This window comes from Corvus moneduloides, chromosome 8, assembly GCF_009650955.1.
Source record: "Corvus moneduloides isolate bCorMon1 chromosome 8, bCorMon1.pri, whole genome shotgun sequence".
NCBI lineage: Eukaryota > Metazoa > Chordata > Aves > Passeriformes > Corvidae > Corvus > Corvus moneduloides.
The window spans coordinates 21,224,263-21,287,462 of NC_045483.1; the positions used below are offsets into that span (position 1 = coordinate 21,224,263).

The following is a 63,200-nucleotide window of genomic DNA, read 5'->3' on the forward strand; positions in this document are numbered from 1 at the left end:
TTTTCTTCATGGGAACATCTCAAATTAAAGACCCATTTGCACAGGTGGAAGTATTACTATAATGAAAATCCTTATGACAGCATTTCTATGCTGACTGAGGATTCAAAATAAGAGAGAAATGAAATATATATAAATCTCATCCATACTCAGGGTTCAGGATACTGGGATCAAGGGATTGAACCTCATTTACTGATTACAATCCTGTAAAGAGCAGGCTGCAGAAGAGAAGGAAACAGACATTCCCACCATCTGCTAAGGAACTAGATTTACACAGTGCAAGGACTACAAACAGTAGGAGAACTTGGATTCTGACAGGGAACGTAGACCTGTCTCCTGCAGCCAGGGAAATATTGGGTTCTTGGCTGGATAAGAGAGACAACCAGCACAGAGCTTTTACTGCCTGTAAAAATCTGTCTGAAAAGACAGTTATCCTTCATTCAATTTGATGAAGACACTTGTAAGACACAAAATACTGGTGTGGTAACACAATGACTTTTGCTCTGCATCTGAAATAACCACTCCGAATGAACATTCCTATCTGCCTCTTCAGATCTGACAGAATTTGTTAACATACAAGAAATTTCAAAGATATGCTATGTTCTTAAAGGCAAGGGTATTAATAGACAATTTGCCCAACAGGAACGGTTTTCTAAAAGAGGCCTCCAAAGTAATAAAACACAGAAAACCAGAGGTTACAGAGGATGGACCCAGCAACCTCAGATCTAAAAAAAGTGCCAAGAAAAATACTGGGGACATTGACTCATGGAGAGCTCTTTAAAATCCTGAGTAAACTACTGCACATCTGCATTGCATCCTGGAGAAAAGACAGACTTGGAGATTTTATAGTCTTTTTTAATAAAACCCCTTCAAATGATTCTTGGGCAACTTCAGACAACAAGTAACAACAACAAATAAGAGCTTAGGAAATACAGAACTCCACTGGTTAACATGGTTGAACTAAGATGAAGACAGGTAATTTATGAGCATGTCAGCTTCATCCCAGTAGGCCATTAGTGCTTTTTGAGATTCACTAAACACAAGTTCATTTGACAAAGGTGAGGAAAAGTTGCTTCACCTGTACAGAAGTTCAGCTAGCAAAATTCAGATTTGTCTCAGACTTTTAAGAGCATACCTTAACTTTTGACAGAGTATTCCCAAATGCCCCTTTCAATGGAAAAGGCCTGAAACTTCTATTTTTCCAGTATATCACTGGTATCTGAGAACAAAGGACGCTACAGGGTGGTTTATCATATTAACTGTAACAATGGCTACCACAAAAATCCCATGCTTTTGCATTCAGCAAGAAGTCTGTAATGGCCCAGTAAAGCAGTAACTGCACTGTAAATAGGTTTGGTTTTAACATTCCCACTGAAGGCTTTTTGGTTTGCAAATATTTCATGAGTCATTTCTGATTTCTTCATATCCAGTCATTGGATCATGTGAACACATCATAACATTTTCAGAAGTACCTGAAAATTATTTTAATGAAATCTTACAAACAGTGGAGCTTCTCTGTGTAACAGTATTTGCAATGTTGATTCACCAAACTCCATTTGTTCTCTTCAACACATTTTTTCTCCAGCATATTGTTATAATAATATATTTACATTGCATAGTGCCAGAATTGCACTCAAGGTACTTCCAACTATCACACTGTATTTAACATAAAAAAGAGAAAGTCCTGTCTGATCAGTATTTTTGAGCTTTTAAAACTACTCAAGAAAACAATGTGACAGCCTTCTCCATATACTCATAATTTATGGGAGGATTATTTTATTTCCTAGGTTGGGCTAAGTCTCTGAACATGTCCCTGAATTATGCAGCTTTGCCATGAATTCCATAAGCAATTAACAGAAAAACCAACAGCTGAAGCCAGATCTGAAAGACTATTTCCATTACAGAAAAAAACAGTATAATCATGGTTTAGTTCCACATCAATGCCATCAGAGTAGCCATGCCAATATGGGAGAAAAACAACAGAAGGTCCAAAAAGTTACTTATTTTATTCCATTCCAAGTTTTTTTTTTTGTTGTTCTTACCACAAGATTATTCAATTTCTTTAGCATATTAAAATAAAAATTCTAAAACATAAAACGGTATCACCTCATTCATATTCATCCCACATTCTACTGACAGATTTACCCTTGCAAAACCTGTTTTCTTTCATACTTTGAGAACATCATCTTCCAAAGCTCCCTATTTCAGCTACAGTTTCAAAAAATTGTTGGGAATAAAGGTAAGGTTTTGTGGTATAAAATACTGAGTTAACCTTGGAATATTTTTCAACACAAGAGCACTACTTACTAATTCTGATCCCCATCAGCAGCAATTTTAATTGAACAGCAGCAGTTTTTAACATTCCTATACTTCATATTGAAGTTCATTCAGAAGTTTGGGATGTTGCTCATCTCCTAACAGCACTACTTCTTTCTGAACTACTGGTTTGATCAGGCACCCCTCTTTTTGATATCTCTTTTTTAAATGTACATTACAAGGAGAAAGCATGTCTAAGACAGGTTATCCAAAAACAGAGAAGAAAGATACAGAAGGTTGGTTTGCAGTCACAGCAATTGTCTACATTTCCTCACGTTTCCTAACATCTTGCAATCCACTAGGCTAACCAAATCAGTCACTGGCTTCTCTTTCCCAATAAACTTAAGCTGGCATGTGATTATTTTGTTTGATTTTACAGGATTAACCCTTTTCTGAATTATTTGTAATATTTTTCTCTTAATCCCTGTCAAAATTTACATTTCAGTTTACTGATTTTATCCACCAAAGGCTTCTGTGTAGCTTTAGTGGGTTTTCAAACCTCACCATGTAGCCAAAATAATTGTTTGGAACTGAATGGAGCAATTGTTTTTTCAAACGTCTGTTTTGTTTTGCTCCAGTTTCTTTTAAAGGAATTTAAGTTAACTGAAATCGAGCACACATGGATACAGGATCAAACGTGATCCATCATACCAATGCAATGACTCTTTGAAATGGCACAAGTGTCAAATAATCAGGCTTCAATGCCACAGAAGAGGGGCACCAAAAAAGGCAGGCCAGAGGGAAAAAACCTGAAACAAAATCACAAATTTCATGTAGGATCATGGATAGATCAGTCAAGACCTGAGATGTAAATTGAAAGGAAAGAAAAAATGCAATTTGGCTAGTGGTTAATAGTCATTAACAAACTGCACATAACAGACTAAGAGAGGCCTCAATGTACGGAATGCAGATCTGTGCAGAGGAAATGAATAAAGATGACCCTAGGAGGCTGATAGTCTATTCAGTGTAAAGGGCTACTTAAGTCACATCCTACTTTGTTTGGAAAGGCAGCCCACAGTTATGTAAAGCAAGACGGACTTAGCGTCAAGTCATGATTGCATAAACTTATTTACAATAGCGTCAATAAAGGAAGCAGCTGAAAAATATGTTGAAAACCTGACTGATGTTAGGCAGTCGTCTTGCTCATGCTATTGCAATCCTTTCACTCCTGTGGGGATCAAAGTAACAAAGGGGCAGATATGTCTAAAAATTGTTCTTTGCCATCAGAAACACTGAACACACGAAGAAAGCTTAGTTTCATGTCAGATCTGAGGAATGAGTCATATGGGCTGCCAGCATGTGGTCCCTGTATGGACTCAAGTTCAGATAAGGTGACACCTGATAAGAAGCCATATGGTTTTTCTTCTAAAGAGATAAACTAACATGCTTCAGGAGAGCCGTGCTGTTTCCTATGCATTTGAAATGCCAAGAAGTACTTCAAAGGGGAACCTTATTTTTCAGACATTGGTACAACTACATCAATATTTCATTCATGTAAGACTTAGACTTTGAATTCTTTGGTAACTGGATGGAAAACTCAGTCCGTGCTCTGGCACCAGTACTATCAAAGCAGGTACATCTCTACACACCTTGATTTTTATCATCACTTGGCCCACAAACATGGAGAAGGTTGCTTACTGAGCTGTACTTGCATGGTATTATATCCAATTTTCTTATCTAGATCAAGCATATCATGAAGTCTATTGCTAAAATAGGCACTTTAAATGTGATTTACATGTCTCTTGACATCAACAGAAACACAGGTACTAAAAGACAATGCACAGCAGACCCTCACTATACATATAGGTATCTACGAAACACCAAAAGAAATTCACACAAGAAGTTCATATAAATACTTTTTTTCCTTTCCCAATTCATATGACTGAATCTCAGAACTTAATTCTGCATATTTTATACATAATAAACTCAAATGTAGATTTTAATGTATGTATTTAAGAACAAAAATCTATCCCTTGAAAGATTTTGGGTGGGTAAACCTCACACAGCAGTGTGGCTGCAAGTGTCAGATTCTATTTGTGCGCGTCAGCAGCAATAAAATAATCCTATAGATTAGTTCCTGACAAGGACAGTAAAGCACACAGGCTTTCAATATTGTTAAAGAGAAGAGACAGGTCTGTTGCATGGGTAGAACACAGAGCTCCAAGCAATACAGGAATTCATTATGCTTAAGTCTGTCAGTAAGAACTTTTCTGGGGCATCAAATAAGTGGTTTAAATTTAATTAGCATTGATTGTTCTCAGAAACCAAGAAGTTTTAACATACATAAATTCTGTATTCTTGGTGAAGAAAAGCTATGAAATACACAAGTTAAGAGCACCTGATCGTTACTCCTCCCTGAGAGTTGCAAGAGAATCAACCAGTACTATGTGTAACCTAGGAATACATCTGCAAGACTTACAGATTTTAACTTTTCAAAATTTCAGATTAGAAGAAATTTTCAGGTTGCATTAGAAATGATTACCAACGACAAGCAAGTAGAATTTTTTTTATAATATTTCTATACTACTATAAATCTTTGTGCTGGTATTACTATGCTAGAAGGGAAGAGGGTTAAGGATACTAACGTATTTTATTTTGCTCACAAAATTACTATATGGTCGTGCAAAATGTTCCAAATAAAAACCTGGAATAAAAATTTCTGTAACAAATTAGTCCAGAGGCAGGGATTTTCTAAACAACATGAGAAAATGATATGATAAATCTCGTTGAAATCCATCTCGTTCAGGAGCTCAACTTAAATAAACATAAAGAGCGACAATTTGATCTTCTGAGCCTCTGTCTTTAACTGTATCATTTGCACACATGCTGAACAGCCTTTTGTATGGAATGTGTGTGATCTGTGAAATAACAGACAGGAAGAAATCTAAAATTACCAACATTGACCAATGTTCAGAAAACATTAGTCCAGGTTTCGATCTGGTAGAGATATTAATCATAGGAAGAAAATCCTTATCAGCAGTGGAAGAAGGGGTATCTTTCTCAGCCAAACAGCACAGTATCTTACTCTTTTCTCTTACTAAAATTAACATCTCCAGAGAAGTGGAAGTCTGATTCAGAATGGATTTTTAATTACTAAAAAAGTCAAGAAATGTGAAAGATGATACAAAAAGTATCTACTTTTCATCCTCCTAGGGCAAGGACAGGACAATGCATGTGATGTGTGCTGGTGCACAGTGTACACGTTGCCAGTCCCCCTCCACTAAGTGGAATTAAGTACACGGATAGAATAACAGACAGCAGAACACAGAGAGAAAAGGGAAAGGGGCCTTACACGGGAGGCAGCAGGATATCCGGCAAAGAGGGCTTGCAGCCCAGAAAACCGACCATATCCTGGCTGAATCCAAAGCCGTGCGGGCAGGAAGTCAAGGGAGGTGATTCCCCACTCTGCTCCACTCTGGTGAGACCCCACATGGAGTGCTGTGTCCAGCTCTGGAGTGCCCAGCACAGAAAGGACATGGACTTGTTTGGAGCAAGTCCAGAGGAGGCCACCAAGATGGTCAGAGGAATGGAGCAGCTCTGCTGTGAGGAAAGGCTGTGAGAACTGGGATTGTTCAGCCTGAAAAAGAAAAAACCTTGGGGTGACCTAATTGTGGCCTTCCAGTACCTGAAGGGAGTCCACAAGAAAGTGGGGCAGAGACATTTTACAAGGGCATGTAATGACAGAACAAGGGGGAATGGTTTCAAACTGAAGGAGAATAGATTTAGATTAGATATTAGAAAGAAATTCTTTACTGTGAGGGTGGTGAGGCACTAGAAAAAGTTGCCCAGAGAAACTGTGGGTGCCCCATCCCTGGAAGTGTTCAAGGCCAGGTTGGATGAGGCTCTGAGCAACCTGGTCTAGTGAAAGGTGTCCCAGCCCATGGCAGGTGGGTTGGAACAAGATGATCTTTCAGGTTCCTTCCAACCTATGACTCTATGATTCTATGATTTAATGAGTGGTCATTGTGGAAGAAGAGCAAGTACAGCTTTAACCAGTGAGGAAAACAGATAGCATAATTTGAATTTATGTTTAACTTAATTCTGCCAAAATCATAAAGATTCTGGAAGTTAGTACTTAACCTCCATTTATTAAAATTAAACTACTTCCTCCCAACAGGCCCAAAACATACTTCTCTACTCTTTCTACCAGGCACTACCATCTCTATTGTACCGCTGCTTGTCCCAGTAGGACGATATTTGACTTTTCCAACATGCCCATCTTAATCCCCACTGACTTTGAGAAGCTTTTGTGCATGTAGAGCAGAGGAAAACTGCTCACTTTATATCTCCTAATTATCCTTGTATTACCCTTGTTAAATGCCTGGGGATGTGTGTTTTTTTCCCAGAGAAAACATTTTGAAGTTCATTTAGTATTTCCTATTAGTATCAAATTAGCTATGCCCTTAAGGGCAGTTTTCAGTCATTTACACTTTGAGGGCAAGAGAAAGACAAGCAGATCCTTAGTCTTTTCTCCTTCCCTTCCAAGACATATCAAAATGAAAATAAGGGACTGATGGCAGAAGAATTGTTGAAATCTATCCATCCCTTTGGATATTTGGCACGTCAGAGATCTTTGTTGAATTAACTTTGTACAGGTTTAAGGGTGTAATGATAGAAATTTATATGCAGGAAGAAGTTATTTAACCATCTTTGCAGTTCAGGGGCAGGAATTCTACAGAAGTCTGGGGGATTTTGCTGCTGACTCACAACATCTATCATCATAAACCAGCACATGATGACACTTGTAATTTTCGTAAAACACAGGCCTTGGTTACTCTAACATCTGTATTCTGTGGCAGTCTTTATTCCAAATAGTTAAAGTTACAGATTTGTTCATCATTTCACAGTGATCAGACCAAGACACTGTTACCATTATCAGCTGCTGAACTCTGTCTTCCACATGGGAAACTGTTTTTTCCTAACAGGGCTCTTTTTTTTGGACACTTCAACTCAAATTGAACAACATTTTGCTTGAAAAAATGTAGGACCTGTAAAATACCTGACTCGGAAAAGTCTAACAATATCAGTACTGGCTGATAGTAGTTCAAAGAGCAATAGTCCAGATTTTCTTCTGGTGGAGAAATTAATTCTAGGAATTGACAGATAATGGCTGATAATAGCGGTAAAGCTGGGAAGAAGCAGATGGGACTGCTGCTGTTAAGTATGCATATATTGTTTTTAAAAGTCTGAAGTTTCACTTCTCAAGTGTTGTGTTCTGTAAAGAACTAGCATATAAACACATTTTTGGCAGGCAGTAAACACTCCAGCTAGAATGCCAATACCATGTATCAACGGAAAGTAAACAACTCTTGATTTACCATGTCTCAAATGGAAGACTCAAACACAAACCTGTAATCTCCACAAAAATTACCACCATATCACACCACAGGAAAGACTGCTTGTGATAGACATATCATCTTTAAGACTGAAGATCACAATTTGTCAATATTTGTGGTAGCTATTAGGTGGGCAGATGTCTATGAGTTGAGAGGACAGAGATACACAGGAAGTGACTTTGCAGCTGATGGAAATGATTTGGGAAATCCTTATTTTAGTGTCATTGATTCCTCTTTCTAGATTTCAATTTCATTATCTTGCTCTGCAAGCTGAACTTCCCATACTGTAGTTTCTCATTTTCTTTCTTACCAAATAATGGTGTATTAGTTGAGGTGTGAATTTTTTTAAAGCATGACTTTCTACGCATTTATAAAATGCTTAAAACAACAAAATCCTACTCCATCGTAGGCTTTTGAAGGAGTAATAAAGAAAATATGTATAGATTGCAAGAGCTTTCAAAAAACACATGAAAAAATGTTTTGGGGTGATCAGCTTAAGACAGCTAAGTCAACATCAAATTTAAGTGCCAACTCAAAAAATCTTCAAAAGGGTGAACTGAAGGAACCACATTTAAAAAAACCCCACAACACTTCAATGTACTCAAGGTAATTCCATACACTTTATGGACGTGAATCACCCGTTAGCATGGCATGTGATTTTCACTAGGTTTTTTATTCTAAATATAGAACACACATATCAAGGTCCTTTATGTAATCTTAAAAATTACTCCACACCCAAACTAAACTAATCTACCATGAATGACCCAGAGCTCCTTTGACTCCATTAGAGTCAGCAGGCATGCAAGCAAATGCAATGTTCCAAGTGCAGGGGGAGAACTGTAAACTTTGGCCTGACAAGCCACTTTATTTCAAACTCAATGAATAAACAAATCTGTTCCAATTACCAAGTACTAAGGATTCCTGTAATCGCTTGTATTTACAAACTGGAACACATTAAATGCTAAGAAAGAATGTGGAGTATGAAACAACATAAAAATACAAATATTTATCATTTATTTTAAATGATAAGGTTGAAAATTTCCAGGAAAGTTTGATGTAGGAGTCAGAGATACGGGCATCAGAAAACGTCTTAATTTCAAAGGGGTTTGTTGTTATTAATGATTTTTTCATAACTACTTTGTATTTTCTAGAACAGGAGGCTACTTTTCTTAATATTTTCTGACAGAAATAAGAGTTGAAGGGATTTATCACTGTAGAGCCATTAAAAATGGAAATAATGAAACCAAAAACATCATACACAGTCACACACACTGCCCTCAGGGCACTCCAGTGCCCACATGATTTCACTGAAGATATCTAAACAGAGCCCTGGAATGGAACTCAAGACTTAAATTTGCACCCTGTTTTTCTGCTGACCTCTAAACCATGTAATTTAAACTTTTGGTGCCTCCTGCTTCAGCTAAACTATTTATTTATGCCATTCATGTATGCAGAATATCAGATGTAGTTTGCAGCTGGTCTTCTCCAGAAAGGTAGCATGTTTATTAGGGTTTTTATTCTAGATCACGTGTTATGGAAATTTAAGTCTGAGACTATTCAGGAGAATTCCAAAACTTTGCAAGGAGACTTTGCCTTACATTTCTGAGTGGGATTGTTTTTGGCGCAGGTAAAGTGCTGGCAGTTACCTAGAGCAGGTGATTCCCAGCACACAACTGGAAATGAGTAATGACCAGAGCTGCCAGAAATCAAATGTGCTCCTGTGATTGACTTTACAGGAGGGATCAGAGTGTGGGAGATGACAACTCTGGCTGGCAATCCGTGCAATATGTACCCTTAGCTATAGCTCTCTGCCACAGCTTTCTTTCCACCTCTCACCTACACTTGAGAGCAGCAAAACCAGCAAGTTGGTCTCCCTTCCATTTCTAAACTGTGTATGCCAGTTTTATGGACATGGGTTTAATTTTGTCTTTTGATCTTAAAAAGGGCTGACCTGCTCGCTAGGAAGCATTTAAATACTTTAAATTTTTTTTTATGGGAAAGGCAAATAAAATTCTACTTTTGCTTCTATTTTTAGTAAGAATTTTTTAGCAGACTGATGGAAAGCTCTCTTGAAAATTGGATTACCTTCTTCCCAGTTTATTTCAAGTGACTAAAAATAGTTGGCCCTCTTCCTTACCAAATAAAATTAAAAAAAAAAAAAAAAAAGGAGCCCCTGTTGACCAAAAGCAACACAGAGAAGTATTTGGTTGCTGTGACTATTTGTGCTACTTCCTCCTACTAATTGTACTCTTAAAATCAGAGCTCTCACTATTACAACTAATGATGCTGTAAAAGTAGCATACAATACCACCATCATTTCATTTCCTAATTGCATCATTGAGAACAGTGAACACAACTGTTCGAAGGTCACAAACTGTGACGTCAGTGGCATTGTAAGGGTGTGACTTGGGACATCTTTTGACTCACTATTTGTAAATGATCAGCCTAATGACCAGTCCGAAACTGAGCTACTTCATCAGAGCATAAGATGTTTACCATTTTTCAGAAATTTTTCTAATCACTTAAGTAGTATTCATACATTAGTAACAAAAATGCAATGCTGCTTTCTTGCTATATGTACTGAATTAGTTTACTTTTAAAACATAGTGTGACAAGCACAGTATCTGGTAGTGCCACAGTATCTTTCCAGAATCGCTGTCAGCTGTCAAGACTGCACAGCCCTAGGCTCTATCTTTGCCCACGGGAAACAATAAGCAGGAACTTGCAGATATAACAGACTGATTTCTTTTTGAAATACCTGGAAGTTAAAATGGTAAGCTCTTAATGTACTTCTATTCACAAGTTTTGGTTGAGTCTATGAAATAATTTGAGCTGCGACAGTTTCTTTAGTCCATCCGTAAATACTGATTTTTCACTGAAATCCTATCTGGGGACTTGGTACTTTGGTGTTCCTGAGTTTTCAGCCCAGCTGGTAAAGTGAGCCATTTGAGTTCCACTTCTACTTCCGCAGTTAAAAAACAGCAGCAAGAGTCCTTACTATACATATTTGAGAGAACTACTCTGGTTATTGACTGTGGAGTTACCATCAGATAGAAATGCTCAGACATAGATGGAAACCGAGACAAAAAGTAAGCTTTACCTTCCAAATTCTTTTGTAATTTGAGAGAGAAAAGTAACCTGACTTAACAAACCAGGCTGAAAGGTGTCTACTAGTCTTGCAATGTGTGATCCCCTCATTCTCGTAGTCTCTCTCTGCTGCGAATAAATTGGTGCATCACACAGTCAAATCAGCAGCATTTAACATACAGATAGAAAATAAGTAAAGGATACCCTTCTATTTTGCCCCATCCTTGTGGACTGGCACAACTTTCCAGTCACAACTCCACACAGCAATCAGACCAGAAAAACAATCAATTTCAATAACCAGATGATTTCCTCAAATAGAAACCCACCTGATGAGAGGAGGCAAGCAAAAACTGTAAGAGGTGAGGGGGAGCTGATGGAAGGGGAGTTGGGTTAATGGTTTCCACTGGACATGCCTCTGATGATGCAAGGGTAGCTTTGTAGGAGGATAATCTGGCCTGCTCAGGGAAAGATTGCCCACCATGAGATAGTTGGGGAAAATAGTTGAACGTGGTAAGATAGTGCACAGGATACAGGTAGAAAGAAAATGGACAAGTCATTGATACCTTTCACACAAATTTCTCAGAGTACCCCCATCTATCTTAGGAACACATCCTACTGTAAATACTACATTCTACAGTAAATATGACTAATTCGTAGTCCTCCATCAGTCAGCTACTTTGCTCATACTACCTTGCTTTTCCTTTTCCAGGTTAGTGATTCAATGAAGAGCTTCCTGCACTTTAAAGTCAACAAGCAGTTTTATGACAAACCTCCTCAGTATAGTATGTTACATGCACCTCAGCAAACAGAATGGCAGAAGCACATACAGCTTCACTAATTTCAGAACTGAGATACAAAAATTACATAGTACAAGGAAACACATACTTTAGGTGAGCACATAATTTATCCCACTGCCTTTATGCCTGGAGGCTGGATCATCGCTGAGTTGGCACTTGAGCAGACAGCAGGATAGTGCTGCTCAGAGGGTCTGCTGGTGAGCCTTGGCATAAGAGTTGCAAGAGAACTGGGGGTCAATGAGATTTGCTCTATGGATTTGAGACAGTGGTATAGTCCACAGAAAAGCAGCTTGGAAATGGTTGTAACTCGGCTGAGCTGTGCTGCAGAGATTTGAGTGAGGTTCACACTTTTGATCTGTCTATGGGGCAATCCAGTAACAATACAACAACAAAAGCTTTAAGCACATGTTCTTCCCAGCTGCCACCATGGCAGCTTGAGCTCTGCATGGCCAGAAGGGACTCCAGGTCTAACATGGAATCCTCCATGCCCCTGAAGCTCTACTAGATGGAGCCAAGTTAGCAAACGTAAAGCTGCCTCAGGAGTACCTGTACCAACTGTGCTTCCCATCTGTATTGCAGGACATTTCAGATACAGTTTGCAGGGAGTTATCTAGTTCTTTTTAAGTTCTGTCCTAAAACAGCTATGTTCCTTAATGTGTGTCAAATCTAGCAAGAACTGGACATGGTGTGTGACAGCTACAAATCTTTCTTCCAAAGCCTGCTTGTTTTATTACTTTTCACAATAATAAAGAATTTACCTGCCTTAATCTTCCTATATTTAAATGGTCACTTTGGTTATTCAGCTACTAATTAAATAATTTTAAGACCTCTTTTTTGTTTGCTACTATTTTATTTCAAAAATATTTTTAAAAAGCCAGCCCAAACCGTATTCTTTCTTTTTTTTTACCCAAGAAGATATCTTAATCAATTTCAGCTGTGTTTACATACTTCTTGTCAGGATTAATACTAGATTACAAGATAAACCAACAATGAATTTGAACTCCACAAGGAATTTATTTCAACACACTGGACTATTCTTATCTTACTTTAAAAATCTTTAAAAACTAAACAAAACTGTACAGCCCACCCTTGTTTATCTCAAATTAGTTCAAATACAACGTGACCAAATGCCCATGCAATGTCACGCAGCAGGATGCACTGGTGAGTTCTGCGATGTTGCAGATTAGCAGTGAGAACACACAAGGCATTTTATTGAGAAACTCATACTGCTAGCATTCCCTGAAACATATGTATTTGCAAATTCTGGCTCATTTGGAAGGGCAAAAATAAACAGTTTCCATAACAGGACAGAAAATAATATGCAGTACACCTTGCCCTTTAGTACAACATCAGGTAATTAAGGCCCTTGCTTTAGAGTTTGACAATTTCTTTTATTCTGTTATCACAGACTACTTTTAAACATATTACAGAAACCCTGCTTTCTGCATATCTTTGGAGTAACACAGAATTTATTCCCTGTGAGGACACGATGCCATTTCAACCCATCACTCTATCATGTCAGATAAATTCTAGAATTAATATGGGATAAATTTCTTTCATTTATTGCTGCTTGAGTAGCAATACCCAGCTACACCTTACTTTCAGGTGAGAACTGGTTTATTGATCTGTCTGGAACTCCAAGAAAAGACACTTCCTACCAAAAAGATCCTAATTTTAGTTCCTATCCTACCAGACCAGTGCAGTGGAAAGATGAACTCTAGCATTCCTCCATGAAACTATTTCTCTTTACGTCTTTTCCAGGTATGGCAGATACTTTTGATCTTCATGGAATAATACTTTGTGGAACACTCTACTACTTTTTGAGGCAAGCAGCTGCATTAAAAATATTTGTTTTTCTTAGAATGCCTTCATGAAATTATTTCCATGAAAGGATTAATAGTGTTTTAATTAAAGAAATCAAATATATTAATTGTGCAGGCAAAGTATTTTACTAGTAGAGAGAATTGAAGCAGACTATAATTTCACAATGTGCAACTCATTCCTGTCTCATTACCTCAAAAATGGAACAGGCTTCAGGATGTCTAGTAGTTTCTAATTCTCAAAGTCAAAACTATCAACTTTTTGTTCTCATGTTTTGAAGCTGATTGCTCATAAGCATTTAACAACACAACTCAAAAACAGAACTCAAGTCAGAGAAAGAGTTAAACCTGGACTTCATTTCTAACATTTTATTTTGAAACAAGAACAATGAAAAGGAACTAAATTTCCATGAAGTTTCATCAGAGACAATGAACTTGTCTTAACTTTTAGTATCATCCATTCTAAGGTATTTGCTTTTTGTCCATGAAAAAGACAAAAACTCTTAGAAATATCCTGATCAAGTGAATCACACCTCAACAGGGAGCTTGCTCCACATTACTTTCTTTCACAGCTGCAAACATATGCCCATCTCTCACTTACATTCACGACCTCCCCAGCAAGCCATGGAAACTCAAAAAAGTAGTAGGGAAATACAGTCATTGATACGAATAAATGGCTGTAATGCTAAAGATACGGTTGTTTCCAGCATCAGTCTTTGCTGTCTGTGATACTCCTGAAAATTGCTGATGGGTACATTGACCCAGTGGGCCTGAAAATTACTTGACTTCTCTGTGGAAGGTTGGAGGGGAGATGGTTGAGCTTATCTTTTTCTTTGACTGCTCTGTATGTTTTCACATTGCTAGGTGTCAAGAAGTTTTAGGTTTTTTTTTTTTTTTAGATCACTGGAAATAGCACAATGAGGACTCGTACTAAATAATAACCCAGCCCTCTTCAGGCAGCAGTTTGGGAAACTTCGGGCTAAAATTCAAGCACTGGAATAATGGGCAGGTCTCGGTCCTACTCTTCAATCTGAATGCTTATGACCTTGAAAAATTTACTTTACTTTCCCCCTGCACTTATAGGTAAGAAGTTAAGGCAAATGAATATGTGAGGCAGAGACAGGCAAGATGCTCCTGTATGAGCATCTTCAGCTGACAAATAATATGCAGGTGTACTGAGGCCTGCATCTGACAGAGGTCTTTGTCTGGTGGCTAAGCCTACTGCCACACACTTCAGAAAGAAATCTCATGTCTAGAAAGGGATCTGTGAAAATGCAATATCTTCCTGCACCTGGAAACAACTCAATTAGCTGCTTTCAGAGAATTAACTGACAATGATTTGTCAGAAGGCTGAACTACTGGGGAAGAATCTGCTAGTAGAGCTTTTATTACTACAGGAGAAAAAGAATTAAGAAAAGTACTTTCCCAGGAAGTGAAAGAAACAGAAATTTCCTGCTGCCACTAAACATGGTGTTCTTGTTTATGTGTCTGAAGGAAATGGGGAAGTTGCCCTGATACACCTAAAAAAAATCTGTGGGTAAGCTTACAGTTAGGGGAGACAGCACCTAATTTTTGCTTGCTGATAGGCTGGATAAAGCGAAGAGGTCCACGGTAAGCAAATGAGTTGTATAAGCACAATATAAACAGCCATCAAGGAGTGGAGCCAGGTGTTCATCCTACATGTATCTCCCTAAAGCGGCTGAGGTGCCTTAGCTGCTTGGCAACGCAAGATCTTTCCAATAAGCCTTCAACTACTAACTCTTCCTCACAACTTGAACTAACTACTTCAGCATGTATTGATATCTTCACAGTTCCCCAAAGGCTACAAATCATAGAAAAGTTTGGGTTGGAAAGGACCTTAAACATCATCTTGTTCCAATCCCCCCTGCCATGGGCTGAGACACACATCACTAGATCAGGTTGCTCAGAGCTCCATCCAACCTGGCCTTGAACACTATCAGAGGTGGAGCCTCCACAACTTCTCTGGGTAACCTGTTCCAGTGCCTCACTACCCTCACAGTAAAGAATTTCCTCCTACTATCTAATCTAAACTTACTCTCTTTCAGCTTGAAACCATTCCCCCTTGTTCTGTCACTACAGGCTCTTGAAAACGTCTCTCCATACTTCTTATGGACCCCCTTCAGGTACTGGAAGGCCACAATTAGGTTATCCAAAAGCCTTCTCCTTTTGAGGCTGAACAATCCCAAATCTCTTTGCCTTGCCTCGTAGACACCTCATCCCTATAATGACCTTGGTGTCCATTCTCTGGACTTGCTCCAACAGGTCCATGTCCTTCCTTTGCTGGGGACACCAGCGCTGGACACAGCACTCCAGGTGGGGTCTCACCAGAGCGGACTAGAGGGGGGCAATCACCTCCCTCGACTTCCTGCCCGTACTGCTTTCGATGCAGCCCAGGATATGAAAGGATATCCAAAAGGAAGCTCAGGATAGGAAAGAGGTCGCCACGTATTGAAATCTAAAACTAACAATGTTACTATTCGTTTAGTTCTTTTCTGCCAGTCCTTAAGAGCAGAATTTGTCAGGAAGCCTGTGTGCTTGCAAAGGGGCTCCGCTCTCTGTGATCTCACAGCTCTTGCCAACTAACCCAACTCATCACCTGCACTCTGTGAGCTTCCATGCTATGGCAATACAGGTATAGGATATCAGCATTCCTGACTGAATAACTTCTAAAAGTTTTTCATTTTCTGCACTATGCAAATCTTTTCAGCATTATAAAATGAGAGCAATACACTTCCAAACCCCAGCATGCTCACAGGCAGCTTGCCTGGCTCCTGTAGATGCTCGCAGAACTACGGGAGACCTGCTAGTTGAAGAAATACCTTAAAAACAACACTTAAGCCAAGCAAGATCTGAAAAAGAGGGAAAAAAACCTTAGGATGGGCTATCACGAAATACATTAGTGTATGTTAGCACAGTACAAACACCAACAGCTACTTGGTTTCCTAACTAAACAGATACTAATCAACACATGCAAAGTACACCAATACGGTAACTGGATATGACACGATCAGTTTTTTGTGTTGTTGTGGTTTTTGTGTCAGAATGTAGACAGCCTAAATCATCATATCTGAGAGAGAAGCCACAAAGAAAGGTGCTGCAACAGTCAGGATATGACAGATGAAGGCATCAGCAAAGATTCCAATCAAGATGGAGTTATGGTCAACCAGACTGTTATGTGGGTGGACTACAGGGCAAAGTGGTACCAGGAGTTCCACAAAAATAGGCATTTCTGATACAATACGTAGTGAGAATGACACTCTAAATTCATGTTGCTGGCAGTTGGTCTCACACAAGGCCCCAGGCCTTGAAATCTCCAATTACTAATTGCATATGATTAAACAGTTTTGCATATACTATTCCCCTTCCTCACTTCTAAAGAAGTGTTTCCATATATTTCTCATCCAAAGCCCTGTATTTAGAACCTTATTTTTCAATGACCATTTCCTTCTCCTCCCCTTTGCTTGACTAAGTCACCCAGCCCTTCCTCTAGCTTTCTTTCCTGGGGTGGCATTCAGGCTCCCTCACTTCCTTCATGACCAAGCAGAAAATTTTGTATTGGAGGGTGGAGGAAAGATAAAGGAAGGAGAAGGGGAGAGATCAGGATTGATTGGTGTGCTGTGCATGATCCTGTGCTTTACATATGACACCAAGAGAACTTCTTGATCATGTTTCAGAGTGAAATCTTGTCACTGTTTCTCATGTTGAATAATCCTCCATTCCTCACTCCAATGGAATGAAGAACAAAGAGGCTTGGACGTGCAAGTTCAGACCCAGCAGGTGCTCAGAGTTAGTGCTGTTGCATCCAGGGAAGTGATTTTTGCATGCTTATGTCCCTTACTCTGCAGTGGAAGCTACTGCACCACCCGTTGCTGAACCCCTTCCAGCCAAGATGACACCTGTAACATTTAAACACATTCCCAACATTAATGGAGAAACTCACTTGTTGACAAACTTATCCCCCTGCTAAACGAGCTACCTAACATTTAATATGTTCCATAACCCTAGAAATCAGTTAGCCATTACATACAGATGACAGAATCTAACTAAATGGTCCAAACCACATCTACCTGCTACAAAATTCAACCCATTTATATGTAGCTAGTAATGACTAACCAAAATGTTAGCAGGTCCAAAACAAGCATTACCAAAAGTCCTACTAATTTTTCTCTAAATTTAAGTCAAATGCAGGTAGATATTATTTCATAATTACAAAAAATGAAAATCGGGAAAAGGACAAAAATCTTTCTGTGAACAATTGACATGAAAAATATTTAAGATTCTAAGCACTATGTCATCAACTACATGCAGGGTCACAGCACTTAGACTGCCTGTTGGACAACTTCAGATCTGTAGTTGTGATTTTTCACAGCAACTTCTGACATTACCTTGGAAATCCGGATGCCGAATTTTGCTGCCACAAACCTTCACATAAATTAGTGTGTGGATGAATGACATTAAACATCTTTTTTTAAGACTTATTTTTGTTAAATTTTAAAGTATATATAACAACTGGATTAAAAAAAAAGAAAGCAGCAGAAAACCTAGTGAGTAGAGAACAATTCTGTACTGGACACGTGAAAGCCAGTAGGAAAGATCACACATGCAGAGCATCTTCAGTTTAAACTTAGCTGAGGTTTGTTCAATTCCTACCCATGAATTAAGACTTTGTTTAGAAAAGGCTGTTCTGAGTCACTGTGCACATCTACTGGGTCATGAGCCTGGAGAGGAAACGTACTGCAAATGCCTCAGCACATCCCTTCAGCTGCAAAACTGAACTAGCTGGAAAAGCTCAGGTAGGTTACAGTGATGGTGTCCATTGACCTCTCCAAGTGGGCTAAGTCATGGAATTGCAGAACAGCAGGTGCCACACCTGGCATTTCCAGCATAGCCCACAGAAAGACAGACTGCACATCTGAGTTGTGGCACTCATACTTCCAACACACCTAGAGGATGGTGATCTGTTAAGTGCAGGAAAAAAAGTACAAGACTTAGAGAAAATTAGAAGAATTATTCTCCCAGTGAAGTAAGTGGGGGAAAGTTGTAATTATCCCTGTCTGGAATCTGGGATGTTGTGGTTAATATCCCTGTTCTCGTCAATAGTTCAGTGATTTTCCCAGTGGCTGCAGCAATCATGACTTCAGTTTTATATTCCACACGCTAGAAACACATTTGGACCCTGGCTCAACACTGACTCAGTGGGCAAGGTGCCGCTGACTGAATCACAAATACCACTTCCTGTGGGACTCTTGCTGCCTGTAGTATTTCCATGGACTGCTTGGCTGGTTAGCTGAAAATCAGCCTCACAACTGAAGACAATAATGTTGCAGAATACACACAGTCTGTGTAGCATTTGTTCAAAATACACTATTCCATCCCATAATCTTTGAGTGAGGTTATTAAAATGCAGTAACATTTAGTAAGTTTTATATGATATTTTTTCTTAGGAAGATAAAATAAGGGGTTTATTTCAAAAGAAAACTGAGAAAACATGTTTATCTTTATGTTCCTCTTGCTTTATGTCCTTCTTCAACGGCATGGCAAAGCATTTCATTATAACAGAATGGACCTCTTACTGAATAGGCTAATTTTTCCTTATCAGGAAGTCATGAATACTCAAACTTTCTGAGAGTCAGAGTTCCATATCCTTGGCTGAACAACTCTTAGAAAGAGACAAAACAAGCAACTCTTAGGTCACTGTAATATTACACATCTTTAAAACAACTAAATTACTAGTGGGGAAATTTTACATGGTACTATTATCAGAAATTACAGAAATCAGCTCATAAATTCATTGCAAAGTCTCTAGTCAACAATGCTGATAAATGTACTTGCCCTTATGATATGCAAAAGGAAGACAGCAGTCTCTTCCTCTTGGTGGTAGACTGCTGGCTGCAAGTAGCCAAATGATTAATTGCTAGTGAGGATCAGTGAGTTTATCATGAGGTCATGCCTACTTGCCAGTCCAAACCACTTAGCTGTACATGGGACAGCAGAGCTGTTTCTGCAACCCTGCAAAGCCTAAGCATTCTCCTACATTTTTGTGACTCTTCTACTATGATTTCCATTAGCAAAGGTTTTGGCAAGCTGTGCTTAGATGTTTGTCAAGTCCTAGGAATATGCAAGAAATAAGGCTGATTAAGTAAGTAATGGATACTTCTGCTTAGATTTCTCATTGTTAGCCCAATTCTAAGTTCTCCTTTGAGAGCTTATTTAAAATTTATCTAACTACTTGCATGTCTGCCAAAGTAGGCAATATTTCACATCTTTAATTAGCAGTAAGTCACTTTTCCTTCTAAAAGGGACCAAAGACTTAACTAGTCTCAAGCCTCAATTAACTACTAGATTTCTGAAGAAGCTTGTCCAAAAGGAGAGTAGTGGAATGAGAAGGCAACTGTATAAGCCTGGCCATGAATTGATAACGCATTCAAATTTCTTTCTGAAGTTTAGTGCACAAGGAATTAGGACATTATTTTTGCCAGCAGAGTAAGAGCACTGACACTGTATACCATACCCCAATGATGAAAGTAAGAACCACTGGCAAACTTGAAATTTCAAATCAGAAATTCTCAGATGACCTAAGGTGGGCTGCATATGTGCCAGGCACCAAGAGTTGAACCAAATCTTACGCATTTAAAACAATTTGAGCTTATACAGGCAGCCCAAATAGATCATAGCATTCCCAATATTCCTATACATCTAAACCTGCAGCTTCTAAGTATTTACTGTGGCGTTTCCCATAGCCACAACCTAATATTGTGCTGCAAATAATTGCCCTGCGGTGAAAAACAGGTTTCAGTAGAGATGAGATGACAATCATACTCTACAAGAAGTCAGGAGATCACTGTTTCCTTCAGTCATTTATAAGATCTACCATTCTAAGGCTTTGAAATAGGGTAACAGATAAGGACACACTCCTATTGTTAATCACCTGTTTAAAAGCAGTGCTTAGAAATACTTATTATATCAAGAGCTAAAAAGAAATTATGATGTTGACTTCCAGCTGCTCAGCTTTTTGCCTGCTTCTTTTCCTAGAGAGACTTCTTTAAAAGAAGCGTTACGATTGTTTCAGAAGGCAATTTTCATGCCAGGATTCAGAGAACTAACTACCTGTCAAATCAAAGGTTTCTCAGCACCTTCTGATTCTCCTGATGAGTCACAGCTCCTGGACTCTGCTGGCTCTAATAGCATTGGTCCAGTTAACATCTGAAGAAATTGTCTCATAAATGAGTCACACCAGATGTTTAGGTATCTGCTCTTATTCTCACTTTTATGCAATTGCTGTAAAATGTCCATGCCATTCGTTAACAACCAAAACATAGCTTATACTATTTCTCTTGCCTTTTGAATTGTCTGTACTACATACATATGTACCAGAACTTATACTTACATTTTAATAGTTTAATAGGTCTTTTTTGAAGATGCTAAAGGTAAAGTTTGCCATTGTCTAGTCTGAAGTTACTTACACAAACTGTTTCAATTTTTAGTACTTGATATACGCTTGCACAGACTTGAATGACACATGCTCAGACTGTGGTTTTCTTATGTTCCTTAAATGATTGTGTCTTTCCTCTTTTTTCTTTTTCTTTTTTTCTTTTTTTTTTTTAGGAATCAGTCTCCGCAGCGAGAGAGAAAATGTCAAACATGCCTATAGAAGTCAATGCACAGAAACACAGAAGTCCAAGTGTGCCAAATTATCTTGCTCCAGAATTGAGAGCTGTGAAACCATAACTGGGCAGCAGTGTGAGTTTAATGAATCTCACTTTGAGGAATTATCTCATGTTAATGTGGTGACATGCTTTGGGGATCAAAGGAAACACCTCTGCCTGGCACTGAATACCATTGTGGAATCACCTACTAATGTATCACCATACTGTGAAAGACAAGATAAATCCCTTTTTCATTATGAATCACACTGGGGCAAGAATGAAAGGCAGAGGAATAGCAATTAATCACCTAAAACTATCTGAAGCAAGTGACCTAGTAGCCTACATTGCCTTTATTGGAATTTAGCTTGAAAATCGTCACTCTTACAAGCTTAACTTCCACATGTATCAAACTTAGACATGGAAACACTAAAAAAACATTACTTGACCTGTTTCAGAATGCCTAAAGCAGGTATTTGATGTCCTTATGTCCCACGAGAGCACCCCCTAAAAATATTAAACAGGTCCTTTTGTATATTTGTAGAATCATTGCGTTCAGTGCCTGCACTAGAAACACCCTTCCTCCTCTCGAGGCATATGAAGTTATCTTCTAAGAGCAGGAGCTTGATGAAAGAGCCAGCAGTAGCAGCACCCCCTTTTTGCAGTTACCCTGAAATGAAAGATTTGGATTCCAGGCTCTTGTCAGTCTAAGGCATAAATTTTTAGCTTTTGTGAAAAGGGTGGTCTAGGGCAGGAGTCAATCTCCACCTTTTTCTGATAAGACCCTGCAGTGAGAGAAACAGATTTGAGGCCCATGAGACAATGAATAATCAGGTAGTTTTCAGGAAAAGCTGTTCCACTGGAACATATGTTCTACAGCGGGCTTTTTCTATAATTTGGTGGACACAAGAAAAGAGTGATGAGTTAGAACAAGTCAAATGCTGATCCCTGTTAGAGCAGTATAAAGATGCTATGGAGCAATTGAGCTTATAGACGTGTTTCAGAAAGAGCCCAGGTCTCTGGCTTAGTAGGTATTTTGGACCTATTCCATTGAAATGAACAGAAAATGAGCATCTCCCTAAGCTATTTTTATTTTAAATAATGTTCAGTGCAGTGCAAGGTGATTTTAAGTAATATTCAGTACAGCACAATACAGTAGCCTAGGATTTGTCCTGATGTTCCTTACTCCCACTGAGTAATGCTTATTCATAGAAGTAGTTCCATATAATGAATTGTATTACACAGACTATGTTAGAAATTTCCATTTATCTCAGGGGAATTCATATAGGCTACAAAAGCTTTCCTATTGGATGGCAACATGAATGCTCATCACCAGGTGCCATGAGGGAAAATCCAGTTCTTTCCTATACTAAGTCTTACCTTAACAATATCCCAGTTGCAGTTGTACTTGCAATTCCCTCATGCAGTGATCTCTTTAGAGCTTATCAAATACAAACAAATCTCCTGTGGAATTCTCTTTGATCAAGTCATGTATCTTCTGCTGGTTCTTCACTGAATCAGCTATACATAATTTGTTTTCACTCTCAGAGCACCTCACAACCTATGTCCTCTAGGCCTATCCTTTCACATTCATCCTTTGGATGCTGAGTCCTCCTGAATAACTCTTGTGGCTAATCTACATTGTCTACATAGTAGTTTTTCTCATATTAAGTCCATAGAAAAAGTATCTTTCAACTTTTTCCAGCAGTGTGTTCTTCTTCCATTTCTGACAAAACCACTTTCTTCTTACCCTTCTCCCTGCAAGTTACATTTAACACTGCCTCTTCCCCCATCTGCCCACTTCCCTCTCTACCTTTCTGATCATGACTACAACAGTACTGGCTTGCAGCCAATATGCTGAGCCTACGAGATTTATTAGCATGGAATCTGCTCTCCACCTTGCCTTCATCTCCCCTATAAATGACAGCCTCTCTCACTGCTTGGTCCGTAAAAAGAAGCAAGCATATTCCTGACACCTCTTGGGGAACAATGGCAAGGCACACTCCAAAAACTCCCCATGATGCAGACTTTGTTGTATCTCAATTTGAGATATTTTGGTCAAAAACACACTTATGTTTCAGAAGAAAGAAAACATTGTAATTTCCAGCCGTTCTAACCAAAATCACAGAATGGCATAAGTAGTCAGCATGGCCAAGAAAAAGCCATGGAAGCAGAGTGGGGAGACAGAAAGTAAGTATTTCTGTTTTCTGGTACTGATGATAGGGCACTCTATGCCAGAATCTCTCTCTGGAAGACTTTGCACAAAGATGAAAAAGGCCTATTTTGCAAACAAAACACATTTTTAAAAGTTTTGTTTTTCTGTTGGGCTTATGATACGTGAGAAGGCTCTGTAATCTCCCTTTTTCTTCAGGGTTTTTTCTGTCCGCCTCATTTGTCCATAAAATCTGCAGCTGCTATAGACAGGATAAGGGGAGATAGCAAACTTTCTTTAGAGATGTATTTACTTAGAGCATATAAACTTGAAACAACAATCAGCAAAGATTAAGGCAAGTAGCACAGTGTCCATACTAGAAATAACTTACAAGAAACAAACTAAAAAAAAAAGGAAGAATGCAGCCAAAACATCCGAAGGATGTGGTGGGGGGAAGATAAGTACTATTATTAGAGCACCCAAGATACACACGGTTATTAGCCAAGAGTACCCAAGTTAATTCTGTTTCTCCTTTCTTCTCAGCACAGTTTCTTCATGAGCTTATGCAGGAAGAATGCGGTTATTCAACAGCACCCAGGAAGCAACTTATTTTTTCTCCTTAAAACTCTTTATCCTCTGAAATTTTCAACAGCTGTTTATTTGCAAGTCTATTGAAACTGCCTGACACACTGGGCAGTGCTGCTTTATGGGCTCTTTACCACATATCTGCATTTGGTAACGTTTTCCTTCAACTATAAATTCACAGAGGTACCTTTTTCTCTTCAGAGCTTCTTCAGTACTTCATGGAACAGTCCATTACTAATGTCATAAATGTCAAGATTTAAGAGTTCTTTTTCCTGTAGCTTGTATTTATTTAGATAATTAATGCTTTAGAAGGAGTGGAACCTAAATGATTTTCCCAGGCAGCCTTTCACAGAGATGAACACTGCCAATTTTCTCGCCTGGGCTGTATTGCACAGGGGGTTTAGGGTATGCTGCTTCCTTGGATACGCCATCACTGGGACACAGCTTGCAGAGGTCAATCCCCAAAACTTGCTTTCTTCCAAGATTTTAGCAAATCTTTTTTCTCCAGAAATATGCTAACTGGTGTGTTTTCAGTTTGTTGCGTTTCCTGTGGAATGTGCATCTGATTGACTGACGCACTGCAGAAATAATAGTCCAAATCAGCTGTTTCTGTAAATTTCCAATGTTAGATTTCAATGTGCTATTCCAGACCAGTAAATGGCAGAGTAGAAAAAGGATTCCCTTGAAAAATATTCTACTTCGGGATTTAAGATCACCAAATGAAGCACAGCTGAATCCCTAAAAACCCTTGGTACTTGTTTTCTGCCTTCTACTTTTAGACCCAGAAATCTTTTTTGTATTTCTCTCAGTGCTATCAGCACTACGATTCCAACTAAAGACAGGCCTAGACCTAAACACAAACATAATTTTCAACTATTTACGATCTGGATGCAAGATCTGTAGCTCAACTAATCTTTAGATTTTAGATATTAGCTGTCTCAAATGAGCAATTTGACCAAATGTCAACGAGATTGCTGATTTTTATAACCAATGAATTTTCATAAATGCTAAATGAGATACTATGAGATACTAAATGCTAAATGAGAAAGCATAGTTTAAAAGCAGGTGCACATCAAGCTGGTGAAGAAATCCTCAGATGCGATCATTGCTGTTCTGAAAAATATCCGTATCCGGACAGCTCACTGAAACAACAAATCATTGTATACAAAACCAAGAACACTTGTGTGGGTAGCTGCTCTCTACGCATGAATGAAAGAGGTCCAGTGCCCGGGGATTTTACAGGCACTCAAGGTGACACTGGCTTAGCTCAGAAATAAAGTCTGGCTACTCCTGCTGCTTGCAAAGCCACAAGAAGTGCCCACAAGCATCCAAGAGAGTCCAGTGGCCTTCAAGTGAGAATGCTCTGCTGCTTCTACACACACAGATAACAGAGATAAGAGGAAAAGCAGTAGGCAGCAAGGAAAAGGAAAAAAAAAAATTAAATAAAGAAACCTGAGTAGCTGAATTGTACCTAAAGGAAATGAGATCACCATTTGCTTCAGATTCCAACCACAAACAACTGACAAGTAATCAAGAGTCATTAAAGTACAAGAATTTTTATGAATCACGTTCAATTTAACATCAGCTACTCTGGAAATTCCTGGGACTCATACAAACTGTAATTTGAGAAAATAAGATTAAAGAGTGAGCTTTATATTTTTAACTTTATGAATAGTGATAATGTAACATTTGAAATCTATTTGTTTACATTTCAAAATCTAATGGTTTATTCAGTAATTCCAGTTATTATCTCAAGAGCTTGAATTAAACTGACTAAAACTTTAACTTGGATAACATCAGAGAGAGAATACAAAATGTTTTTCTGTAAAAGTACCCATGTTTCTCAAGATGAAGATAAAATAATCTAAATCAACTTTATACTGGAAAATTTCCCTTAAACTTGTAACATACTTTCTGACTGCCTTAAAATCCTTTCTGCCATAACCCAAAATTAACTGTAATCCAACACAGTTCGAGTTCGAAGCTACATTCCAATACACAAAGCAATTGTAAATATAGCTATATTCTTTAAATTCTATACCCATAGCTGGTGCTACTTAATGCAACGACAAACTAATTTCTTTAAAAACACTGACAACAGCAAGCTATTACCATCATAGAGATGACAAGTCATGTCAATCTTTTGGCATGACTTCGAGATGTTTTCTTAGCTTTTGTATTCTTAATCACTAACCAAATACTCAATGTGTGGCTTAACCCTGCTCCTTCATTTGAGATGACAGAGGTTTAAGCACACATAACTGCTCATATGCAAATTTAAACTTCTCCATTCATAATGTACCATGAGTAGAGAGGACTTGAAAATTATTTTTCTATTTCATGGTAAGTCATTTTGGCAAACCAGACATTTTACTAGTCAAAGGACTAATTCTGATGTTACTTATACTTGATATAAACCAGAACATGCACCACATGACCACCAGACTTAAGGCAATATAAAGCCTCAGGCCTAAATTTTCCTTGTGGAACAGCACTTCTGTAGCAGTTCTTGCTACTAATATTTATAGAGTTATTTAACTCCCTGGGAGTTTTGGGGTTTACTGATGGACAGAGTCGAGGTATGGTGGATAGTATTTCTCTTGAGTTTTAATATTTTATCATCAGATGTGAAAATGAACACTGTAACCAATAATACCTTCACCCAGCAACTTCTGCAGAACATTGCAAACCTCACAATCTCTTTCAGTGCACCACCATAAGATAAACCCCCTGTATTTCTCAGAGGGTCAGTGTTCTCATCTAGCTGGAATGGAATGTTATCTCTCCTAAACTTGCTAAGTCAGGCTGGCCGATTAGTCCGAAACATTCAAGTTACTTCAACAATAAATTGAAAGAATCAGCAAGATTTTTATTTGGAACTGAAAACTAAACCACAAAATCACAGTAACTCAAGAACTGCCTGGCTGTGGGTCTGATACTACTTGCTCTTCGGGGTTAGATCCACTGCATCTGACTTCTATTTTAGAGAAGTGCTATCTGACTGCAGACTCAGATCACATGAGCAGCTCACAATGGGTGTATAAATTTTCTTTACTCTGTGCTATAATCCAGGTGCAAACAAGAGAAATATATAAAGCCCTATTATTAACAGCCCTGACGACAAAAATGAGCGAATGACTTGAGATTTTGTGAGTAGTATTTTCCCATGTAGATGCTGTACTCCTACTAAGCAGGTAAAGTGTCTTCTACAAGCTCACTCTAGCACTTCCTATACAACCTCTTTTTATTCAGAAGTCTTTCCCCCTTCCATCCTGCCTACACCTGTCCCAAATTTTGGTAAGAGACCAAAGTGATGAAACCACAGACACGTATAAGGAAAAGGAAATAAACTGTGGAAAGCACCACGTGGCTCTCAAAATACAAAGCTTGTTCATGAGTCCTTACACGTTTCTCTCTTAAGCCTCATGAGTTCTCATAATCAGTATCTACTGGGCAAGTAAGTTCCACTTCCAGTGAGAGTCTTGCAGTGGGCATTTAACTTTATTCACTGTTCTTCCCAAACAACTTTGATTTTGAGTTTTAAAGACCAGCTTTTCCTCTGTCCTATCACAATCTTTTTCTGGAGAGAAGACATGGCCTGTAACAAGGCCCTTCTAAACTCTTGAGATATGCAATAGAGAACAAACGCTGACCCTGAAGCTACTGAAAATCCCTTGGTAGCAGAACCGGTCCTGTTTCATCCCTCCCACTCCCTGAGCCTGTGCACTTCCCATCTGTGCCAGCAGATCCAGCTCTGAGGTCAGATGGAGGACATGGCAGAAGTGCCATGCTACAGATTTTCCAAGGTCTCTATCTTAAGGCAGGGCACGTAACAAGGTTCCAAGGATTTCTTTTACCTGAAACTTCACTTCAGATCTTCTTGTGCCAGCCATCAGCCAGCTCAGTGAATCCAGGCACTGGAAATTATCTCATGCATTTCTGCTTCCCTAAGAGTCATTTAATGCTCATAAAGATGATGCAGCTGTGAGGTTACTTGGAGTACCAAAACAAACTTATTTGCAGCTGGCTTGGATATCTTTCTACTAAGCCACATTTTCAGTTCAGTATGGTCCAGTTTCAACTATAACTCATTTACCTATGTAGGTAGTACAAATATTTAGACCAAAGGAATTTGACAGCTTTAAAGCAGCACTGCAAACATGTCAGTAGCCGCCAGTCTGATCAGTAGCGGTCACCAGTCTGAAACAGAGTGACACCACAGCCCAAGTCACTTCTCCTGGGGGCCTTCTAGATGTACTTAAGAAGCGCAGTATTTCAGTAAAACCTGAGTATATGACAAATGGTAGAAAAAGGGAGATTTGAATCTTGCTGTATCTTGTGTCAGAGTGAAGACAACAAAAGTTTTTGGTTCTTGCATCTGGAAAACAAGTATGAACCTCCAGGTTTTAGGGAGAAAATGAAGAACAGGAGGCATCTGCACAGCTTGGTCAAAGGTTCAGCGAGAGGTTCAGCGAGAACTGATGACACTTCTCAGGGAACAACAAATATGAAAGAGGAAACACAGTTGCTCTAGGGTTGACTCTTTTTCCAGAAGAAGAGTTTGAGGAAGGCCTAGAGTCTCTTCCTTGGGAGCATGGAGGAGGAAGAAGAGGTGCTGTCCAGGCCTGAGGAGCCTTCTTCTTGCATCCAGGCTCTTCCCTGCTCTCCCTGCTGAATCAAATCATAACCTATTTCTACATTTATTATGTGTAAGGTTGGTGTATTAAAATTATTTGAGTAAATGTTCCAGACTTAAAATCTGGATTATTCCCCCTCTCCAGAATTGATTCCTTAGAGTAAGTTTACTTGATAGCCACTCCTGTGAAATGAAGAGAGTGCCATGGGGATTCTACCCTGATACTTTCTGCCCTGTTTCTTAGAGGATCTAATTACTTGTGATGTTGATACATTAAGTCACCACACAATGTGAGATTAATTTCTCTCCTGAAGTTCCTTACCTATATTCACTTACGGACTTCCAGCCTGAGTTGTTTCTCTTGACTCAGTTCCTGTCATTCAGTGAAGTGAACTCAGTGTGCTTTCAGCAAATGTGAGATCTGTTCTGATGTGAGCCTGAAGATCTGAACAGAAAGGAATAGAGAATGTAAGCAGGCAGTACTGAAATAAAGGTATGGTTATACCCCAGATTTGACACAGATAGAAGATGGGGAGGGAAGAAGAAAGCTGAGCCACACTCATACCAGTTGTTACATGGCAAACATAGAAAGGTAGTCTCCTTAAGTTCTGAATTGTCAAGTTGTGAAAACATTTCTCTTGAGGGAAGTTCAGGTCAACTGCTTCTCTGACCTGACCGCTAAAGAAACTGCTTTTCATCAGCTACACAGCCCATGGAGACCTACCTCACCTTAGTCACTTGCACTACATGAAGCTAAACCCTATGAATACACCCACAAATACTATGTACTGGTTTGCTGTTATTCACTGCACTGCTATAACATCGCAGCATGATGTGAAAAAAATCACATTAAACTGGGCCAGGAAAGACTATCTCTTGGGCTGGGTCTGCATTCTTAGACATCTGTCACTTCACATCTCCATCCTCATCTCATTAAATGAGCTACTTTGAATATTTCCTTGGAATACAGAAATTATAAGAAAACCATGAGCAATTTCTCAGGAGCAGAAGATTGCTCAGTGCCAAGGAAGCTGTAAGTAATTTGAAGGAGATGAGTTTTGCACCTGCTGTAAGCCTTGTGTCCTAACAGATTCCAGCTGGGATGAGAACTGCATCCTACTGGCCCCAATGTCCCGCATTTCAATTGAAGACAACTCTCTCAAAACACACCCAGTGCTTCAAGCGCACATTCTGGCCCAATACTCCCTCCCAGCGGGCTGTGTTTAACCCACACCTGAAAAAATTTAATCCTCAATTAGTAAATCACTAGTGCTTCTCTCATTAAGGGTAGCAACATATGAATAAAATACACCACATTTGCTTGTATCTCCAGGCTCGCTTCATAGTCATTCTATGTTTATTGCTTAATGCATATACATACATGTTATCATTCTGTCATGTCTCCAGGCATGTTTCTAGTCACTCCTTTCGTAGCTCTCACTCACATTTCTCTTTTGTTTTTATAAATGTTCTTAAGGAATTGCTGACTGCCGCGGGGAAGCCAAGGAACCCTTTCCAGAAATCTTACCCCGTACAAAGCTGTTTGCTCGCCTTGACCGTACCCCCCTTCCCCGAAACTAAAAAGTAGCGTAAGAAAATTTCCTCCTTGAGTCACTGGGCAGCCCTGCTGGCAGCGCGGCGCAGCGCCCAGGGGGCGGGGCGGAGCGGCCCCAGGGCGGCAGCGGCGGCGGCCCCGCCCCAGCGCGGCCTTTATAGACCCCGCGCGGGGCTGCGCCCGGCAGCCGCCGCAGCGCCGGGACCGGGCAGCGCCGCGCCGCCGCCGGTAAGTGCCGTGCCTCTGGAACCCGATCGGCCGCTAAAAGCACCGTGCTGTGGCTGAGCCGGTCGGGATGAAGCGATTGCTCTTTAAATTGCATTGAAATTTAAAAAAAAAAAAAAAAAAAGCCACCGTGATGCGGTATCGCAGCAGGGGGAAGGTCAGTTCTACTTGCTACAGTATGTCAGAATGTTTAAAGGAATCAGCAGTACTGCTGCTTGTGATGCGAACGCTGGGTCTGAGAAACTACTTATGGTAACAAAGAATAGATTACTTGCGTTGCTGCCAAAAATGCTAAAAATAATTGTCTTAATAATATTTAAGGGAAGTATATCTGCTGAAATCTCATCTGAATCTGAAAAGCATGCACAGCCAAGTATCTGAGGCATGCTTTGCTTTCTTGCATTATGATACCTGCTTACAAGCAAAGTTTGTATCTACATCAGCATTTTTATTTGTATACTGTCCAATAATGTCTATTTTCCAAATGAATCTAGTGATCTTCTCTATACCCCATGTTTTGGTTCACACCACTGAGCACGTGAACTTAATGTGTGTTAGGAGTGCCCAATAACGAGCTATAGGGTACTTGCACTCCATTGCTTCCAAATAAAGCCCAACTAGAGGGTGCAATCCATATATCAGCAGGCATTCAGTCTGCAGGACCAAAGCGGAATTAGTCTAGTGTAGAAACCTGAAGCAGCTATAGTGTGGAGCAGGTCTTCAGCACCAGCTTCGTTCTGTACATCCTCCTTCTACTGCATTACTTTTGTTTTTTTGCTAATGTAAATATAACTGAGATTCCCATGAAATCTTTTAAAAATCAGGTTTCACAGTTTTCTATAGGTGAGAATGCTTTAAAAAAAACTCCCATAACTTGCATTGTAATTTAAAGAAGAGAAAAAGATGTAGGGAACTTTATTGTACCCCCCATTTTTGTTACAAGATAATTATTTAGCATTGGTAAGATTGCTATACATGTTTGGCTATGAGATCCAGGTGCATGTAAGAAATCAAGACAGAATATGTTGTAAGCCTCTAATACTGTAAATAAGTGAGGCAACATCACCAGCAGACTTTCAAGAGTTGGCAGTGGTTAGAGGCTTCAGTGAGGCAGCCAGGTTTACCCTAAGTGCTGAGCATCAACAAGATGCAGCTGATAACTATAGAGGTACTGGAAAAAGGAGCCTTCTCTTTCATACCCTGAAGTTGCATGCTCAGTGCTTTCATTGAAGGTAGTAATGGTCAGTTGAATAGGTACAAACAGTTGGACAGCAGCTAAATATATCTGCCAATTTCCAGCTTTTAGCCCACACTGCAAAAATGGAGTATGGGTTTTCCAATTTCTCATTCCCTGCTTCACACTCTTAAAAAAAAAAAAAATCTGTTTTTATTGCTGAGACTGTACAAAAAGAGAGCTTCAAAGTATAACCTCTAATTTAATATATGGAAATAATAAGCAGATATCCCACTGCAAGTAGATGCTTAGTTCTTCATCAATCGTGTTGTAATTTATCTGAAACCAGCTGAAGACAATAGAAGCAAGAAAGCTGACACTGCAAGCTACAGCATGACACTAAATTCCTGTTTTATTTTCAGAATAAAATAATACAGATAGAAGAAGAGCAAAGGGAGAAGTTAACTGACAACATGAAGTTACTCATCTTCCTCACCATAACATTGGGCACGCTTGTCACAGGACTAGAGTCTGTAAGTTTTAAAGCATATCAAAAGCCTAATCTTATTTCATGGAGAAAGGCATACCCAGCCTACAAAGCAGAGGGAATACTTTGAAGGACAGAACAGGAATCCATTGTTGAATACATTTTCTGGCTTTTATTCTATGTCACAAATGTGAAGCACTAAGGTCACCAAAATGACAGGGGCAACTGATGAATGTTGCATCTTTGCTGCACTGCTTGTTGGAGAGGGTGAAGTTTCTTTCCCTGTTTTAGGGACAGTGACCATTAAGAGCTGCTTGGGTTCTTACAGCATAAATAATTGCAAAGTTGACCTGATGCAGTGGCACAGCTCAGTGGGGCTTTTCTGAGCTTGGGCTTTTTGGTGGTTTTTGTTTGCATGACATGGGATTGGTTTTCCTTCCCCGTTTTGCTTTGCTTAATTAGAGCTCCACTTCTTATTCATATCCAGATTCCACAAAGCAGGTTCAGCAGGTAGCTACATGCAAAAACCTAAACTGTTGAAGGTATGCAGTAGTTTGGGCCTATAGAAGATGATCAAGCCACAGAAAAGGAACTGCCTCCTTAAAAATACTTTTTTTTTTGTTTTTCTTTGCCTGTAGATTTATAGCTGGAAGTACTACAAGCTATATAAACGCAGATCAGAACACAAGGGTAAGCATCTGCCTGTTCTATTTGAACCTAAAAAGAACTTATTATCCTGTAATTATACCTTCATACAAGGAAGAAAGCCCCTAATGATACTGAAATACCTAAAACTTAATTTGCAATTACATTTCAGGTCTGCATTCAAATGTTTTGCCTATAATTAGTGATGTCTTTTACTTACAGAATGCCCTTGTTTGAATGGAGGAACATGCATTACCTATTACCTCTTCAGTGGAATAGGTCGTTGCATATGTCCAGATGGATACACTGGGATTCACTGTGAACTAGGTAGTGTATCTTCCTTAATGCTAACTAAAATGATTGGAAAGGTCTAAAAGATAATCAGAGAATTAATATGAAATGCCAAGTGAAAGTATTACCCAGAAACATGACTGTTAAAGGATAGCCTTTAGCAGCTTATGCTAACAGACTAAATGAGGGGAAACAAGTAAATGTTGGTGCAAAATCAGGATCTCTAATTTTTCTTGTCCCTTCCTCCTCATGAAGGTTGCTTACCTCAACCTTACTTTTAGTTTGGGGTGGAAAAAATTAACTAGTTTGTGAGTGTTCAGAAACAGAAGAACTTATTAGATTGTGAAGTTCACTTAATTGTTAAAGAATTAATATGTGTGCTTTAAAGTGTAAGATACTTGATGCTCAAAATTCATATAGAGCAAATTTAATAACAATATCTAGTCATTGTAGATTTTGTATCTGTTTTTGAGTGTAATGTAAGAACTTTTTTCTCATTGGAAGGATTTGTCCATGTCTGTCACAGAACAATTATAAACAAGAACATGCTGCTAATAAAATATTTTTTCACAGACACTCACAGCATGTGCTATACTGAAAATGGGGAGGACTACAGAGGGATGGCAACAGAAGACAAATGTCTGCCTTGGAACTCGCCCTCACTAATCACTAGGGGTCGTTACCATGCTTATTCAGAGAATGCTTTGCAGCTTGGGCTGGGCAAACACAGCTACTGCAGGTAAGAAAAGCATCACTCTTCCTGTGATGATTTCTATTATCACAGCCCCAGAGGTGCTTCAGTGAGAAACATCTTTTTAAAAAAATAACACTACAGAGCTGAATAATTAAAAGTTATTTGGAATGTGATTTTCTGAAGGATTCTTTTCCCTGGTATATCTTACAACGAAGTATTTTGGTTTTTTCGGAACACTTGGAATTTTAAGATACTATGACTTTCTAAAACTGTCTTTATGAAAACACTTTTTTTATCTTTTAGAAACCCAAATGGAAGGAACAGGCCCTGGTGTTACACCAGAAGGGGATCTGCCATTCAAGAAACACCTTGCAACATAAAGAAATGTGGTAAGTAATACTAGTTTCAACATAATTGGGGTTTGGTTTGTTTGGTTTTTTAATTTTATTTTTAATACCACAAGGTTGGAATTTATTTGTAAGAACATCTGAAAAAAAATTTTCTTTTCACAGGGCCTATGTGTGGTCAAAGGAGCATCAGCAAGAACTTCAAGATTGTTGGTGGAATGCAGGCAGAGGTTGAGTCTCAGCCTTGGATAGCTGGCATCTTCCAGAACATAAGGGGCATGGACCACTTCCTGTGTGGTGGCAGCCTCATCGACCCTTGCTGGGTGCTCACAGCAGCGCACTGTTTCCATACTCCGTAAGTTTCCAGTTCCACGGGCTTCTTAGTTGCAACTTTCTTCATCTAATTTCTTTGTGCAATGCTCACTGAGCAACTTTTGGAATGCACCACAGTAAGAATGTTCCTTTGATTGAACAAAGCAAGAAGAGCAGCCAAAGAAACATTTAAGCCTCTGGGAGTCCACATCTAGCAGAACAAACTAGCAAGATGTGGACAGTTGGGTGGGATGCAATTTAAACAATTTAGTGTATATTGGTGCCAAGATTTCATTTTTACCTTAGCCATTCCCAAAACTTAATAATTGTACTGATGGTGATGAGCTGTGTACATCTATGGGTGTTCTTTTTGGCTTTTCTGTGGAAAGCTGAACCCTCTGGTATCCTGCAGAGGACTCTTAACGCCAGTGCCTTGCATTAGTAGCTACTAGCTAGGCATGTTTCAAAATGTGTGAATATCTATCTTAATCCCTTCAAATGGAAAATTAGGATGCCTTCCTTCAGAATATTGGATCAACTTTCAAAACTGACTAATTTTTACCTTTTCTTATCAGCATCAAAATAAATATGAAACAGAACTAGGACTGGATCTCAGCTGTTGACCTTACTCTCAGAAATCAGTAGTCTTAATCAATCTCTCTGCTCTCACTCAGGTCAAGAAGACCAATAAACAAATCTGTCTACAAAGTGTTTCTTGGAAAGTCTATATTGAATGTTACTGATAATAAGGAACAAGTATTCATGGTTGATGAGATCATCTCTCACCCTGACTTTACAGATGACACAGGTGGCAATGAGAATGATATTGGTAAGTATCCTCTTAATATGAGCCTTTAAAACACTGGGATAGGTGAAGGCTACATAATTGTGGCATACATCTTCTAAAAGATGTAGAACCAGAGATGGGAAGAAGGGGAACAGGAACAGCCTGAAAACTAGGCCTGTGCTGACAGTTTTTGCACTTGTATAAGTTTTGGTGTTGGCACATATCAGATACATTACCTGGCAGGCAGTCTCTGGACCTGTGGAAGACATGGCTTTTCCATAAGCACTGGTGGCAGCTTTCCCTTTTTGTCATTTTATTATGTGTCTAGAGATCACACTGTATGTACAGTAAATGATGAAACAATGCATGCACAGTAGGTTTCATTATATAGCATGGGAATGCCATATCAGGCACCACATTAGCTGGGGGTTATCCTGAATTAATTCAGACTCCTATGGAAGTCTGGGTTTCACAAGCCTATTCCTAAAGCAGCCGTGTCAGAGATGGGTTTTTGCAACTTGCACAGAACAGACTTGCCACTCTTGAACTTGACATTTGAACTCTACCACCCCTTCTGGATTCCTCCTGCTGCTGCTGCTGCTGAAGTAAAGAAAATCCAAGAAAAGCTTTGTAAGCCATTCAGGGTAGTGGGTGTCACCCTCTACAGCCAGTCAGAAAGTTGATCTTTTAAAACATCTAAAGATACTCTTGCAGAAGACCTCTTCCCTGAGCTATCAGCCACTATCCTTTGAGGAAGCAAGTTCAAGTTGGAACATTTGTCAATTTTAGTGTTGGGAAATTAATGTTGTTGTTATTAAGTAATGACTGTCATTCCAAAAGCAGTGGAGGGGGGGGCATGAGTAACCAGAGCTAAATATAATTGCAACTATTCCCATTAACTGTACCAAATACTTCTATTGTCAGAACTTGAGGGGGAAAAACTTGCTTTACAAATCTAACTATATCTTTTCTGACTTGTTTCATAGCTTTGATAAGGATAAGGACGACTTCTGGACAGTGTGCAGTAGAATCCAAGTATGTCAGAACAGTTTGCTTGCCAGAGAGAAACCTTTACTTAAAAGACAATACCCATTGTGAAATAGCTGGCTACGGAAAGCAAGATTTTTGTAAGTGAATGACTTCTCTTTCCAAAGTTGGTCTTCCATGTAGGAATGTGATGATTTTTACACCATGATCTGTGAAGTATTGCAAAAAGACTCCTTTTTATTGTATGTATTCCATGTGCATCTCTTGAAGATGATCTTTGCTATCAGCTTCTCTAGTTGTCTATGGCATTTCCTATCTGATGCTTTTCTCACTCGTCACCATACAAAGTAAGCCAAGATGTAAACCACAATTTTTATCATTCCTGATGTGATAAGGAGCAGAAAAAAATTAAAGTTGTGTGGGAGGATTAGCAAAGGATTGCATTTGTGCAGAATTTCCATCAAAAATTACTAAACTCTTTTTCTCTAAAGACTAAACTTTATATTTTGTGTTTGGAACATTTGTTTTTCTCTTTGAAACTTCTTTATTAACAGTAAAAGCAAACCAATACTGCAAAAGGGAAATAAGAACTTTAATGCAGAACTGGAATGGTTATGCTAATTTAAGTGCAGAAATTGTGTTATGGGGGGTTTCTTGCCTTTTTTTTTTTTTTTTTTTTTTTGGGTTTTTTTTTTTTTTTTTTTGGTCTTGGATGGTGAAAATAATGAAATAATCTTTTGTTTGCAGATGACATCTTTTATGCCCAAAGACTGATGTCAGCCACTGTGAACTTAATATCACAAAGAAAATGCAAATATGAATACTATGACAGTATTAGAGTTACTGACAACATGGTCTGTGCTGGGGATCCCACATGGCAGATTGATGCCTGCAAGGTAAAATTGGTTTGGTTTATTTTGTAAATAACTTCAAATGCATGTACGCTATATGGATCAGTTGGTGGCATCTTGTAATTCTCCTAGTCACAAGAGTCTCTTATGTAACTGGAAATTAGTATATCAAGTGGGGTTGACCTGTAGTGTGGCCAAACATCTGGAATAAAGTTGGAACCCAGAGTTAGGTTTTACCCCCTCCAGGCCTTCTTTTGGAGGTGCAAGAAGTGCAGTATCTGTGATGAAGGATTTGGCATGTTGGCTTTGACCTTGTATCACTAGTCTAATATCTGTGATTATAAACTTAGGATGGGGATGGAGGGTTGTTTTCCAAGCTAAGTATTCTCCCAGTATCCTGATAGGGGGAACTAGAGAACTCCTTATCTTTAGAGACTGTTCAAGTCACAGCAGATGCCAAACCTTCTGTTCCAACTAAGCAATGTTCTCGAAGATCAAAGCTTTAGCTCATAGGTCCCTGCTAGCTTGTTTAACTCTAGAAAAGCAGTAATTGCAGGCTCCATCTGCAGAAAATGACCTAATATGCTCTCTTTCTGTTGTCAGGGAGATTCCGGTGGCCCCATGGTCTGTGAGCACAATGGCAGGATGATAGTTTATGGGATTGTCAGCTGGGGAGATGGCTGTGCAAAGGAAAACAAGCCTGGTGTTTACACCAGAGTTACTCAATACCTTAACTGGATTGACTCCAACTTGAATGGGGTACTTGCCAAGAGTCGTTTTCTTCCTGAACCGAAGTGACCTTTTTTCTACAGCTGGACTGAAGTGAACAAGATTCAGCCTATAACTGACACCAGGACAGTGAAGACCTGAATGTCATAAGAGGCTTTCATTTTAAATGCTTGTGTGGTCAGTCACTCACATCAGTGTTCCTGAGACATGAGGCAGAGAGATGGTTGATATATGATCTTACTACTCTGAATTACCTGGAAACCACTCAATGGGAAGCTAAAATATTTAACATTTAAATGAGTATTCCCATGCATGATACTATGCATAGCAAGTTATCTGTCTACTTTGTTTATGAACCAGCATTTGTTCTGGAAATACTGATACAGTTTCAACTTACTTAACTCAAGTATTCATTTTATACATGACCTGAGTCTAAAATCTCCCCTCATTGTACTGAATAATACTAAGACTCAAGTCCCACAAACCTAACCTGTTAAGACCAGTACTGAGAGAGTGATCAGACTTAGCATCTAAGTGGAAAAAAAAAAAAGTAGTAGCTGAGTCAGCATAACAAACTCTTAATGTATTTCAGTTAAGAACTGTGCTGCAAGAAGGCAAATTGCAAATTTGCTGGACTTCCAGGTCACACGTGAAGGTGTCTGGGTGCCCTGGAAAGTCTGATTATGCAACCTCTATACATGTACATATGTACCCACAAGAAGTTTTAAGGACTTGGCATTTGTTGAATGCTGCAGGCATCAAAAGTCAGAAGTTTATTTCCATACATTTAACTGATATTATATGGAAGTGATTTTTTTGTTTCTCCCCAAGACTTATTCTGGTTTTTTTTAAACTTGTCTTTGTTTTGTAGATCTGAATTATTTTACAGATTTTAATTATTTGTATGAGGGCTGGAACCTCAAGCTTTATTTAATTATTTTTACTGTGTTTAACTTATTGTTTGTATTATGGATGTTAAGTATCATTAAAAAAACCCTTCTTTTTATGTGTTTGTTTCTCCTCTCTGGAAAATAGATGGGTATGACTCAAAATAGAATTGTCATTATTAAGTTCCAATCTGCCTGTAATCTTCCTTAGTAAAACATAAATGTTTGAACTTCCAAATTATTGAAGTATTTGATATGCATAAGCTGAATTTTCTCTTTCCAAAAAGCACATGGGTGTTTGTGAAAAGCGTACTCCAGCTGTAGCTTAGTATAGTCTGGGTACATGGACCTTGCACACTGGTGGTGGAATGATAGGAGGAAGACTCTTAATTAAGTCTGGTCCTTGAGACTCAAGACTAAACTCGGTAACATCTCCACTATTTGTAGTGCTGTTATTTGGTAGGTCATGTGTCCTTATACTTCAGTACCCTTTCTATAAAATGGGAGGGATAATACTTCCCTTTTCCTACAGATCTGCCTGGCTCTGAGTTCTCAGGAGTGAGAGTTGACAACCATGTGACTGTACTGTGACTAATGCCCTGACATCCCCATCGTGGGCAGGGACACCAAGCACAACTTAAACACAAACTGATTACTGACAGTGCTGGATTGCAAACTCTTAGGCAATACAATTTGTGGTTGGGATCTGCAAACAAATTTATTAGCAGAGTTAACCACTGCAGATTGTAGAGTTATTTGGGGCAAGTTTGTGGACTCCTGATTAAAGTTTGGGCAGAGAGTTGGGTACAATTGCATTGTTTCTGGAGAATGAGTTAGAGATCTCATGTGAGAGACTGGAGACTTGGTGAGAAGAAAAGCATCTCCTCACTGCTTCTTTTGATAGCAACTACCAGGACAGCTTGACCAGTGCTGGCAGAATACTTCATGCCCAAAGTAAGAAATGGTAATACAGTTTTAGACAAAAATATACTAGAGTTTAAGCATATCTTTTGGCATGCTGCAAATTTCTCACTTCCACTTTAGCACTTATCAAAATACTTAAATCAACAAATCTCTGACAGGTGGAGACTATAAGTATCTTCAGCGCCATTGCATGTGATTTTCATTGCAATTAACAGTACATTGGTCATTGACTTCTCTAGGCTTTTTCTATCCAGAGAGTCAATATGATTTAACTTTCAACTTATTTCCATCATTATGAATATAAGTAAGAATGAAAAAGGAGTGATAAATAAAACTAGCATTTAGGTCTCCTTCAGTTTGAAGTCTAGGAAGCTCTGGGCAAAGTCTGAATAAAGCCAGGACCTTGAAGGCAGAGGCCATTTAGATGCTGTTGGGTGTGCAATCTTATTTGTTCTTTAGTTTATATTGGATAAGCTGTTCCAACAAAAATTAAATCTTTAGACAGTATATATATACACCTCTGCTCTGGCTGCTATACAATTTTATATAGCTTCTTTCAATGTTCTCTGCATGACTTTGGCCCTACAGCTACAGTATCATCTGCCTGGCTAGTTATCAGAGCCTGGAAAAATGAAGGGCAAAGATGAGAGCAGAGTTTTGCAAAATCTCCTCTTCCTGCAACAGAATCCACAGCAACCATTCTTTTTCCCTGTTAGAGAGTGAGCAGGTGTTGATCCAGGTTGAGGTGTTGGTGAAGATGGAGAGAAACAACCTCGAGAACTGTGCATGGAGGTTGGCAAACACCCCTGCAGAATGACCAGAGAGAGGATGGTTTTGGAAGATATTAGATATCAGCTGGGTACTAACATACATGCAAGACAAAATTTGATATCATAAAGCTACTCTTACTTAACATGGTTCATTGATTTCAGGTATTTGCTGGCAACAGAAAGGAGTATTTAGAAACGGCTGAGAGGTGGGCATCAGCCCAATTGAAGAGATCATACTCTCAGAAGCCTTAGAAGCATGACTAACATGAACTCAAGTTCCTACTTATCTGCAATACTTCCACAGAAGAAATACACCAAGAAAAGAAGGACAAAGCAGTATCTGATGTGTCCAGAGCACAGAGGAAGCTTGTTTAACCTGTCAGCTCGTAGAAGGATATGACGCATCCTGAATGAACCGACCACTTGACCTTATATAGCTGAAGCTTTCTTCATGGAAGTGAAACTAAAATGTGACTCAAAGTACTTAAAAAAAAAAACTGTTTAAAATAAACTAAGAGATGAGGAAATGTAATACATCATCACCTGTTTGTTACATCACTTCCATGTGGAATTGCATGCACGAGAGGATTTTGTTTGTGGATATTGAAACCTGAACTACACAACCACCATGACTATTTGATCACTAAACCTTTGGTTCACTTCTGATACCTAACCACAGCTCTTGCTTTAGGCCTAATGAGTACAGAACTTATCCATAAAAAGAGAATCAAATCTTTCTGCATTCATCAATCTTGTAATTTCAAGTTTCAGATATCTCCATCTTAAGCTGAAGTACACTACATGTTCATTTAAGAAAAAATCTGGGTTCAAACTTGGTGTAGCATAACCCTTCCAAATCCATCACATCTCACACAGTATACAAATGGACAATCGGAACAGAATTTGGGTTGTGTTGTTTAACTTTTGGCAAATGAATGAAATGGAACTATAAGAAGTGGAAATGCATGAATTTGAAGGAACAAGGACTATGTACTTAATGAACAACAAAATGAGATGCAGACCCAAAAGTCAAGCATGAAAACACATGCAGGCCCACATGAGCAGTGTGCTCAGTTCCCGTGTCCAGTTCCATAGCTACAGCCAACAAGTTGACTCATGCAGATTTAGGCTGCACCTGCCTGGTAGGATACACTACTGATCTTTGAAGCTGGAAAAGGCTGTGAGAATACCAGCATCCAAACAATTCAGAGTGAACGCCACAATCCAGAGTCATTGAAAATGAACAAGCTAATGAAGAGAAACAGGAATAACCAAACACACAGAAGTAGATGAGTGATAACCAGTATTAAAACAGATCCAGAAGGCATTGCAGACTAGAGTCTGGATTTAAGTCAACAGTATTGAGTAAAAACTGTAAACATACTGACACATACCTCAGAGCACAGTTTATAAACCTCAGGACAAGGCAAACACTCAGCTGTGTTTTGTTCCGAGTGTCATTCTTCTTCATGAAAAGGCAACAGTAATCAGTGGTCCAGAACATGACAAGCAGAAAAGACTGAAAATATTTAGTTTATTTTATCCAGAGAAGCAAAATTCACAGGGAACATTTTCTTCAAAAGGGAAAAGACCGAAACAGAGAAGGGAATAAACTGTTCTCTGTGTCTTCCGGAGATGGGGTAAAAAGCAATAATCTTGGTTGCAGGAAGGGAACCTGAACTGAAACATTATGAAATTACTCTACTGGTAAGAGTAGTGAAGCATGAAATAAATGGAACTGAGTGGTGTTGAGCCTCATCCACTGGAATTTTTCAGAAAAATTTAAATAGAAATAAAATAGTTGGTTTGGGCTCTTGCAATGCAACTGAAAGGTATTTTGAGAAATCACCTAACCTCAGGTTCCCTGTTTTGTTATGAAATCAATGAACATGCTCAGTGACTGAGATGACTACATGAAAATACAGACATTACAGGGAAATTTAGAAATATTATTACACAATTTTACCCATCTTTTTAAAAAGTGGCTTTAAGAAATGGGTCCTATCAGAGAAAATAGTCTGGATTTCTGAATTAACAATTAAAGGCAAACCTCTTAATGGTAGGCTAATAACTATAAAGAGTTTTGAGCAAACCTTTCCGTGACTCTTAACGAAATATTATACTAGAAAGGGCTAGAATCAAATTAATTGTTTCCATGTCCCACTGTGCAAAATAATGTCAATGAATAACATGTGCAACTGGCAAAGAGAATAAAATTATTATCCCCCACTGGATGGTGGAAATGTTATTTTTCTACTGAGTAACTGAAAAATGGTTTGTATGTAATGCTTTGACTTGGCATTATACACATGAATTACCTCAGCACACTTTGTGCTAGAGGCCTCTGGGTGTGTGATAAAATCTCCCAAAGCACAGTATTATTGTAAGGAGGCAATCCCGAAAGAAGATGAAAATCACAGGCAACCACGAGACTTTGCCAATCACAGACTCAAGCATTTTGGGATTTGATGCCTGTTAGGTGATAATTCCAGAAAAACAGATGGATACATTTACACATCCACAGGCAGTTTCACATTTATTAGAAGTGAACCAAAGTATCTCTGCTAGTCACAGCTGGGATGTTCTAAGTGCAGTAAATTCATAACATCAACATATATCAACAGTCATAGCTAAGAATTACTTACCACTAATTCTTCCCTAAATTTTCTTGCCTTGTGGCACAAAACTTTAGCCTAAGTTAAAACAAAGCATCCTCAAGTGACATAAACCAGAACATCACTACAGCTGTTCAAACTGCAGCTGTTCCATCAAGACCACAGCATGTACTTGGCATTAATACAGCATGTTAGCACCCGTGATAAAAAAATCTTCACTAATGCTCCAACTCCTTCATCTTCAAATGCACCTGCAAAGTCTGACACATTGCAAATCTGTGTGGTTGGATAATATTTTTATTTTTAAACATGCTTACGTGCTATGTTAGCAGCCCCAGCCACAGGAAGGACTGCCTTAAACAGGTAGCTGTAACCATCTCAGTCAAATTTTGCTCTAGAACTTGCTAGACAGTACCTGAGCCAACACTGCAGGACACCAAGGGGCTTTAAGTAGCTGCCATTCAAAATTGAATAGATTTGTCTCACACCTGGCATTTGGGATCAGGTGGATTTGATTACAGACATCACATTTTATGTATCTTCTTAAAGAACAAGCAATTGCTAATTTAATTTCAAACTAGACATACACAGATAAATTCAAAATATTTTTCCAGAACAACCCAGTTCTATCTAAAATAACTGTGATTAGATTTATCTTACATATTAAACCTTTGCTCTCTAATAATAATCTGTCTTACATTAACTACATCCTCTATTTACAATGGGCTTATTTTAATACACACAGCATCAAGAAATCTTTTTTTTATTACCTGGGGAGACAAATCAGAGAATTTTTTTACATTCTGTAGCTGAAACCAGGCTACAGAAATTTTTCTGATGGTCAACTCGACTCAGCCTTAAAACTACATTAAAGGGATTTAAAAACATTCGGAGGGAAAATTTTATCAGCTACTAGCTTTACTCTTAAAAATTTGGAACAGTTTTTACTTTTACAGTCCTATTCTAGACATAAAATACACATATGTCCTCCTAAAGCATGAAAACAATCATATGGCCAGGAAAAAGACTGACTGTTCAGAGGCAACAGAGCTGTCAAACATATAAGATGATAAGTGGCGAAAGAAGATAGAGTGGATTTCAGCCTCCCAAGGACACTAGCTTAGGAGTGCTTTGAACTTCAAAGCCTAAAAACAAAGTTTGTCACCTGACTGCGATCTATGTCAGCAGTCTTTTAGATCAACAAACCGGCAGTAATAATAAAAAGATGCATTATTAATTGCAACATTGAAAATGTCAGGAGGCAGCATGTTTAAAAAACTCTCTGGAACCAGATAAGGAATCTCAATGAAAATATCCCAGACTACAAGGCCAGGCTATACATAGCTGTGCTGGCACCTACGCTGACAGGCTTTGTGTCAGTATAAAAAAAGAGACAACTATACAGGTATAATGAGATTTTATAGTTTTCACTACATTTGTTAAAACAAGTTAATTATCTTTGCCTGACCGATAATTTTACAGCTACAAAAACTATGGTAACAAGGCTCAAATTTCACAAATACAAGAGATTTTCTGCTATGCTTTTTCGCACTAAACATTCATGACAAGGGCTGAAGTTTTTATATATATGTAATGTATTTTACTGACCTAATCCCAAAGGATCCTACAAATCTCCAGCATTTGAGCTCCTGCATTCAACCTGAATGAGAAAGTAGCTATATCTGCTGGTACATTCTAGTTTCTATAGGGACAATCAAGACTAGATGCTATTTAATTATTGGGTTTTCTTTGTCTGGTATCTGTTAATCCTGTCTGGACACTACAATTAAAATTATAGTCTCTAGGCTCTTCCAATGGCAAAGAGCATTTCTGTAGGAGCTTTCTTTCATAGAAGGTTACCAGTAACCCAACCATGTTGTTGGTATCACTGCACAGGAGCCAGTGGCTAATTTTTATTAATAACAAACCCACTGCCAAACAGAACTTCTAGTCTTGTATTTTTAGTTACAGAATCTTGGTATGGAAACAAAGATGTATCAAGACAGGCTTTACACATTAAGCTTTACAGATTAAACAACAGAAAAGAAATGTAAAAGTCTTCAGCTCAAAGATATGGGTAATCAGATCAATTTGGAAACTAGTGAGCTGTTAGAGAAATACAGTTTTAAAGGGAGAATGTAAATATAGCACTGACAAACACACCTTTAATACTGAATGATTTACAAGAGTGATTGAATTCTTATCTCCAGATTTAGTACTATGTGTTTGGGCCAGCCTCATCTCTCATTTTACATGAAATAATCTCACACCTACAAAGCTTCCAGCAGACAAGGCAGCGTCCCTTAAATCTTCCATTAAATCAGCTTCCCTGATTAAAATCCCATTCTTCCCTGTTAAAACTTTTATGAACATCTGAAGAAAAAGCAAGTATGTTTTTATTGGTTGGTCTAGATACACTCCGAGCTTTGATGGGCTGCACTTGCTTTTGTTCAAATCCATGCGTAAGTCACGTGCCTAAGGCGGGCAGTGAGGAGCGAGCATCTCCATCCCTCTCCCGGCAGACAAGGTACAGACCTGCCGCTAGATGGGGGAGCAGCCTCGGAAAAGGAGATGTGGTCTCTCGCAGCCAATGCACAGGCAATTCACTGAGCACGTAAATCACAGTGAAGTGTTTTTATTTATAGCATAACCTTTGGCCCCCTTCCACCCCAGTACTTATAAAAAGGTGAGCATGGGATAAGCAGTAGTTACTCAGCCATTTACGTATATAACCCGCACTTCTAGCTGTGATCCTGCCAGAGCAGCCTGTGATTCCTCACCGACATTTATAATCCTGCATTTTCCTGATCTATCTAGACTTCAGGTAATGCTAGCACCCTTTACAGCAGCAGAATGGCCAGAACGCTGTCCTTATGAGAACCCCTTGCCACAACAAAGACAGTTACTTCGTGAACAAAAAACAAACAAACAAACAAACAAACAACCCCCCAAACCCCCAAAACCAAAACCAAACAACAGCAAATTATTCCATGTCACGTTCACAGGAAGTCGTGGAAACAGCGGGAAAAGCGTTTAAGAAGAACCTGCAAAAGCGCAGTACACCACATAAGAGTTTTCCTCCAACAAAGCACGAGTTCGACTGAAATAGCCCAGGAAAGATAAACCGGCACACAGAGTACGAGCAAACGCGGCAATACTAAACCTTACCTAAGAGGAGTAACAGTTAAAACTGTGCTAAGTGGGAGCGCTGACAGCGATCCTCCCTGAGCCGCTGCAAAGCGCTGGGCCATTAAAACGTGCCCGCCAACCGCTGCCGCTGGAGAGCATTTGCCGGGAGCATCTCCCGCCGCGCCCGCGCTGCCGGCTCCGCTGGGGGCGCCCGCGCCCGGCGGCGGCGGGGCCGGGAGCGCGCGGCAGGAAGGGCCGGCCGGCGGGGCGCACAGAGCCCAGCGGCCCCGGCTGCGGCAGGCGTGCGGGCTGTCATACGAACCCCGCGGAGAGGGGGTGGTATCCTTCCCCAAGGGACACCCCGGGCACCTCGCCGTGGTGCGAGGCTGTAACACCCGCTTATGAAAATAGTGATTTCCATATTGTTTTAAGAATACTAACTTCAGGCCGGGTGGCCACGTCTAAGTATGAACCAACTCGCTGCTCTGGCCTGAGAGATGCGGACTCTTCTCCAGACCGCTTCTGTCACATGCTACACACAGAGACAAGTACTTTGCGGTACCCGAGTTAGAACAACATAGTGCAATTTGCCTTGAATTGGTTTCATCTCTTGGATTTTAGATGTTTGAAGTTCTAACTTCAAGACAATACCCACAAAGTTTCTGCTCAGTCCTTAACTGCTTTCTTAAAGTAATGCAAACACACTCAGGTAATAGCAAAAGTTTGTTTATAATTTACTTTTCATGGATCTTCACATCTGACACGTTCAGGCATGGAAGTGAAGTACAGTCAAGTGATTTCTGACAACGTCCTGCCACCAGAAGCTGCATCAACGTTTTCAGAACACAACTGATCTTACATTGACTAATTATTGTGATCTATTCAGGCATCAATGCACAGCTAAAATGACAAATCTTATCAATTTGCTCAAGAAGTTGTCCCATTGTGAAAGTTAAAATGGCATTACAACATCAAAGTAAGTGTAACACAAAGATTAGCAGAGCATCCAGCCAAAGGCCACTTGAATGTGTTTAACAAATAAGTCTGCACACCCCTTTGCTACCTTTGTCTGATTTGTGTTATCACTTGTCATCAAATTTTAGGAAGCCCATGACCCAAACATTATCATTCTGAACCTTGGAAACAAGAAACTGTTAAAGCATCTGTGACTGGAAAATTTTAAGATTAAAAAACTTTTTCAGGCTCTGAATTATTAAATTAACATATTTTTAAGAAATATAAAATACATGGCAAAGATGAAGAATCCTAATTCATCATTCCATTAAAGAGTACTTTAAAGACTATCTTCCTCTTGATACATGAGCAGAACTCAATATTGCTTAAAGAAGCAAATGAACAAAACTGAACACTTACTTCATCTCATTCTGCAGATGGCAAACAAACATGACATCAGCCAGAACGCTGAGATACTCCACATTTCTCACAAATCACTCACTCTCATTAGAAACCGGTTTTGTAAGTTTTAAATAGGTTTGTTACTTATTCTGTTAGACTATCACAAGAGCACAGCACATAAAAATTACCTGGTTTCTAGGTTACTATTGATCTTCCTTATGGATCACTTAAGTTCTAAAATGATGCCAAATCCTCCATTCCTTTTAGAGTTATTTCTGCTACAGGTGTATGATGTACTATATTTTGACAGTAAATAAGATTAAGCTGCGGCAATCAGTATTGATTCAGAAGTTAAAGGAGGAGGTAAAAAATTGTCATAATCTTCAGTGATTTCAAAAATTATTTCTAGAATTGATAACTTTTGAAAAAATTGGTGATTTAAATGTCAAGGACTTTTTTTGCTTAAAGGATAGATTCTAGCTGAGAATGTGAAGATAATTCAGCATAGAAGAAATCTTTCTAGGGCATTCAGTTATGAATTAAATGAAAGCTAACAGTCAAATAATCAATTTTCTCAACAAGATTCATGTGACCTATTAACATATGCTACATAAACTCAAGATTGCATTACACAGGAAAGATCTCTCTCATGCAAAAGATGGGAATTAAGTAGCTGTCATTCCCAGGCCCTGCTGAAGAAGGGAGTCTAATGAAGAAGCTCATACTGTTACTGCCTGGGCTGCACTCTGTGTGGCAGCCTTCCAGCATCTGCTGGAAGGTTATTAAAGCCACAGCAGTGGGAGATATTTAACATGTGCCGCTGGGCTGAACAGGGTCCAGAGAACTGATACCTTCTAGCATATGTATGAAAACAGAATTCTGCACCTTAGTGCAAACACACACTTACTGGCTTCCATAAGTTAATTCTTCGGTCAGTGTCTTTCATCATGGACAGCTCCTGATTTTTTAACTCTCCGAGACCAAAGCTTATGGGGCCTTCCAAAGCATGGACATAGCTGATAACTTCTTCAGATCTTTTGGAACACAGTGCAGATACATCACTCTTCAGCTATCAAACCTTTAGTTCTCAAATCTCAGTATCAGGTGTTCAGTCTAAGAGTAGTTAGACACTACAAGAGCCAGGGGTGTCTTTTCCTGCACTGGAAGTGTACTCCTGGTCTCTTCACCACAGAACCTACTCTAACTTGTGTGTTCCCCTTCTGATTCTGTTTGTCATCTCTAAAAATAGGTTTTAAAGGTTGCAACATTTCTCTATTCACTGGATAAGTATGTCTACCTTACATTAAGAGGCATATCATGCAAATATATATAGAATAGACTTTCTTACTATAATAACAGAATCATAGAATATCTTGAGTTGGAAGGGACCTACAAGAATCATCAAAGTCCAACTCCTGGCTCTGCACCAACAATCACACCACGTGCCTGAGAGTGTTGTCTAAGCACTTCTTGAACTTTGGCAGGTTTGGTGCTGTGACCGCTGCCCTGGGGAGCCTGTTCCAGTGCCCAACCACCCTCTGGGTGAAGAACCTTTCCCTAATACCCAGCCCAAACCTCCCCTGACACAATTCCATGCCACTGCCTTGGCTCTTGTAGTGGTTTGGTCCAAAATACTCATTGCTGTTTATCTGCTGTGAGATAATCATCACTGGCAACCAGAGAGAAGAGATTGGTGCCTGTCCTTCTGCTTCCCCTTGCAAGGAACCTGCAAAATTTCAAAGACAGTGCAGAATTTCACTAGAAGAAAAGGTGCTACAAAGCATGAATAGAAGATTAAAAAAACAAATCTAGTTATTTATTGTCTTGTCTTTTTATCACAGCTCAGCCCTCCTCTCCCCTCCCCCCCCAACCTCTTATTATAATTCTTTCCCAAGTAATCAGAACATTGTAACAATTAATTTATTTCTTCTGTTGAGAAAGTACATTGATAAAACCCATCATCTTGCTGGAAAAGAAAAAACTCTGTTCAGGGGGTTTTGTTTGTATAAATGAAGACTCAAAACATTAACAAATCAAACATTAACAAAAGTAAAGCCAGCCTTAAAACCATTATTCAGTTTGTCCCAGGTCTTAAATTTGTATTTCCAGTTCCTTATTATCTATTTAGAATTATCTTTTTGGTCAATAAGGAATTTTGTGAGGTCTTGTAATTGCACATAAAAGGATGTTACTGCAACCAGTTAGAAGACACTTAAGTGAAGTTAAACTGCAGGTAAGCAAACAGCCCTCAAGGAGGAAGGCAAGTGTCTATGGCTTATTTAGTTAGCAACCAGTTCAAATGTGTCCATATGCCAGTGTTTGGTCTGGCACACAGTTCAAGAAGTAAAGAAATTAAATGGGAACACTGTCACCACTCAGACCTGAGGTACTGAAGTCCTTTGTAAAATAACTGGACAGACAATGCAAGAAAAAGGAGGGGAGACTCTGAGGCAGAAATTAGGATAGAGCTACACTTTGCCATAAACCTTTCAAGAATGCGTGGAAATTTTGCTCTGCCAAGGAGTTATAGAACAATGGTGTGCTTTAAATACCTTGTTTTGTGAGATGTGATGGGCAAACTTGGAACTCTGACTAAAATTTACAGAGAAACTCTTTAATTTATGGCTATTGTAGATAATTTTTAAGTACAGGAAGGAATCCATAACCTCTCTGCAGAAGTAGAATACAGGGCAAGGATGACTTTCCAAAAGTTTTATTAGGACTTCTAAACAGTTGGGTAGCTGAAGAATGTTGGGACTCTACTTCTAAAAGAAGTATAGACCAGCACAGACTTGTAGAAACCAACTGCTACTTCTAATACTGTATTGCAGAGTTTATTAGTCAGACTGTCCTGGTGAGCTAAGGAAGAAAATTATTTTAGGGACAGAAATTAATATCCTGAGCTGTGAAGCTCACCAATACAGGACATGGCAGAATACTCACAATGCATGGGCCCAGTTCACTAAAGATCCAGATGTATTTATTGAAGGAAAAGCTTTTCCATTTGCAATAAAAAAAGGAAAATCAGAGCATTCACAGCTTAATAAAAGGAAAGGTGGTAATTCTTAGGTTTTATTTTACTTTTTGATGCAAATTATTCCCACTGTTCCAACAAAGCGTAGATGTCTGTCTAAACAAAGTATTTACTACATTATAGGACATTTTCTGGTTAGGTCCATAAATACTACAACTGTATCAGTTGAAAAAGTACTTGAATTTTGTCATGAAACATGTCACAGCTTCATTTTAGCTGTAGCATGTCACGGCGGCTGGGCGGTGCCGGATGGGGAGCTGCCGCGACCTTCCGAAAACGTCTAAAAGGCGAAGCCACTTGGCAGGACCACCACACACTCACACACGCGCACACGCACAGGGATAGCTCCAGAAAATGGGTCGACGACAAAGAGACAGGAAGAGCCTCCGTATGCAGTTCCACAGAGAGGTTTATTGCAGCCACTCACGTGAAGGGCTCCAAGGTCAAAAAAACCTAGGAGAGCCTAGGTTTAACTACGGGACCCGAGGGAGCATCACGGACCAATGATCTGGTGGCACGGGGGCGGTGTGCAGGCGGGACTAGGGAATGGGAGCCAATGGGAAAACTCTGGGGGAGTGGTGAGGGGCAAGGGCCAATGGGGGGAACCTGGCGTGGAGAACCTTCTAGGGCAAGGACATGTAAGGCAGCAAAAGGGCAGAGAGGCCAGCGGGCCAGCCGCGGGGGCAGAGCTGGGGTACATTAACATAGTAGAACAAAGCATCCTGGGAGAAGCCTCTTTTGTCACCCTCACCTAGGGGGGTTCTTTGGTACTAGGGACTGTCCCACCATGGACCCCCTTTGTCTTTTGTGTCGCAGGCCCACTGGCCTGCACAGTTGCAAAGGGGTTAAACTGTGCTAAAGAGGAAAGCAGTGCTTCAGCAAATGAATCCAATTTTCTGCCCTAACTATACAAACTGTTGCATATATTTTCCCCTCTAGCAATCTCATTTTCGTTGTTTCACACTACCACCCTGAATAGTAATTTGGCTTTGAATAATTGCCCTCATCATAATGCAGAAGTCACCACCAAATGATAGAGGCACATGCTACAGTGTATGCAGCAGCTCTGGATTAAAATGCAGACTCTTGTATGCAGAGCCAGTGGAGCATGTGGTTTTTATTTTTCAGCTGTTTCCATCAGATTGAAAATTCCACAGACTACAGAGTTCTGAATAATTTAGAATGCTGCTTGGAATACTTTTTAGCTAGAAAAATATATTGGGGGGGGGAGGGGGAGGGATTACTTAATTTTAGTTTGCTGGATAGATTTGATTCCTAAATAATAGTGTCTTCCTAGGGAGAAGAGACTAAGTACATAAAACATACCAGTTCAGGAGAACATATTAATTCACTATATTAATGAGACTCCAGAGCAATTTCATCTTTGAACAAGACCAGCAGCAGGGCTATTTCTTTGCCTCTGTGACAGGAAAGGAATAAAATTAAGCTGTTGACTTGCTTGACTACTCAGAACTGACAAGGCTCAGGTAGGTGTAGAATAAATTAGCCTGCAATTGCTTTAACAGCAGTGTTGGGGAACCAAACATCATGGCAGTTGTTAGTTGAAAAGAAATGGCTAAACATATTTATTTAAATGCATTGGTGATTTAAGTGTTTAAAAATATATAAGTTAAATGTTTTAAAAATTCTGTTACTTATGAGTATCTCTTGAGTTAAAGGGCATGAGCCCAGAAAGGGAGTAGGTTAAGGTCAGATTTCTCATTATGCATCTTTTTCCATCTCCTCTGCATGTGTTTCCCTCAGCTGGAGCCAGATTCAGAAATGGTATTTATGTTGCACATCATTTTTCAAACAACTATTTTACCAAATATAAAATACATCCTAAAGAGTCTCACATGAAATAAAAAATAAAATCCTCTGCAAATCCTGTGTATCTAGATTATGTTCTAATGAATAAAACAGCAGGACTTGAAATTGTTTTTCAGGATCAAGCCCAAATATTCAGCCCTCACCTCAACTCCAGCAGCTTCCACATAATCTGACAGGCACCATGCACTCATTCCAGAGGCAGAATCTGGAAGCTTTCTTTTACCCTAAAGTCCAGTTTTCTGTGAAATAGAAATATACTGCAGCAAGATCAAACTCCTACAAAGACAACACTCAGTCAAGAGATTCAGAATTACAAAATTCATACAAAAAGTATGAATTTCTTATGCAGTTTATATTTTGCAAGCATCTGCAAGTCATGGTTTCAAGGCTAGGCTGCAGCTCTAGCAAGAGGCTGACAAGGAACTGAACTGTGGTAGCAATAGTGTTCTTTCTCTGAAGAGCCCCTCCGGGCCCTTCCTCACTTAGACTGTCAAGTCTCATTGCTCTGAGTTGATGACTCACTCAATTAGACCTCAGCTTATGCACTTTCACACTTCTGCCTCAGTCTGCATTCCATGTATTTGCAGTGCTGGGATTCTCCTCTAAGATCTTTGCTGTGCCTTGCTCATGGTATTTCAGAAGGAGCAGATGTGGCAGCAGTGCTTTCCCACAAACACATGAACCCATGACACGACCTTGAGCGCACCAGATGCACAGCCTTCTCTCTCATCAGCTGGAGTCCCATGAGTCAGCGTCAGTATCAGATAAAAGATTCATGCTCAGAGCATAGACCGAGTGAGCACAGGGAATATAATTTAACAAATCTCTTCATGTCTAATTAGACAGTGCTTGCACTCAAGTGGAGCCTACCAGAAGCAAACAGCCAATACTGCCAGATTCATGGGGACTGGTAACAAGTCACCAACTTGACTGCAACAAATGGAGCTCAGTCACTGACTGAGGGAGGAATGCCTGTGTTTCCAGCTTTGCTTCTGAGACTGACTGAGATTGGAAGCCCTGCATATTGTGAAAATCCAGATAACTCATCTCCTCTGTTTCTCAAAACCATGACTTGAATCAAAAGGCTACACCTTGTGTAGGTTTTCATCTTTATTCCTATTTGGACTAGACTCCCATTTCAGGGCACAGTGGAAGATTGTTCAGTAAGAACTAATTATATTTATAAATCACATCTTTTACTGACTGTAATTACACAACTTAAGTGTTAACTTTCTGCACTGGTTTCATGCTGTATGTTACTTCATTTTGTGACACATTCCTAGGACAAATGGAAATACAAAATAAAAAAAGCTGAAAACCATAAACTCAGGGAAGCCACATTAATTTATGCATCCATCTGGTAAGTCCTGCTGTTGTTTCTCACATAGTACTTATGAGACGATAGTTATTTTCTATAGTTCAAACCACTTCATTATTTCATTAGCACTTATTAACTAAAATGTCATGTCAAAAAGCATCAAAGCATAAATTCTGTTAAATAGGGAATTTATTATCATCATCATCACAGCCTAAAATTGATGCCTTGATTGAATTTTCTGCAAAAGCTTCACTACTAATCGAACCGAACAATATTACAATGTCATGTATTCTGTACCTAGATGGTTGCTTGTATGTTCAGAAGGAAACAAAGCTTAGTGGTGTATGAAGACATAAAACAAGCAATTCCAACACAAAGGAAATGGGCATGGAGATGAGTCTTCATTTGGAATCTCTAAAGGCAGTTAATGCATTAAAAATGGCATCTTGGTTGTGAAGATAGATGTTCATATAAAGACATTCTGACACTCACAGCCATTAGTAACATTTTTTTTTAATTAAAAAAGAACAGCTAAAACCTATGTAAACCAAAAGGAATGAGGTATTTAGATTTCATGAGTGGTTATTCTCATGTAGGGACTACAAGACTTTATACCAACAATCAAAGAAACCTCCGAGTGTGAAAGCTGTTTTCACTTTCCTTCAGCAGACATTGATCTCAGTGGACTCAGGATAAGGACAGCTTTGGGAAATGGCTGTGGTGCAAACCTGCATGATCACAGGAAGGCAAATGTTGATATCAGAAGATGATATGCAGCAAATATGTGGTGGGTTTTTTTTTTCTATTCTCTGTGTACAAAGAGGTGGAAGGGTGCTTCTGCATCCCTGACCCCAACAAAGGAAACCTTAGAGTTCTTCATAACATAACTTTATGAGGGTGTCACCAAGGTGCTAAATGCTTATTGTCATACCGGGAAAGATCATGGCACAGCAATTAAATCAACTGGATTGTGTTTCTCACCTGGGGCTTGTGTGTCAAGTATAGAAAAAAAAAAAATTAGGTTCCCACTTTGAACCTGCAATGTTCCTGTCTTCCTTCACCTCAGCATCTCTTCCACGGCCACAGATAAGACTTGATTTAAAAGAAACAACCTAGTCAACAAGAATCCTGTACTGCAGAACAAGCTAAATAGGCTTTTTGTGAAGTACCAATGGTATTTAATGGTGTCTTTAGTTAGAAATAGTACCATTCATCCAAAGTGGAATAAGAAAAGCTATGAGAACTTGTAATGATAATTGTTGTTTTGCTCAGAGCCCAGAGACAAAGGATTTAAGCTTTCATTCACAAGAAAAATTGTATTCCTCATGGATGGAGAGAAAAAGTAAAATCATGACTCAGGTGTTTCCTTAAACAAGAGAAAGAAATAAATGAAAAAACCCCAATGGATCACACAAAAAAGGCCCATGATTTTACAGGATGGTGGGGAAGGGGAGAGGAGGGATTTGCACAATATTACCATTCTAGAATCCTGTATAACTGTATTTGTGAAGCAATGTATTTTAAAGATCATGCACAGGGAAGCCTAAGCAAACAGACACATCTGTGTGGCTCTAAGATTGCTAACATTTGCATTTCACTTTCACATGTTGGCCAAAATGAAAAGAACACAGAACTAGACCAGCATATTTAATTCTGTCCAGCAGAATCTTCCAAGCTCCCAAAATTAGTGTTATTTTCCCTCTGCAATGAAAGCAGGAAAATAATTTCCATACTTTCGTAACAATGCAAGGGTTCAGGACAGTCTAAGTCCCTGCTCTAATATTGGAATATAGATTATGAATATTTACTGTGAATTTTCATCCTACACAATTCTAAATATGGTAGAGTATGGTTTTAAATGGGCTTTTTCACACACCATGTCAGTAGCCCTACTTTTCAAGCTGTAGCCAACCAGCAGGCTATAACTCAGTCTTTAAATATCTCCTGCCTATTTCTAAGAATTTTCACATTAACCAATAATTGTACTGAAGAACTAATTTGTGCAAACTAAATCTACATATTACCCAGCAATATTACTGCTGTCTCTTAAGAATCTTTTTTCTTCATGTGGAAGCAAGCTTTAAGTCTTAGAAGAAAAACTTATTTTCTAGGCTTGTATGTAGCAAGGAGGATGTAGTAGACTTCCACATCAGTTGTTTCTTCTTCATTGAAAGGTCAGCTTGGAAGGACCCAATACCCAATCACCAGAATCCACTAGGATAACACATAAAAATATAAAAGAGTAAGGTATCTTTTTTTCCTCTTGTTGGCTAGTCATCATTTCACTTGACTGACACTCTATTCAGAATGACCAGGCCAAACACAAAGTTGAGAATTTTAGCCAGGGTGAAGACACACACACTCATGTAACTGCACTGCTTCCAGCAGCCAAGCTAAATTGCCCAGACTTAGCAGGGCACCTCCACACACAGGACTTGGTGTGCATTGACTAAGTACCAGTGCAGAGAGAAAAAAAACACTTAGACAAATCTTCCTCTTGCAACCTCACTTGCTCATGAGAGTGGCTGAAACAGCCTTTGCAGTTAGATGGAGCAGGATGAATGTCTTTGGTGGCTTTAGGCACACAGTCAAAGTATTCTGAAAATGTAGCAAACATGAAAGGTTACCTTGAAAGCAACCTGCAGCAGCAGCCAGTCTGCTACTAAGCCACAAAAGTACATCCATTAAGGATCTGGTAATGTCTTATTTGGGAAAGCTGTTAAGTACTAAATCAATGAAAATATAATTTTAGATCACTGAGTAAGAGTGCAGCAAAAAAGGTATTCTAGTCATTTTTGAAAAAAAACAGACCAATTCATAGAACTAGGAAAAAAGTACTGTCTGCTGTTTTATACCAAGATGCCAGTTTTTGAGTAATTTATACAGCATCGGGTCACAGAGGATTTCACAATTCTACAATAAAGATGAAGGAGAAGCTGAAAACATAGAAATTAAATGCAACTGCATCTCACAGCATGAAAGTAACGTACATGAGGGGTCTTTCCTCTTTTATGGCCCTGCAGAAGAAAGCAAGAACACGAGGCATCATTAGCCTCCAGAAACTTCTCCCAGAGATGAGAACCCCAATGGATTTTACAGAACCATCATCTGTCCCTGATCTATTCTTCCAGCCATAAGACTGCTACTGGCCAAGGTAAAACAGATCAAGTCCTCTGGCACAACTGAAACAACTGAGGGATAGATTCTTTCTGGTTTCTTGACCTCAGTTCTGATCTTCCCCTCATCAGATGGCACAGCTTTAGGGTTACTCTGACTGGCATTATGTGAGAAAGCCCCATATGACTTTTACAGCTTCCAGATAAGCACTTTGCCTTATCCTGGCACAGTCATTGTGCCAGTATCTGAGAAAGCTGTGATGTAGAGCTGACTGTTGTTTTTGCAGCAGTAACGCTTGCCAATATTTACTCAAGGAAGAGGAGTGGCAGACGGTTACAAATGAGTCATTAGTAAATAATGCAAAAACATTTTTTAGCTCACCCTGAAGTAATCCCTTGGGATTGCTGAAGATCCCTAGGAGAAACAACATTGATACCATGGAAATAGATTTAAGGAGAGTCTAGTTACAAATTCAGGGGTAGAATCTTGATTTGAAGCAAATTTTATAGTGCTTCTTTGTCTCATCACCATCTATGTTTCCAAATAATTTTTTATAAACTACATTTGCAAATGTTTGTAGTCCTTGAAGCCAGTGTTCTGAAAGCCCAAATCAGGCTCCATAGTACCATTACCTCATAAATAATTTTCTACACATAACTGAGTGTAATGCCTTTTTTTCCCCCTAAATTAGACATTGCAACACATGCATACTCAAAATCAGACATAATAGCAGCTGAACCACTGAGCTGAGCAAGTAATTGTGTCAATGCAGTGTGACTCATACCTTAAATAAGAAAATTCTTATAGGGCCAGTATTTTTATCTATTGAAGTGCATTTTCTCTCCTCCACCACCATGGTGCAGCTATTGCTTATGGATTCAGGCTTAAGGTAGCATCAGCAAAAAATCAGAAAATCTAAAATAAATCTGTATGAGTCAACAGTTAGGGAGTGGATTTTACTGGGAGCCTCCATTCATTGTGACAGAAAAATTTAAAAATGAAGGCAAGTGAAGGCAAGGCTAGACAAACAAAATGTCAATTACGATTCCTTTTTAGAAATTCAGTATATCTCATGAACATGCCTTCATTCTACTTCCTCCAGTGGACTGACACATATTGTCCTTGACTTTAAGCCTCAGCCACAGTGGTCTCAGCTGTGTGCTGTACTTCTGTAAATTCCCATCCACCCAGTACCATCTTTAACCACAGCAATCAGCCAGCCACCATACGGCTTAGTTGTTTCCTTACAAGCTTGTGCCTTATCAACAGGATAGATCCACATAACAGAAGCACTTGCAGCAATTTTCAGAACCAACAGAAAAGCAGGTTTATCTAATTAGTCATTGAAGAAGGCACTGAAGTTTCTCAAAAACTTTGAAACATTCCCTCTTTCAGACTTCCACTCCTCACTTGTGCTTCTGTCAGTAGAGCTTTAGATCTAAAATTTGGTGCTGCTGCTGCCTAGCAGCGTGTACATAAGGCAGCAACAAAAAGGAGTTCTGCTGGTGCCTAGAAAACCCCAGCTCAGCACAAAATCATTGTAAACTTAGCTAGATGAGCTAGCATTGCTCATCAATCATCCAGAATTAGCATTGCACTGCTGAGTGGCTGAAAAACACAATGGTCCATTACCAGACAAAATATAAAATCAGAGCTGACTAACGGAACTCTGCCTTTTTCCTACAATCAGAACTGAAACATTGTATTCTACAGGTCATAAGCTGCACTGGTTCTCTGAGAGCACCCAACAACTACAGAGCTATAGCAACTCTATTCTTTTTTGCCAAGACCAACACCTCACATAGCAAGAAATGTTTAGCCATTGGGGAGCAACCAAAAATCATGAAGAAAACCAACAAACTGCAGCTCTGCTTCACTGCTAGTTGGTTTTTGTTAGTCATCTTTACTGATCTTACCCATCTACTTTAATCTGACACCTGTGTACGGGCACATCTCTCACGTGCAAGTGCCACACACACTTACAGCTGTCTGATGCTTGCCTTCCTGTATGAAATGAAAGTAGAGATCCTTCTACAAGCCCCAAGCCTCTAACCAGACAATAACCACATCATAACTTGATTCTGAGGATCTGGAAGACAATACCACTTCTTAGAGTTATTGTGCCATCTCATCAATATAAAAAACAGTATCTCCTAATCAAGAAAAAATGTATTTCCCAAACTAGGAGCATTATTTTGAAATTTTTCAGCTTACAATGTCCAGGCACACTCAGATTTCTCCCCTCAGAATCACTCTCCCTATTGCTAATTGTATCTTTCTCCAGATATCTAGCAAATTACAGTTTACAGGGTGCAAGCAAATTACTATAGAGGTAGTGTTCTGGTTGGAGAGACAGAAATAGCGATGTATTTGCTTGAGAGTTGCCTGGCGCTTGCCATTGACCACCACGACATGCTGATTAGTGTACAACACAATTTATCAGCCACATGTTCCAGGCTGGAATTCCGTGCCTTGCTATCTGTGCTCTAAAAATGTTGTATTTAGCTGCTGTTGTTACCTGCTAGACTGTAGTTTGAAAGTTTAAAGTGCAGAAAACTCCTAAATCACCAAGGGCAAGCAAAGACGTTATCATTAATTTAAAAATATATCTATTTAAACATACATTCCTACAGAGCAAAATGTAGTGAGGTAGGTTGCTAAAACTGCTAGATACTAATGATCACAACTCCACGTTTACACCCTGCTGAGACTCCAGCAGATGCTCTTTGCAAAGTGCCCCTGACAGGCCAGCAGCATCACCAGTGCAATTTGCAAAGGCATTGTGTTAGAAAAAGCTACAATTTATGGCAAGCAAGTGCAACAGAACGATGCCAGTTCTCCATCACCAGAGTAAACCTACCTAATTTCAGCAGTGCTTGTCAAAATAATACGACTTTGAATAGAAACCTAAGAAATTTAGGCTGGTCTGTATCCTGCCTATTCTCTTTTTACTTCTGTTCACTTGGTTGTGAGATGGAAACAAGAAGCAGCGCTGTCGCCTGCATCAGTAACTAACACAAGAGTTGCACTTCTGATGCAAGTAATTTTATAGCAAAATGAAATACTATGCAAAGGGAAATTACACTAGTGAAAAAGGCTAGGAAAAGAATACAGTCAGAGTTCTATAAAGAACAAAATAGTTCAAGAAAAACCAAAATAATCATAATAAAAAAAAATGCTATGTTCTGTTACAGTCTGGTTACTAGGAACCACATATGAGAGGCAGAAGTGAGAAAGGCAAATAAATCAAGCCTTTCGCTTTGCTACAATTGATTTCTAAAGCTTCTCCCTTGCTCTGACATAACAGATAGGCTCTTTAATAGAAAGTTTATAAGCTTAAATACATATTTCAAAGCTGTCCATCACTATGGCACTTGGATGGCTTTTGAGAAATACACCATTAAAGCAAAATCATCGCTCTGGCCACTGCCTTCTTGGTGTGTTCAAAACTGTCACAGCCATCAGCAGAGAACATCCAAGGCCTAAAGCAGAAGAAACCCTCTCTTTGTGAGGGAAAAAGAGACACCTGAATAAAATGTCACACAGCCAACACCTGGAAATCTGGGGAATGTTGCCTTCAGGGCAGAGGAAAGTTAATTGAAGACAAAACATTTACAGTAACAATTAATAAATCAGAATTAGTCATAATTAGATGGCTGACACTGATAGATCTGCAGTTTGATACACTACAGATATATTGTGTGGAAGCATTTCAGTTCTAAGATTTTAACAGTGGGAAAATGTAAGACTCACATTCCTGGGTGGGCCGGACGACTGCTGAAATTTAACATATATGGTAATTTAATTGAAACATTACTACGGGGTGGGCTGAAGACAGAAAAAACATTTCAGTATAGCATTGACCAAGGGAACCACTACTTCCTTGCCATTCTTCCCCTGGCTGCATTCTGTTTTCTAAGAATTACAAAGATTAAAAAAAAAGAAAGAGGAACCTGAACAACTAAAAACAATTTTGTGGTTGGTTACTACTTAAAATGCCAGTATGTCTAGATCCATTCATTCAGAATGGCCTCCAACTTAAGATAGTGGTTCTAGTTTCTGTAATTCATATTTGCAAAACATGAAGATTTCCCAATTGTATCACAACTTTTTCTAGGCAGGATTACACCAAATAGTCCTTTGATTCTTGACTCTGAAACTGCATTATAAGAAAGCATCTCATTGGTTGTCCACAAAACTGTGTTTTCAGAGTTTTGCACTAACTCGAGATTGGAATAAAGTAAACAAAATATGAAAAATATTTCTGTGCATCTATGTGCTTGGGTCAGGACAACAAACTGAACTTGTACATCTTTTGCAATGTGAGCTGGAGACTGCTGCCTTGGACACCAGGAGCGAGGATGCACTCTCTCATGCTGATGTAGAGAGGTTGCTTGCTGACCCACTGTAGGCATTCAGAGGATTTTAGGGATTTCCCCAGAGTTCAGTCTTCTATTTGACACACTGAAAAAATTACCCTATCCTTTCCTTGGAGTAAGTGACCTACACAGTGTACCTCAACACTTTTCTACTTCTCTCTGTGCCTTGTACTAAGAAATACCCTGGTTTTCTACACAGGATAAGCATTGTGCCTGCTCTGCCATAATGCCTGTCTGAAGGCAAGAGGAAGCACTGCCATTGGCAGGGCATCCCTAATCAGCTCAAACCTTCTGCCTCTTGCTTCCAAGCCACCAGCCCTTCTATTTCTGTACAAGCTTCATGATCTCTGGTGGCATAATGTGGCTGTGGTGCCTTCCTTGGGTCTCCAGATGCTTCATGTTTGTGGTCTGTTACACTGGCTAATAACCCATTTCCTCATGTGGCTTAGGGTGACCTGATGAAAATGCACATATTTGGGGATATATGCATGTGCATTATATGCACACATTAGGATTTGCCCTCCTGTGATATCTCAAACTTTAAAAAAGCATTATGTTTTGCTTGAATAGTATACTTCATAAGGTTGCCATTATAAACAGTGATGTTTGATAAGTACTTCTCATTTGCAAAATGAAATATGTAGTACTGCATTTAGAATTAAATGCATAGTAGTAACTAAAAGCAATGAAAAACTCAAACTCTCTCGTCAGTATTATTGGCACTCAGCAACAGTATGGAAGTTTAAAAAGCAATATTATTCATGTAACATGATTGCAGAGGCATTAAACACATTGGAAATGGAAGAAGAAGTGGGTACTATATTCTCCCACAGTCAATCACAAGAAGTGAAGAAAAACACTTAAAATCCTCCTTGTTTAGAATCTAAAGCATCCTTCAAGTATTACCACAGAAGTCTCTACTAGCCCATGTGTGCTACAGAGGGTTATTCTTCAGCACCAAAGACTACACTTACTTCACTTACTTTCCACTGCTGTCACAGTAGGCATCCAAACCCATCCCCCACTCCCCCTCCCCCCCGGAGCACATTGCATACGATGTTCTCTCTTTTACAGAAAATGGATTTTTGTGTCTGCTTTAGTAGTGACACATAGACAAGGACAAATATATTTCTGCTTGGGATTTCCTGATAAAAACTGCCTGCATTCATATGACACTGTACTTGCACAGTAGTCACCTGCTTTTAGGACATGCCAGAATTACTGTGCACGCACTGCTGTTTCACTCAACATGTTCCAGAATGCCTGTGACAGCATACCCAGGGTTTCTGAAGGTGCAAACCTGAATCAGAGCTGTTGGGAACTTAAGGCATTGTTCACCTCAAGAATTTCATATATATTTGCATTTTGCTTACTTGGGAAAAGCAAAATAGAACAGAATTGTTATATTTTTAATTGTGTGTTAGTTTAAGTCAAAAATAGAACTACCATTTTTATCTATATATTTCATCTACACACGAAGAAGCTCTGGATTTTACACACAGACCCATTGCATACAGGTGATATTTTTCTCAGTGCTGGAATATTTATTTACATGTAGGCCTGCTTGCTTACTTTAGTTTAAAATCAGCTGAAAAATGTGGAAATTAACAGAAAATAGAGAAAAGTATAAGTAAAAGAAAACAAAGACATTCAAGAGACTTCTCCAGGGCACATTGCAGGACAGTGCCAATGCTGGAGTCCTACAACTCAGCATTTTTTTTATTTGGACCTCCCAGCTCAAGGAGAATATGCTTTTATCTCTCAGCTCAAAAAATTCTATAATCAATTCAAAATAATTCATACTATCCTCTACCTATTATCAGGTTTCCCACTGTACGAGTTGTTCAAAGCTTTGGAATAACCTAGCTGTCTTTGCAGTGATTCATAAAAGCAACAAGAAAAATCATAAATAGTAACAATTACGGTTGATATAATTTGGCACTGATGCCAGGAGGAGGCTGCCTGCCAAGGGGAACATTCCTTGCAAGTTAGTCCTACAATGTGCTGGCAGCCAGCAGTGCCTGGAACGAATCCGATGTTCTGCTTAGTCGGGCTGCTCCCAGGGCACCAGTGAGACAGGGCAACACAGGGGTGTTTCAGGGAGCCCCTCAGGGTGCATGGAAACGAGGGCATTCCCTCTTCATCTGTACAAGGGAGGCTTTGTGATAAGTGGAAGCATTTTCTCAAAGTTTGTGGAGTAAGACACAGGAAGAAACACACTAGAGAGGTCAGGCTTTGCTTCTCAGGCACTTGTTTGCATCTGTTAGCAAGCCTTAAACGGAATTAATTCTCTTTTATTTAAAATACTGTGTTTCACAGAGAGGAAAGTGTCAAGTTTTTTAACATCCATCTCTATGACAGAGCCGA

The 63,200-nt window shown here is 39.2% G+C and overlaps 1 protein-coding gene across 1 annotated transcript; it reads left to right on the forward strand.

Annotated features, from left to right (window-relative positions):
• Positions 1 to 30,130: 30,130 nt before the first annotated feature.
• PLAU (plasminogen activator, urokinase) lies at positions 30,131 to 38,480 on the forward strand. Its single transcript, XM_032115570.1, has 11 exons — positions 30,131 to 30,173; positions 31,767 to 31,877; positions 32,470 to 32,521; positions 32,699 to 32,803; positions 33,341 to 33,506; positions 33,765 to 33,850; positions 33,974 to 34,163; positions 34,795 to 34,949; positions 35,894 to 36,034; positions 36,642 to 36,790; positions 37,349 to 38,480. The coding sequence occupies exons 2-11, from the start codon at positions 31,818 to 31,820 to the stop codon at positions 37,541 to 37,543; spliced, it is 1,299 nt and encodes a 432-aa protein (XP_031971461.1). The 5' UTR covers positions 30,131 to 30,173; positions 31,767 to 31,817; the 3' UTR covers positions 37,544 to 38,480.
• Positions 38,481 to 63,200: the final 24,720 nt, after the last annotated feature.

Excerpts from the sequence above, each read along its gene's own strand:
- PLAU (XM_032115570.1), top strand. The coding sequence starts at position 31,818 with ATGAAGTTACTCATCTTCCTCACCATAACATTGGGCACGCTTGTCACA. Across the intron at positions 36,035-36,641 it reads CTACGGAAAGCAAGATTTTT|ATGACATCTTTTATGCCCAA; the intron begins GTAAGTGAATGA and ends TTTTGTTTGCAG. Across the intron at positions 36,791-37,348 it reads GGCAGATTGATGCCTGCAAG|GGAGATTCCGGTGGCCCCAT; the intron begins GTAAAATTGGTT and ends TTCTGTTGTCAG.